At 42.8% G+C, this 72089-nt stretch overlaps 1 long non-coding RNA gene across 1 annotated transcript; it reads left to right on the plus strand.

Annotated features, from left to right (window-relative positions):
• The first annotated feature begins 3921 nt into the window (after positions 1-3921).
• On the plus strand, positions 3922-56632 carry LOC143987696 (uncharacterized). The gene is made up of 3 exons (XR_013276688.1): positions 3922-4275; positions 5541-6268; positions 52504-56632. It is a non-coding gene; the product is annotated as an uncharacterized LOC143987696 (long non-coding RNA).
• Positions 56633-72089: the final 15457 nt, after the last annotated feature.

A 72089-nucleotide genomic window follows, 5' to 3' on the forward strand; every position in this document is an offset into this window, starting at 1 on the left:
CTGTAATACAGGCATTTGCAGAAGTTAGAGTGGGTGTTGTGTGCCTCCTGCACAGTATACACTTGAAGCTACCCTTTACTGCCGGTGTTTTGTTTCTGTAATACAGGCATCTGCAGAAGTTAGAGTGGGTGTTGTGTGCCTCCTGCACAGTATACACCTAAAGATACCCCTTTTTGCTGGTGTTCTGTTTCTGTAATACAGGCATCTGCAGCAGATAAAGTTGGTATTGTGTACCTCCTGCACAGTATACACCTGAAGCTACCCTTTATTACTGGTGTTCTGTTTCTGTAATACAGGCATCTGCAGCATTTACAGTGGATGTTGTGTGCCTCCTGCACAGTATACACCTGAAGCTACCCTTTATTACTGGTGTTCTGTCTCTGTAATACAGGCATCTGCAGAAGTTAGAGTGGGTGTTGTGTGCCTCCTGCACAGTATACACTTGAATTTATCCCTTATTACTGGTGTCCTGTTTCTGTAATACAGGCATCTGCAGCAGTTAAAGTGGGTGTTATGTGCCTTCTGCAGAGTATACACCTGAAGCTACCCTTTATTACTGGTGTCCTGTTTCTGTAATATAGGCATCTCCAGCAGTTAAAGTGGGTGCTGTGGGCCTCCTGCACAGTATACACCTGAAGCTACCCTTTACTGCTGGTGTTTTGTTTCTGTAATACAGGCATCTGCAGAAGTTAGAGTGGATGTTGTGTGCCTCCTGCACAGTATACACCTGAAGATACCCCTTATTGCTGGTGTTCTGTTTCTTTAATATAGGCATCCGCAGAAGTTAGAGTGGGTGTTGTGGGCCTCCTGCACAGTATACACCTGAAGATACCCCTTATTGCTGGTGTTCTGTTTCTGTAATACAGGCATCTGCAGCAGTTAAAGTAGGTATTGTGTACCTCCTGCACAGTATACACCTGAAGCTACCCTTTATTACTGGTGTTCTGTTACTGTAATACAGGCATCCGCAAAAGTTAGAGTGGGTGTTGTGTGTCTCCTGCACAGTGTACACCTGAAGATACCCCTTATTGCTGGTGTTCGGTTTCTGTAATACAGGCATCTACAGCAGTTAAAGTGGGTGTTATGTGCCTTCTGCAGAGTATACACCTGAAGCTACCCTTTATTACTGGTGTTCTGTTTCTGTAATACAGGCATCTGCAATGCAGACGTTAGAGTGGGTGTTGTGTGCCTCCTGCACAGTATACATCCGAAGATACCCCTTATTGCTGGTGATCTGTTTCTGTAATATGGGCATCTGCAGCATTTAGAGTGGGTGTTGTGTGCCTCCTGCACAGTATACACCTGACGATACCCTTTATTACTGGTGTTCTGTTTCTGTAATACAGGCATCTGCAGAAGTTAGAGTGTGTGTTGTGTGCCTCCTGCACAGTATACACCTGAAGATACCCCTTATTGCTGGTGTTCTGTTTCTGTAATACAGCCACCTGCAGCATTTACAGTGGGTGTTATGTGCCTCCTGCACAGTATACACCTGAACCTACCCCTTATTGCTGGTGTTCTGTTTCTGTAATATAGGCATCTGCAGCATTTACAGTGGATGTTGTGTGCCTCCTGCACAGTATACACCTGAAGCTACCCTTTATTACTGGTGTTCTGTTTCTGTAATACAGGCATCTGCAGCAGTTAAAGTGGGTGTTATGTGCCTTCTGCAGAGTATACACCTGAATCTACCCTTTATTACTGGTGTTCTGTTTCTGTAATACAGGCATCTGCAGCAGTTAAAGTGGGTGTTTTGTACCTCCTGCACAGTATACACCTGAAGATACCCCTTATTGCTGGTGTCCTGTTTCTGTAATATAGGCATCTGCAGCAGTTAAAGTGGGTGTTGTGTACCTCCTGCACAGTATACACCTGAAGCTACCCTTTATTACTGGTGTTCTGTTTCTGTAATACAGGCATCTGCAGAAGTTAGAGTGGGTGTTGTGTGCCTCCTGCACAGTATACACCTAAAGATACCCCTTATTGCTGGTGTTCTGTTTCTGTAATACAGGCATCTTCAGCATTTACAGTGGGTGTTGTGTGCCTCCTGCACAGTATACACCTGAAACTACCCCTTATTGCTGGTGTTGTTCTGTTTCTGTAACACAGGCAGGCAGCTGCAGTAATTACAGTCGCTGTACTGTGTCATCTGCTTAGTGTGCACCTAAAGCTACCCAATTGCTGGTTTTCCCATCTCCTTGCAGGCCATTACTATGTCTGGAAGGCCAACAAGGAGAGGCAGACAGTCACGAGCCAATAAAAGAGGGCAAGCAGGCTCTGTGTCTAGAGACAACAGTGCTGGTCGTGGACGCGGTGCAACGTAATCAGCACGTAATCATGGGACACGCTTGTCCTTATTTTCGGCAGCTGGGCGTGTTGAGCCGCATCATGCTGAAGACTTGGTAGAGTGGAGGACCAAGCCTTCCTCATCCCCCTCATCCCTTCTCTCCCAGGCGCAGGGTACTAGCAAAGCAGCTGCCAATGTGTCCTCTTCCCTCGTCTCAATGTCATCAATCACTCCTTCCCTAGCCCCACCATGTCCTCCTTCTGGGGAGTCCCCCGAACTGTTTGAGCACAGTGTTGGGTACATGCTCCAGGAGGATGCCCAGCATTTTGAAGGCTCTGACAGCGAAACCCCATACTGTTATTGGAAGTGAGGTAGAAGTGGTACACTGGACAGGTGGAGAGGGCGTTGGCTCAGTGTGTCCCACCTAAATGCTCAAGTGATTGTGTTGGTGTACATGATATCAATAGCGTTTACCAGAGTTCTTTCCTGTTTGTAATCTACTGGGTCATGAGCATGACTCAAGTCAAGGCACCCCATGTGCATGTCCGTGACCCTATACAAAGTTCCTAACATAGCCCAGAAGAACCCAACCTAGGATAGGTTCTAATGTGACCCTTGCTTGGCTCTTAACGAGGAGGGAAACAAGGAGGAAGTGACGACCACCCCATCACCCTACTATTACATGCTCTGTGCAGAACCATTGCACAGAGCATGTAAGTATACCATTTAAGTAAGCAAAAAAAAATTGTATTTGTTATTGTTAGGGGGGAAGTGGAGGGAGCTAAAATAGAGCTAGGGAGTGAAGGTCTGCTTTGATTCTGAACTTTTACCAAGGTCTAGCCAATTACATGAATTCTAGATAGGGTGGAATATAGTACTTAACTCTTTTACAATGTATCACTTTATTTTTGAAGTATTGGACATGAATTTTTGATATGATGTCTGTACAAGTACTATTGTTCTGTTTGTTCTGCGGTAAATCAGATCACTTATATAGCAGATGTATTTAAAAACTAGAAATTTTATAATGGCAGCAAATCAGTAAAAAGGTAGTCAAATGCCAGATACAGCTAAGTGCATGGGCAGCAAGCTGGAGAAACCATTTGATTTATGGGGATGATCATAACAAAAAAAAAATTCCATTAGGTTCTCAATGAGAAAGAGGAGAGGGAGAGGGGGGTCTATTTATGTCACTGGAGGCAGCATTGACGCAGACATCGCTGACGTTAGCACAAGCTGCACACAGAGGAGGCAGGCACAGCATCACAAAGCACTCATCACACCTCCCATTCATTCAACTTCTGCTTCTAAAATCCCACAATAATGTACAAAATGTCATCATCAGTGTCTGCCGCAATGACCTCTTACCATTTAATCCACCAAACATCTGGAGAGCCAGATCTCCCATATCTATAGAAAAAAAAAAAAAAAAGAGGAAAATGAGTTTGTTCTATAAATATACTGTATGAACCTATGCAATGTGTTAATTATACAGAGTGCCTATGTATTCCAACTCTTATATGGTTATAAAATATATTATTTTGGGTTGCTTTAAGTGTGCTTACATCATCTAACACTTTTGTGTGTTTGTCTGGCCCTGATCAGCTCCAGATCTCTGAGTGCTGGCTAGCACTTGACATGCTGATGATGGTCCAGGCTGCTGACGTCTGAGCTCTATTAACATTTCAATGAATCGCAGTCGTAGCAATGGAGCTGCTGACGTCATTGGCTCATGTTGGATGGGAGACATGCCCTCAGCTTGTTCTACAAGAAGAACTCTAACTTCCCCAGGGATGTCAGTCCTTTTCAAGGGACAGCAATCACAAGACTCTCTTTGGCTCTTTCTCATTCTTCTGCCTGATGAGTAGATATCCAGTACTTCTGCATGCATGAATGGTGATACACAGGCATACTTTTAGGATCTCAGCTGTCATCCAAGCTCATTCATTTCACGGATGAGGACAAGGGGAGCTCCATCACTTCTGCAGGTAACTCAGGCTTATTGTGTGTCTGGATGTGGGAGGAGGGGGAAGCTTTTTAAAGAAGTAGCTCCATGTGCATGCATCCATGCTGTTTGAAAAGTCTGTCTGTTAAGCGTTGCTGAAGACAGGAGCAGCACAGTGGCTTAGTGGTTAGCACTTCTGCTTTGCAGCACTGGGGTCCCAGGTTTGAATCCCAGTCAGGACACTAGCTGCATGTTTATTAGGTGGATTAACTCCTACACTATAACATACATTCCATGGCCAATTTGGACAGCAGACAATTAACAAACATCATGTCTTTGAAGTGGAAACCTACACAACATATATATGGTTTCCACTTCAAATACATGATGTAGGTTAATTGTCTCCTGTCCAAATTGGCCATTGTATGCATGTTATATTGTAGAAGTTAAACCACCTAATAAATAGATATGCACACACAAATCAGATGTAAATTCTGAATTAACCTTTTGCACACTACTGAATATACCTCTAGCAAATGTTTGTCTAAAAATAAGGATATATGATTCCCATATATTGAAATGCATGATCATGCCAGACAATATGTTTAAAGTAATCCCTGTCACCTAACAATACAGGCAACAATAAAATTGAATAAATAATCACAGAAACAGATTGACTCTGTGATTTTTTAAAAAGACATATGTCATCATTCAATTTTGAGCAAAATTATTGTGATCAATCTGGATGGAAAATCCAATTGTAGGAAAGCATATAGATCAATATAATCATTAGTCAGTCACACTGCACAGGATCTTTTCAAATTTATGACCATATCTTTCCCCCAAATTTTAAAGCTTATCATACAGGTTCCAATTTGGCCATACAATCTGTACACTCAACTTCAGATTTATCAAAACTATGTAATATGAGGACCTACCTACATTTTTCAGTCAATTTGTAAGCAATCAGGCAGGCTCTTGAACTACATATTTATTGCTAGATCTAAAGGATATCGTACAGTCAGATTGTAATGTGTGAGATGAGCTTAAATCGATCGACAACACAATTGTATATAAAATTGTTCTATGTATGGTCAATATTTGATTAAAACTGTAGATTGTAAACTCCTTGAGGGTAGGTACTGATATAAATGTACAGTATTTAAAGCACTGTGTAAATTGCCAGTACTATATAAATACCTGTAATAAATAGATAATTAGAACCTGATAAAAGTACATTTAGAAATGATAGGGTAAACTTACCAACATTTAAAATCGAAACTTAGTTGATAGATTTTTTTCCCACAGAGTGTTTTCTTTGGATGGAAGGAGAACCAGTGACAACATGATATATCCAGCTTGAAGCACAGAGGTTGTACATGTTGCCACATCCAGGAAGACCATCACAATGTACTCCAATGTCATGTGCACATCACAGAACTGCTATGAACTTTGGCCAGGGGACTTTGGAAGAGGAAATGGGACTCATTCGCCTTTCTGTCCTACATTGGGTTCATTAGGCAGAGAGAACCTTGAAATGTATTACTGTGAGCAAGGCACATGACCCATTTCCAGGAATTTCATCGGAAAAGCGGAGGCATTTGATTAACATGATCTTTAGCTTTAACCTCACCTGTACTCCACCTTTCAATGACTGCATATAAAATCTCATGGTTTCCCTTCCATGCCTTCCTATGTTTCCCCCCCACCTTCTTGCAACCTGCTGGTAGCTGGAGAGAAAAAAACAGAATAAAAGAGAACTGAGAATTGCATTGATGGAATTGTGATTTGTAGAATTTCTCCTCTTAGTCCCTGCCTCCTACTTGCTCTCTAGCCACTCCAAAGTCTCTCTCTCCCCATAGCAAAGCATTTTCTTTTTTATCTCTCACTACTCAATCAGTTCATCATCCCCTGAGCACCACCAAGACAATATCACATCTACACCCTGCAGATGTCGAAGAAACGGAAAACAAGTGATAGTGAGTCTAACATTCCCCAAGCTGTGTCCCCAACAAGCCTTGAGAGAACAGATCAAGGTAAGAGGGATGCCATAGTGTCTGTTGGCTGAAAGGGTTGGCATTGCCGGCTGTGGGCAAGATCACCTTGAAAAATGGGCACAGGTTAATTCGTGCTGAATGTTGTGCCTTCAAACTGTTGTGTTGCTGGTACATGGTTTTTCTTATTACGTCGTAAGAAATGGGTGGGTGGGATTGGGGGCCTTACAGGGAATTCCCACTGATTTTACCAGTTTCAAAGTCCTAAGTGGAATCAGAATTGTGCAGTCTATCATTGAATTGAATGACTCGCTGCCTTTATTATATATAAGATCTATCTTGTTTTTTTGGGGGTTTTCTCAAAATATGATGTTATGTACAATGCCAAAAAGATATATTTGACTGTACTTGTGTTATTGATTTGGTTTGGCTTGTCAAACACCAGTTGTGAGTGGTGGTACATGATGGTGTATTGATAGATAAAGCAAATGTTGTATAGTTTTTTAGGGTATAGCTTTGTTACAAATACGACAAATTGTTAACACTTGGTGAAAGGTGTTTTTTTTCCTGACTTGTGTCACTGAAATAATATTTATACTGGAATTGCAAAATGAGAGTGTAAGCAGTTTTTTTCACAATTCAAATGTGCTTATGGGATGACATTCATATAACTATTTTAGAGCTTTTAAACAAATGTAATTTTAAAAAAAAATAACATGAATATGGTTTTCGGCTGTCATAATTTGTTTAGTTTACACTCATTGTTTGTATTTTTTAAAATTATATACACAGCTGATTAAGCAGCAGAGATACATTGTATACCATTTTTTGGTGATAAGGACAAATGCTGGTTACATAATGCATGTTGGAATGCTTGTAAGATACTTCCATTTTAAAGGTAATATACTAATGGCAGTACATTCTGCGTTAACCCTGTTAACATTTGATTCCTATGAATAACAAATCATGTTACAGGTATTCATAACAAAGGCTATCCCTTCATCGTACTAAATGGAAGAGGCTTTATTTTGTTTTAGTTCGTTATTACAGGTATTTAAATAGAGCCCACAATTTAACATATTTTGTACATTCAAGTCAATCCCTGCCCTCTAAAAGCTAACAAACTAAGGTTTATATCTCATGTGCATACATACATATACTGGGACCAGTTTAGACAGGAACCAATTAACCTACCACAATGTCTTTGGAGTGTGGGAGGAAACTGGAGAATTAAGCTGGCCATACACTGTGCGAAGTTCAGCCAGTTCTTGAGGAAACTGGATGAAATTAACTTAGTGGGTGGCCTTGCTGGCTCCACTCTATTTGTTGTTACATTCAATTGACTTGTCAAAGGGGACTGCTGGAAAATTGTTAGCCACACAGTGGTTGCATCCAATCAGATGCAGCTGCAATTCATGTATTTTGACAGTACCCCAGATACCGTCAGTTCCTCGGTTACCAACCTAAATTCTCTTAGTAGGTGGCCTTGCTGGCCCTGCTTCATTACTCAGAAGTTGATTGTTTGATCAACTTTTGTGTTATGCCACGTACACACTACCGGACTTTTTGACAGCAAAGGTCCAAAGGAACGAGTCCGTCGGACAATTCGATCTTGTGTGTGCTCCATCGGACCTTTGCTTGCCAAAAATCCTGCGAACTTTTGAAATAGAACATGTTTTAAATTTTTCCACCGGAACTCCACAGGCCCGAGAAATCCATTTGTGTGTATGCTAGTCCGACGGACAAAAACCGACGCTAGGGCAGCTATTGGCTACTGGCTATGAACTTCCTTATTCTAGTCCAGTCGTACATCATCATGTTCAAATCCGTCGGACTTTGGTGTGATTGTGTTTGTCCAAGTCCGTTCATTCGGAAAGTCAGTCGGACCTAGTCCCTCGAAAAGTCTGCTCGTGTGTACGTGGCATAAGAATCCTTGCTGGAAATTTTTTGGCAGGACAGTGGCAGCAACCAATCAGATGCAGCTGCAGTTCATGTATTTTGACAGCCCATGATCCTGGCTATCACTTAAATTAATTAAAATAGCCACAGTGGGGGTGCTGTATAGCTAAACAAAAAGAAAATATCAGTGTAAGATCAGCTTTAGGGTTTGGGGCTGGCTACAACCTGTGAATAGCAAAACCGGCACCTGCTGGCGTCCTAAACCTTAAGAAGTGAGGGAGCTGTGAATAAAAAGGGGGAGGATGAGGAGATCTTTGGGGAGAGTGAATTTGTGAAGAGAGGAGAAAAAAGAAAGTGTGTGTTTGAGCAGGGGTATATGTGCAGAGGGGAGGCTGAGGGGGAGGGGATTTGTGCAGAAAGGAGAGCTGGGAAATTAGAGAGATCTGTGCGGAGAGAAGAACTGTGTGTATGGGGAGGGGGATATGTGCAGAGAGGAGAGCTGGGGGTAGGGAATTTGGCAGAGGGGAGAGCTAGGATGGTGGGGGGGGGGGGGTTGTGCAGAGAGGGGAAGCTGGGGTGGGATTTGTGAAGAGAGTAGAACCCGAAAGTGTGGGGGGTGGATTTTCTAGGAGAGCAGAGGGTGCGTGTGATTTAGTAGAGAGGAGATGGGGGGGGGGGGATTAGCAGAAAGGGGGACTGAAGGAAGGGGGGGTTTGCAGAGAGGAGAACTGGGAGAAAGCAGTGAGTTTGTGCAGAAAGGAGAGCTGGGGGGGAAGAGTTTGTGCAGAGAGGAGAACTGGGGGGGGGGGGGGGATTTGTGAAGAGGTGAGAGCTGTAGAAGGCAGAAGGCAGGTTGTAAAAAATGAGTGCTGTGGAGGGGGGAGGGGTTGCAGGTTGTGCAAAATGAGAGCTGTTCGGGGAGCAGGTTGTGCAGTGGTGAGAGCTGTGGGGGAAGATGGGAGGTTGTGCAAAGTGAGAGCTGTGGAGGGTGGGGCAGGTTGGGGAGAGGTGAAAGCTGTGGGGGAAGCTGGGGATGCAGAGGTGAAAGATGGGGATGGCAGAGGTGAAAGCTGTGAATTGGGGTAAGTTTTAGGTGGGTGTGCAGAAGTGAAATGTGGAAGGGGGTAGAGATAATGTGGATGGGGGTGCAGAAGTGAAATGTGGATGGGGGTGCAGAAGTGAAATGTGGATGGGGGTGCAGAAGTGACATGTGGATGGGGATGCAGAGGTGTGTTGTGGATGAGGGTTGCAGAGGTGAGCTGTGTATGGGGGACACAGAGGTTAGAAAATAGATGTGCAGAAGTGAGCATTTGATGGTTACTTTGGGGGGTGTGGTGAGATACTTGAGGGAAGGGGGTTTTTTGCTTGGGGAAGGCCAGGAAATTTAGCTGAGGGACAGAGTTCAGTGACCAAGTGTATGTAATGTATGGCACAGCATGCAGGGTGCAGTGGTGAGAATTTTGTAACATACCTTGTACATTACATACTCAGAACTGCTATACTTTGTATGACATACTGTATGTTACATATCTTCTGCAGTTGTATGCTACATATTAAAGGCCTCTGGATGGTACTCCTGAATGTTGTTCTCTGTACAATGGGTTTTGCATTACATACTACTTATCCCTGAATTCTGTATGTTGGACTGCATATTACATACACTTTACTGCTGTACTGTGTGTGCTGGGCTCTATGTTATGCATTCCTGACCCCTGCACTCTGTACACAAGGCTATATGTTGCATATTCCTGAGCGCAAGGGACGCTTTGCACTGTCCCTTTTGCTGATTTTTTTCTGCACCCTGTGTGATACACATTTCTCACCCCTCCACAATAAACACTCCCGAGCCCTTTGTGTTATGCACTTCTGAGTCCTGTACATTGTGTGTTACAAATTCCTGAACCATGTGCCTTGTATAATACGCAGTTCTAAGGTTTACCTTATTACCATTATTCGGCACCACTGTACTTCTTTCCATAAGGAGGCTGCGGGGGTTGGGGTGGGGAGTTGGCCAGGAAGGGTGAGTTCCTGCTCCTATTCTTTGACAAAAAATGCCCCGTGTAAGGATAATTCTTCCCACTGAGTAGCATTGTAAATGGAACCATTGACCACAAATATAAGGAGGTATTTTTCCACTACCACTAATGAAGGAAGACACTTCACTTACTACAATGTGAGGGAGAAGTCCAATTTTTGTTGTCTACAGGAGCGCTTTTAAAGCAGGGCAAAAGGGGCAGCCGCCCTGGGCCCCATCATTGTTGTGGGGCTCAAAGCAGCTGCCTCATACTTGCCAACTGTCCTAGTTTAAATCCCTTTAGTGTAAAGTTCTGTTGCTGCTGCCCAGCTCTGTCATTTTGCCATGTACAGATGACTCACCTGCAAACCCTGTGTTTACATGTAAATAACATGCATTAGTATATAAATAGTCGTGGACTGCGGCAGTGATATGTAAATAGAGGTGGCATTCATATGTATATCATGTCCCCCTGAGGTCATATGTATCATCACTTTTGCTGAATGTTGCCCCACTATAGTCATTTAGCCTAGCATCAGCCCGTTCTGCAAAGGTAAGCAAATTGGAGGTGGAACCCTTCTTCAAAATAACATGGTGCCACAGCATCTTGAATTTTGGTGCATGTGAATACACCGATACATGAGGTTGTCATTAACAATTAATGTCACTGCTGTGTATCTGCTAAAGGGCACCATGTTTCTGTGGTGTCAGGAAAGTGATTTTGCATCTATTCCCAACACACATAAATGTGAACAGTTACATTGGTGGTCAGTGTAAATCTTCTCATTACATTGGGGCTTGGTGTACAATCCTTTCATTCACACTAGTGGCCAGTGTATAGGTCTCCCATACATTGGTGATCAGTGTAAATCCCTGTGAATGCCCACCGTGTGGCCCTGCCCTCAGTTATAAAAGAAATGTCAGGAAGCGACATTCGGCGGGTGACCCCCATGGAGGCAGGTCGGTCGCGGCTTTGTTTTTTTTGGTTTTTTCGGTCCGTCGGCGGAGCGAGAGAAGAAGATTAATGGACTTCGTGTGACATTTTTATTTTTTTATTTTTTAATAAAGGACTTGTCTCAAGTTGTGTCTTGTCTTTTGTACCATTTTGACACTTTTTTTGTGAAATGGTAGGGTTACATTTGTACCCCGTTACCATTACAGACAGGGGGAGGCCAGGATCTGGGGATCTCCTTGTTAAAGCGGACTTCCGGATTCCGATAAGCCCCCACCTGCAGACCCCCACAACCACCATGCAAGGGTTATGGGGATGAGGCCCTTGTTCCCATTTTTTACAATTTTGGTTCCCCTTAATATCCATACCAGACTTGAAGGGCCTGGTATGGAATTTGGGGGGACCCCATGCAAATTTGGTTTGGGGTTCCCCAAAAGGCTTGGTAATGGGCTGGGGGAATCCCATGCCGTTATATTCAATTCAATTTTCAATTTTCAAACTTTTATTTGTATTGCCAGGACTGATTATAGCTGCGAGTACATTTAAATTACTTTTTTTCCTTTAGAAAATAAATTTTGTACAGGGACTGTTGTAAACACGAGAAAAATGCACCACTTTATAGGCAGAATATAGACACCCCCCAGGTACGAAATTTAAAGGAATATTTTACTTTTATTGTTTCACTTTAAGCATTATTAAAATCATTGCTCCCGAAAAAACGTTAGTTTTTAAAACTTTTTTTGGCATTGATAAATGTCCCCTGGTGCAGGACCCGGGTCCCCAAACCATTTTTATGACAATACCATGCATATAAGCCTTTCAAATTAGCACTTTTGATTTCTCCCATAGACTTTTAAAGGGTGTTCTGCGGCTTTCGAATTTTCCGTAAACACCCCAAATTGTTCGCTATTCTGCGAATGGGCGAACAGCCAATGTTCGAGTCGAACTCACGTTCGACCTGAACAGCCAATGTTTGAGTCAAACTCATGTTCGACCCGAACATAAAGCCCATCCCTACTTGTGAATGTTTTCTCCCAAACCCTGCTCTGTGTCCATAAGCCACAAAGAGTATGGGTCAAGCCCTGCCCCCCCGCTACATTGTCACTGGCTGTGAAAATGGCTCCTGCTGCTGTATCTGAACCAATGAGGATGGAGAGCACCAAGAGAGCCTCTGCTCTCATGCACATCGCTTGATCGAGATTGGGCTCAAGTGAGTGATTATTTGGGGGTGGGGGGAGAGCTGCATGCAGAAGGTTTTTTACCTGACTGCATGCAGTCAGGTAAAAACCTTCTGCATTTACAACCACTGCAAATATATGTGGAAGCTACTGTGCCTGTGTCTAGGCTCCTCTGTGTATTGCGGTCCTAACTATATTTGTATAGTTGAATCTTATATAGCAGTGGAAAAATTAATGACAGGTTTGCCTGGAGAGAGCCCCCTCCTTCTTAACGTAGGCACTGCGGCTTCCACGTATATTTGCAAATGTGTGCAACTAAAACCTTTGTTTTAACGTGAATTGTTATACAGAGTCAATTCTTTTTGCTTTTTGCAGGCTAGCTGGTAAGTGTGCTGAGAAAATTTCTGTCTGTTTGAGTTGTGCATTGCCCTTCCATGTGCACCTTACTGCAAAGGCTAGTTATAAATTGGGGTGGTTGCCATAGTTTTGTACACCTTACAGCTCTGCCCCCTCAGTACAGCTTTCCGCCATCAGTGCAGACCTCTTGTCTCAGTACAGTTCTCCTCCCCAGCACAGCTCTGCCCCTTCAATTCTCCCCCCAGTACAGCTCTGGCCCCTCAGTACAGCACCCCCCTCCCCCACTACAGCTTTCTCCTTCCAGTATAGATTCCCACACCCCAATACAGCTCAGTGCAGTTTCCCCAGTACAGTTTTGCCCCTTCAGCACAGCTTTGGTACAGAAAAGTGGACGCTTACACAACTGACTTCAGGACACCTTTCCCCTTCATCTCCAGCACAGCAGTGATGTCACAGAAGGCGCATAGGTGCACTGAGAATATCGACCCTGCTCGGCTTGGTTGTTCCCTCTGGGGCCGTTTACATCACACAGGTTGCCTTTCTATCCATCCTGCTGACCACCATCCAGCTGTGGCATTCACTTGGAGCTGGCAGGCTTTTCCAGAAACCAGTACGCCCCCCCTCTGGGAACTGAATTTTCTCCCCTCCATTTCCTTGGATGATGATTGATGTTCAAACCAGGGCTCGAGTCCTGCGGGAATGCATGGGAACGGCGTTCCCGTACTATTTCCACAACAGGAACGCCGTTCCCATTAGCTGCCTGCGTACTCCGTGGCCACCCGAGTGACTAATTGCTAGGCTAGGGCCGCTCCGCATCTAGCAACCGAGCACATGACGGTCACATGACATCGGCCGTACACGTGGGCACGCACTGGCAGGAGTCAGTGGGCAGTGTGCAGCATACGGCCCAGGCTACGGCTGAGCAGCTCCTCCAGAGCAGTCAGCCATAGACACACGGCAGGGATCCGCACTGTCCCCTCCCTCCCCTCTACCCAGTGCCAGCAGTCCTGGCCTCCTGGGACCAAAGCCGCTGGACCGCTGCCAGTTTACTTCTCTCCTGAGAAGGGAAGAGAATACCAGGTCAGTGTGTTATTAAGTTGCAGTCTGCAATACATACCCTGCCAGTACTCTGCAATACCCTGCCAATACTCTGCAATACATACCTTACCAGTACTCTGCAATACCCTGCAAATACTCTAAAATACCCTGCCAGTACTCTGCAATACCCTGCCAATACTCTGAAATACATACCCTGCCAGTACTCTGCAATACCCTGCCAGTTCTCTGCAATACCCTGCCAGTACTCTGCAATACCCTGCCAATACTCTGCAATACCCTGACAGTACTCTGCAATACCCTGCCTATACTCTGCAATACATACCCTACCAGTACTCTGCAATACCCTGCCAATACTCTGCAATACCCTGCCAGTACTCTGCAATACCCTGCCAATACTCTGCAATACATACCCTGCCAGTACTCTGCAATACCCTGCCAATACTCTGCAATATCCTGCCAATACTCTGCAATACATACCCTGCCAGTACTCTGCAATACCCTGCCAATACCCTGCAATACATACCCTGCCAATACTCTGCAATACATACCCTGCCAATACTCTGCAATACCCTGCCAGTACTCTGCAATACCCTGCCAGTACTCTGCAATACCCTACCAATACTCTGCAATACCCTGCTAATACTCTGCAATATAATACCCTGTCAGTACTCTGCAATACCCTGCCAGTGCTCTGCAATACCCTGCCAGTACTCTGCAATACCCTGCCAATACTCTGCAATACCCTGACAGTACTCTGCAATACCCTGCCTATACTCTGCAATACATACCCTACCAGTACTCTGCAATACCCTGCCAATACTCTGCAATACCCTGCCAGTACTCTGCAATACCCTGCTAGTACTCTGCAATACCCTACCAATACTCTGCAATACCCTGCTAATACTCTGCAATATAATACCCTGCCAGTACTCTGCAATACCCTGCCAATACTCTGAAATACATACCCTGCCAGTACTCTGCAATACCCTGCCAGTGCTCTGCAATACCCTGCCAGTACTCTGCAATACCCTGCCAATACTCTGCAATACCCTGACAGTACTCTGCAATACCCTGCCTATACTTTGCAATACATACCCTACCAGTACTCTGCAATACCCTGCCAATACTCTGCAATACCCTGCCAGTACTCTGCAATACCCTGCCAATACTCTGCAATACATACCCTGTCAGTACTCTGCAATACCCTGCCAATACTCTGCAATATCCTGCCAATACTCTGCAATACATACCCTGCCAGTACTCTGCAATACCCTGCCAATACCCTGCAATACATACCCTGCCAATACTCTGGAATACATACCCTGCCAGTACTCTGCAATACCCTGCCAATACTCTGCAATACATACCCTGACAGTACTCTGAAATACCCTGCCAATACTCTGAAATACCCTGCCAATACTCTGCAATACCCTGCCAATACTCTGCAATACATACCCTGCCAATACTCTGCAATAATTAATCTGCACATACTCTGCAATACATACCCTGCGAATACTCTGCAATACTTACTCTGCCAATACTCTGCAATACTTATTCTGCCAATACTCTGCAATACATACCCTGCCAATACTCTGCAGTACTCACCCTGCCAATACTCTGCAGTACTCACCCTGCCAATACTCTGCAGTACTCACCCTGCCAATACTCTGCAATACATACCCTGCCAATACTCTGCAATACTTACTCTGCCAATACTCTGCAATACTTACCCTGCAATACCCAGCAATGCCCTGCCAATAATCTGCAATACCCAGCAATAATCTGCAATACCCAGCAATAATCTGCAATACCCTGCCAATACTTATCCTGCCAATATTCTGCAATACCCTGCCAATACTTACCCTGCCAATACTTACTCTGCCAATACCCAGCCATACCCATCCATGCTCAGCCAATATTACATTGGGGGAGATGCCGGGCTCAAGTCCTGCAGGAACTCACGGGAACAGAGTTCCTGTACCTTTTCCACAACAGGAACTCAGTTCCCAATAGCAGCTATGTCCTGCAAGACTTTGAAGTATGTGAGCTGTGTGGCAGGTGCTACACCAGCAGCCACCGACACAGCTCGCAATAGTAAGTGCCGCACACCTGACCATTCAGGCATTGCCAGTAGGGGGCCCCCATGACAGCTTTCGCTTCGATCTACCTGTCAATCACAGCTAGCTGACGGGTGGATCAGGTCCCTGCTGCTAAGAGATTGTATTTAGTCAGACCTCTCGTGATGCTCCTCCCCACCAGCCCCTCCTGATTTTCTGTCTCCTCATCCTTCCCCCCTTGTCCTGCATACTTGCTGTGTGTGTCCCGCTGAATCTCCCCCTCCTCTATCTTCAGTGCCATATGATAAGACAACCCAGAGGAGGAGCGTGTGTGTTGGAGCCCCTGCAGAGTTTGCAGCCCCCCCCCCCCCCAAGCTAACATACGTTTCCTAAGCAGGAACACATCACTATAGGTAAAGTTGATCCGGGGAAAATCCGATTGCCTCTCGGGGGATCAGGAAGGAATTTTTTCCCCTGCTTTAGCAAATTGGACCATGCTCTGCCGGGGTTTTTTTGCCTTCCTCTGGATCAACTGTGGGTATAGAATCGGGTATATGGGCTGGTATGATATTTATTATATATATATATATATATATATATATATTTTTTTTTTTTTTTTTGTGGTTGAACTGGATGGACTTGTGTCTTTTTTCAACCTGACTAACTATGTAACTATGTAACGATGTAACTATCTCCCCAAGCATTCTGTCCAGATAATGTGCAGTTCATTTATGACCTTTCCGTATAACCCTGTGTTATCCAAACTCTGTTCAATGAAAAGTGTAAACTCACCACATAAACACTCTATATACAAAATAACATTCCCCAATAAAGATCAGAACACGATGTTCACATTTACATGGAAGCACAATTGACTGAATGCTAATTATTCAGAGAATTACCGTATTTATGTTTATTACCGTATTTGCCAGTGTATAAGATGACCCGGCATATAAGACGACCCCCTAACTGTACGGGTTTTAAAAATGTTTTGCCCGTACTCACCGTTTAAGACGACCCCCCATTCCGAGGCTTCCAACGCTTCATATCCCTCTTCTTCGTTCTTGCTGGAGCCATTTCCTTCTTCCTTCTTATGGTGCTGGAGCCAATCACGGCGAGCAATGTATTCTATTAATGAATACAAAGCCTGCTGGGATTGGCGGAGGCTGTAACATCATCAGCCCGCGCCTCTCTCACTCTCAAAGCCAATCGGAGCAGGCTACCGTGTGTAGCCTGCTCGGATTGGCAGAGATTGCTACTCCAATCCGAGCAGGCTCTGTATTCATTTGAATACATCGCTCACTGGGATTGGCTCAGTGGTACATACTGTATGTAGCCAAAGCTACATACAGTATTACCGGACATCCAGAAGGCATCCCAGCAGCTGACCCGGCGTATAAGACGACCCCTGCTTTTTGCCCAGTTTTTTTAAGTGTAAAAGGTCGTCTTATACGCCGAAAAATACGGTAAAAATTGTTTTTTTTAAATGTACTAACAGTTAAGCTTCATACATACAATACAAAAATTGGATGAAAAATACCACTTTTGAAGCGTTTGTGCATTTGAGCATATCATTTTTTATTTTTTTTGGTGGGGGGAGTGGATCTTGGGTGGGAGTTCCCACACTTTTTTCACTAGGACTTGACCCCTGGTTCAAACCATCTTCAGGCAAGCCTTCCCGGATGATTGTTTCCCACTTACCCACTCTGAGGACACTGATAAAGTTTACTGCCATTTATTTTAAACTTTGACTGTTCAACCATTTTTTTACTTTATGGAATAAATTGCACTGTTTATGGTAAATTACATTGGGATTTATTTGATATTTTTTTCAGAGCACTGCATTTTGTGTTTTTTTCTTTGACTGTCGCATCTCTTCCATTGCTGTGTTGGCTGCACTGGGTCTGATCCACTTATCTGATTACTCCTCATCAGAGCACTTTACTTAGCTCCTAGACTCACAGTGCTCAAGGTGTTCTGTGCCCCCCCCCCCCCCCGTAGTACAACTCCCTCCTTCCCCATATACAGCTTTGCCCCCCCTCCACTGCAGCTCTCCCCCAGTACAACTTTGGCCCCTTAGCACAGATTTCCCCTCCTGTAAGACTCTCTCCCATCAGTACAGCTCTGCCCAATCAATACAGCTCTCTGAATCTCCCTTAGTACAGCTTCTCCCCCTCAGCAAGCTCCCCTCCTTCCCTAGTATAGCTTTGGGCCCTCCGCACACCCTTCTCCGCAGTACAGTTCTCCAGGGCCATCTTAATAGCATCATGGGCCCCTGGGCAAAGTAATGCACTGGGGCCCCCACAAGCCTACACTACCACTCACCAAACCCAACCCATTTAAATTAAAGGGTCTGCGCTGCAAGTTCCGCATCACCAGGGGTGATGCAGCATTTAAAGCAGGGGTAGGCAACCTTTGAGAGGTGGAGATCTACTTGAAAATTATAATAAAACAAATGTCATTGTAAAAATATAAACTTAGCTTACCTTAAAAGTTGACTTCAGTGAGCAACTAGTTTTAGGCCTAATTGCAGGGCAGTGTGTATAGGTCAGTCATGGGTAGGGTGGTGTGTAGAGGTTAGTCATAGGTAAGGCGATGTGTAGAGGTCAGTCATAGGTAGGGCGGTGTGTAAATGTCAGTAATAGGTAGGGTGGTGTGTAGAGGTCAGTAATATTTAGGGCAATGTGTAAAGGTCAGTGTAAAGGGGCCAGTAGTAGGTAGGGCAGAGTATAGGAGTCAAGAGAGCAGTGGACGATGTCAGTCGGCCAGTGGACAGTGTCATTCAGTAGAGCTGTGGATGGTGTCAGTTAGTAGGACAGAGTATGGTGGCAGTTAGTAAGGCTGTGGGTGGTGTCAGTTAGTAGGCCTGTGGGTGGTGTCAGTTAGTAAGGCTGTGGATTGTGACAGTTAGTAAGGCTGTAGATGGTGCCAGTTAGTAAGGCTGTGGATGGTGGCAGTTAGTAAGACTCTGGATGGTGACAGTCAGTAGGGCTTTAAGTGTTGACAGTTAGTAAGTCTGTGTATGGTGACAGTTAGTAAGTCTGTGGATGTTGACAGTTAGTAAGGCTGTGGAATGTGACAGTTAGTAAGGCTGTGGATGGTGACAGTTAGTAGGGCTGTGGATAGTGACAGTTAGTAAGACTGTGGATGGTGACTGTTAGTAAAGTTGTGGATGATGACAATTGGTAGGGCTGTAGATAGTGTCAGTTAGTAGGGCTGTGGATGGTGAAAGTTAGTAGGGCTGTGGATGGTGTCAGTAGGTAGGGCTGTGGATGGTGACAGTAAGTAGGGCTGTGGATGGTGACAGTAGGTATAGCTGTGTATGGTTTCAGTAAGTAGGGCTGTGGATGGTGACAGTTAGAAGGGCTGTGGATGGTGTCAATAGGTAGGGCTGTGGATGGTGACAGTACGTAGGGCTGTGGATGGTGTCAGTAAGTAGGGCTGTGGATGGTGTCAGTAAGTAGGGTTGTGGATGTTGACAGTAGGTACAGCTGTGGATGGTGACAGTAGGTAGGGCTGTGGATGGTGGCAGTAAGTAGGCCTGTGGATGGTGTAAGTAAGTAGGCCTGTGGATGGTGTCAGTAGGTAGGGCTGTGGATGGTGTCAGTAAATAGGGCTGTGGATGGTGACAGTATGTAGGGAGTTTGGATGGTGTCAGTAAGTAGGGCTGTGGATGGTGGCAGTGAGTAGAGATGTGAATGGTGTCAGTAGGTAGGGCTGTGGATGATATCAGTAGTAGGCCAGTGGATGGTGTCAGTAGGTAGGGCTGTGGATGGTGTCAGTAAATAGGGCTGTGGATGGTGACAGTAGGTAGGGAGTTTGGATGGTGTCAGTAAGTAGGGCTGTGGATGGTGGCAGTAAGTAGGGCTGTGAATGGTGTCAGTAGGTAGGGCTGTGGATGGTGTCAGTAGGTAGGGCTGTGGATGATATCAGTAGGAGGGCTGTGGGTGGTGTCAGTAGGTAGGGCTGTGGATGGAATCAGTAAGAGGGCTGTGTATGGTGTCAGTAAGTAGGGCTATGAATGGTGACAGTAGGTAGGGAAATCCGTTCTCTCGAAATCTCACTTGCACGATTTGCGAGTGAGATATTTCCACAGTCAGCAGCAATGTGCACGGATTTCTGGCTTGGGGGCGTGTGGAGGTGGAGCCGCCGAGACAGGCATGCGGCAATAATCAGAGGTGACAGCTTGGAGATGCCAAGCAGAAAGTGCTGTCGGTACCGGCTAAGACTAAAGCAGTGGCGTCACTAGGGTTGGTGTCTCCTGCTGTTGTAAAAATGGTGTCACCCCCACCCCCTTATTTTTGGGCCAGAGGTCAATAAGGCCTAGAGGATAGCAGGTTAGGCACTTCCTAATGGCTCAGTCCCTAGGAACAGTAATGGATAATGGCCATCAGGCCCTCTTACCAGACCCAGCGAAACTTGATGGTGCAAGTACAGCGTGGCTTTCTCTGGTGAAGTGGGTACAGCGTGGCTCTCTCTCTCATGGTGCAGGTTGACCTTGGCTCTCTCTCTGGTGGTGCGAGTACAGTGTGGCTTCCTCTCTGGCTTCCCTTAGCATATTCTTCTCTTTTTCTCTTCTTCTGTAGCACTCAATTCCTCTGCTTCTTCCGGATTCCAGGCTAGTGATGGACGAACTTCAGACGGGACGTTTTGAGAATGCTAACCACGAACACGGCCAAAAGTTCGCGAACCTCAAAGTTTGCAGCGGGCCCCATTGACTTTAATAGCAGGCAAACCTTAAAAACCTTCAGGTCATATTTTCAGCCACAAGATACTTACTAGCTGTGCACACATAGTCCCACAACATGGACACTGACATAACAAACGTATTAAGTGAATCTGGGATCGACAACGACAATCATTCTTTTTTTATCTGTGAAATTTTGACAATTCAGGAGCGCATGAGGGCCATGGAGGAGAGGCAAGGTTAGGGCAGGCTATGAAGGGGGTGCAGGAGATGATCAGTGCTACAGTCAGGACAGTGCAGTCCTGTGGCAGTGTCCCAGTGTGCCAACCTGTGCTTGAGCCCCTCCCTCTGCCCGGCCCTTACCCCCACCTATGCAGGGCTCCACTGCGGTGGTCCGGAGGTGCCAGTCCAGTGCTGATCCTCAGCCATGGTGTTGGCACTGCCTGCTGATTGGCTTCTCTGCTGCTATCTCCCTCACTGTCTGAAACCAGCACCGTGATAGAGACTGAGCACTGACACCAGCACCGTAATAGAGAGCACTGACACCAGCACCGAGATAGAGAGCACTGACACCAGCACCGAGATAGAGAGCACTGACACCAGCACCATGATAGAGAGCACTGACACCAGCACCGAGATAGAGAGCACTGACACCAGCACTGAGATAGAGAGCACTGACACCAGCACCGAGATAGAGAGCACTGACACCAGCACTGTGACAGAGAGCACTGACACCAGCATTGAGATAGAGAGCACTGACACCAGCACTGAGATAAAGAGCACTGACACCAGCACCGAGATAGAGAGCACTGACACCAGCACCGTGATAGAGAGCACTGACACCAGCACTGAGATAGAGAGCACTGACACCAGCACCAAGATAGAGAACACTGACACCAGCACCGTGATAGAGAGCACTGACACCAGCATCGAGATAGAGAGCACTGACACCAGCCCCAGGATAGAGAGCACTGACACCAGCACCAAGATAGAGAGCACTGACACCAGCACCGTGACAGAGAGCACTGACACCAGCACCGTGATAGAGAGTACTGACACCAGCACCGAGATAGAGAGCACTGACACCAGCACCGAGATAGAGAGCACTGACACCAGCACCATGATAGAGAGCACTGACACCAGCACCGTGATAGAGAGCACTGACACCAGCACCGAGATAGAGAGCACTGACACCAGCACCGAGATAGAAAGCACTGACACCCCACCAGCACCATGATAGACAGCACTGAGATCACACCAGCACCAAGAAAGAGAGCACTGACACCACACCAGCACCATAATAGAGAGCACTGACAGCAGCACCGTGATAGAGAGCACTGAAACCAGCACCAAGATAGAGAGCACTGACACCACACCAGCGCCGCCATAGAGAGCACTGACACCAGCACTGAGATAGAGAGCACTGACACCAGTACCGTGATAGAGAGCACTGACACCAGCACCGTGATATAGAGCACCGACACCAGCACCATGATAGAGAGCACTGACACCAGCACCAAGATAGAGAGCACTGACACCACACCAGCACCGTGATAGAGAGCACTGAGACCACACCAGCACCGAGATAGAGAGCACTGACACCAGCACCGAGATAGAGAGAGAGCAGTGGCACCAGCACTGAGATAGAGAGCACTGACAGCAGCATTGATACCAGCAGCTCGCTGCGGGACCCAAAAATATGACACCGCTCAACCTCTTCAAACAGGAGGGTACGGGCAAATAGTACGGTGTGCTTTTTTGTACAAGGAAGTGAGTCAAAGGTAGAAAAAAGTTTGTGTGCTCGATTAAATAAATTGTTTATAGAGTTATGCATATATCTGGTCTACTGGTCACATGTGTTGATTTCCTCTGAGATCCATGCCTCATTCATTTTTATAAATGTCAGGTAGTCAACACTGTCGTGAGTTAGGCGAGTGCGCTTATCGGTCACGATCCCCCCTGCTGCGCTGAACGTCCTTTCGGACAGGACACTGGACGAGGGGCAAGCCAACTTGGGCAAGCTCTGGCCAGAGGTCAAGCCTGCCCACCCAGTAGTCCAGGGGTTCATCACTCCTCAGAGCGCCCACATCTTTAACCCAATGTAGTCGGACACCTGACGGTCTAGGCGTTCCCTGATGCTGGATCCGGATGAGACCTGTCGATGGGTCGGCTGAAAGAATGACCTCATAACAGAAGTCACCAACACATCTTAAAACCACCCCCTTCTTGCAGGCTCTGTTGGATTGGTACCTGCAACTCTTTCTCTGGGAGTGGGAATTCCTCCTCTGCCAGCGCACGCAAAAAAAAATGCAGCAGTTGTCAAAGCAAGATCTGTAAGTGCTCCATCCTGACAGCCCTCTGTGATGGTGGTAACATTTCTGCCATTTTGTGTTTGTACCGGGGGTCTACGTACATTGCCACCCAGTACTGGTCCTTGACCCTTATGCTTTTTATACGGGGGTCCCTGTTAAAACAATGGAGCATGAAGGCCCCCATTTGCACTAAACTGGAAGCGGTGTGGGGGCCTGGCTCCTGCTCATCATCCAGGATAATGTCGTCCTCCTCATTCTCCTCTCCCCATCCACGTACAACAACAGGGATCCCAGAAAGGTTTAAAGCATGCTCTTCTTGCTCCTCCTCATCCGCCCCGGCACCATCCTCCTCTAACTCCTCTTCAGACTCTTGTTGTTGACTTGTCTCAGATAGAGTAGCCCCCCCGGGAATTCATCCAGCATTGCGACTTCCTCATCTTCTTGCTCCTGCTCCTCCACGCTTGATCAATGACACGACAGCGACGCAATGCACGCTCCATAAAGAAGGCATAAGGTACCATGTCACTGATAGTGCCATGGCTGCAATTGACTAGTTGGGTGATCTCATCAAATGGCCACAGAAGTCTGCATGCGTCGCGCATGAGCAGCCACTGGCGCAGTGAAAAAAAAACAAGCTCCCCAGAACCTGTTCTGCCGCAGAGTTCATACAGGTAGACGTTAACTGCACGTTTCTGCTGGAGCAGCCTATCAAGCATATAGAAGGTTGAGTTCCATCGCGTCAGGCAATCGCAAATAAGACGTCTGACTGGCAGATTGTGTCGCCGCTGAATGTCAGCAAGGCGAGCCATGGCCGTGTAAGATCTTCTGAAATGGGCCGAGATTTTCCTTGCTTGCCACAAGATGTCCTGGACTCCAGGGTATTTGACAACAAATCGCTGCACGACCAAGTTTAAGACGTGTGCCATGCATGGCACGTGCGTAATTTTGCCCTGTTTCAATGCGCTAAGCAGATTGGCACCGTTGTCACACACCACTTTACCAACTGTCAAATTGAGCGGTGTTAGCCACTAATCTGCCTGTTAATGCAAAGCTGAAAGGATTGCAGGGCCAGTATGGCTCTTGGCTTCCAGGCACAACAGATGCAGCATAGCATGGCAACGTCTCACCTGGCATGTTGAATAGGTTCTGTGGAGCTTGGGCGGCGCAGCGGAAGAGACGCTAGCAGCGGAAAAGGAGGAGTCAGCCAAGGAGGAGAAGGAGGAGGATGGAGTAGGAGAAGAAGAAGAGGCAGGCCTGCATGTGATCCATGGCGGTAAAACCAAATCTACACGGGTGTCATGGGTTACATGCTTGACGGCCGTTAGAAGGTTCACCCAGTGGGCAGTAAAAGTGGTATACCTTCCCTGGCCATGTTTGCTAGACCACGTGTCTGTGGTCAGATGTATCTTGGCACCAACACTGTGTGCCAGAGATACATTCACTTGCCGCTGAACATGGCCATATCGCTCTGGGATGCCCTTCTGTGAGAAATACTTCCTTCCTGGGACCTTCCATTGGGGTGTTCCAATGGCCACAAATTTTCGAAAGGCCTCTGAGTCCACCAGTTTATATGGCAGTAGTTGGCGGGCTATCAATTCTGACAAGCCAGCTGTCAACCGTTGGGCAAGAGGGTTATCCGGCGTCATAATTTTTTAACGCTCGAACATTTGGCCCATGGAAGCCTGCCTTTTTCCAGAAAAACATGAGGATGGCATGATGGAAGGTGGAGTGGAGGACAATTGTGAGGAGAGAGGAGAAGGAGAAGTAGAAGACGAGGCTGGACGGTGAGAGCCTGGAGTGTGGTTTTGTGTGTTCCGTTGCTCCCACTGGGCTCGGTGATGGCAGCTCATGTGCCTTCTTAAGGCCGCCGTCCCTAGGTGAGTGTTGGGCTTACCGCAACTTATGCGTTGGCTGCAAAGGCTGCAGATGGCAATACTATTGTCCACAGCGGGCACATTAAAAAAGCCCACACTGCGGAGCCATGTGCCAGCGTTCTGGGAGCACCAGATGTGACCGTACATGGTTGATGCCTCGCTCCTGATACATTAGCAGTCTGCTTTGTCCCTCCTGTGCAATCTAAGTTCTGCCTGCTTCTCCTCCCTATCTGCTGGTCCATATCTCCCTCTGAACTCCCCTCCTCTTCCCCTCTTGTGGGCACCCACTGCACCCACAGATGTGACCATACATGGTTGATGCCTCACTCCTGATACATTAGCAGTCTGCTTTGTCCCTCCTGTGCAATCTAAGTTCTGCCTGCTTCTCCTCCCTATCTGCTGGTCCATATCTGCCTCTGAACTCCGCTCCTCTTCCTCTCTTGTGGGCACCCACTGCTATAATTAGAGATCTCGGAGTAGGCAGCAACACCGGGGATCAACCTACTCCTTGTGCTGATCTGGGTACTGTCGTCAGACTGCTGATTAGCGGTTGTTGCTACCTCCTCTTCCTGATCCAATGCCAAGAGTGGCTGCGCATCAGCAATGTCTTGTGATGGATCGGAAAATAATTCCTGTGACTCAAGCGGAAGGTATATGGTGGTGGTGGTGTTGGTGGTAGTGTCTTGGGGTGCACACAGCAGAGAGTGAAGAAGAGGGTGCAGATCAAGAGGATGAGGAGGGTGCAGAAGACTAAGGCTGAGTGAGCCACTCAACCAAGTCTGGTGCGTCCTTTGACGTAATCGTACGTGCCTTCTGCAATTTGCCACTTTGGTTCAAGTCTGTTGCTCCTGCCATACCCCTACCACCCCTGCGGAAGGGCCTGCCTCTTCCTCTGCCTGTCATTTTTTAAATGACCCTGTGACAAAAGTCTCTAGAGAAGTGCAGTATGTATGTGGAAAGTATATTATACGTGTACAAGCCTATATAGTGTACACCTATAAAAGGACCTTTGTGGACCTAGTAGCAAGTGATTTTCAGACTGTCCCTGTTTAGAACACCAAACTGTCCCTCAGTCCCTACATTGATAAAAGACAGCTGCAGAATCGGGCAGCACTCAGCAGCACAGCAGTTAGCAGTGCACCATAATATACTTTGTATATTTGAAAGAAAGTATATTATACGTGTACAACCCTATATACTGTACACCTATAAAAGGACCTTTGTGGACCTAGTAGCTAGTGATTTGCAGACTGTCCCTGCTCAGAACACCAAACTGTCCCTCAGTCCCTATACTGATAAAAGACAGCTGCAGAATCGGGCAGCACTCAGCAGCACAGCAGTTAGCAATGCACCATAATATACTTTGTATATTTGAAAGAAAGTATATTATACATGTACAACCCTATATACTGTACACCTATACCAGTCCTTAAAAGGACCTTTGTGGATTAAACTGATTGTCCCTGCTCCACACAGCGTCCTGTCCCTACACTGACAAAAGACAGCTGCAGAATTGGTCAGCAGTGCACTCAGCAATCAGCAGCACAGCCGTCAGCAGCAGTGCACCAGAACCCTATATACTGTACACCTATACCCGTCCTTAAAAGGACCTTTGTGGACCAAATAGTAATAGCTAGTGATTAAACTGACTGTCCCTGCTCCACACAGCGTCCTGTCCCTACACTGACAAAAGACAGCTGCATAATCGGTCAGCAGTGCACTCAGCAATCAGAAGCCCAGCCGTCAGCAGCAGTGTGCCAGAACCCTATATACTGTACACCTATACCAGTCCTTAAAAAGACCTTTGTGGACCTAATAGTAATAGCTAGTGATTAAACTGACTGTCCCTGCTCCAACACAGCGTCCTGTCCCTACACTGACAAAAGACAGCTGCATAATCGGTCAGCAGTGTACTCAGCAATCAGAAGCACAGCCATCAGCAGCAGTGTGCCAAAACCCTATATACTGTACACCTATACCAGTCCTTAAAAGGACCTTTGTGGACCTAATAGTAATAGCTAGTGATTAAACTGACTGTCCCTGCTCCAACACAGCGTCCTGTCCCTACACTGACAAAAGACAGCTGCAGAATCGGTCAGCAGTGCACTCAGCAATCACCAGCACAACAGTCAGCAGCAGTGCACCAGAACACTATATACTGTACACCTATACCAGTCCTTAAAAGGACCATTGGGGACCTAATAGTAATAGCTAGGGATTAAACTGATGTCCCTGCTCCACACAGCATCCTGTCCCTACACTGACAAAAGACAGCTGCAGAATCGGTCAGCAGTGCACTCAGCAATCACCAGCACAGCAGTCAGCAGCAGTGTGCCAGAACCCTATATACTGTACACCTATACCAGTCCTTAAAAGGACCTTTGGGGACCTAATAGTAATAGCTAGTGATTAAACTGACTGTCCCTGCTCCACACAGCGTCCTGTCCCTACACTGACAAAAGACAGCTGCAGAATCGGTCAGCAGTGCACTCAGCAATGACCAGCACAGCAGTCAGCAGAAGTGCACCAGAACCCTATATACTGTACACCTATACCAGTCCTTAAAAGGACTTTTTTGGACCTAATAGCTAGTGATTTGTGTCACTACAGTCTGTCCCTGCTCCACACAGCAACCTCTCCCTACACTGACAAAAGACAGAATGTAAAATGGCCGCCAGATCAGGTCTATTTATAAGGTAGAGGGAATGTCCAATTGTCCATGTGCTGAAATGTCTCAATTGGCTGTCCTGTACCCCATGATGAATGTGTCATCATGGGTCAAAGTTCTTCACAATGTAAACAAATATGGTCGCCACGAACAGCGCCAGAAGTCCGCCGATTTGGCAAATCACGAACGAGCAAAATTCAACACAAACCGACCGCCGGGCGAACCACAAGACCATCTCTATTCCAGGCTCTCTCTCTCTCCCCCCAGAATGTAGACATGCTGGGGGCTGAAGATTCTTGTCTGTGAACACATCTGAGGCTGCCAATCTTCTGGGACTACATTTCACAAGATGCTTCCCCAGTACCTTCTGATTGGCCCTCTGCTGTGGCCAATGGGGATAGCAGGCAGATAGGTGGGCGGCGTTGTGGCGAACCTACCAGAAAACGTTCTCTTCTCCCATTCGGCTGACAGGAGAAAGGGGAGGGGGCAAGCAGGGGAAGTACACCCTCAGCCCGTCTCTCCCCTGTCACATTGCAGCTGCCAAGTTCCCTGGCAAACAGAGCAGGGGAAAATTGACCCGCTGTACCGATGGGGGGGACACCCACAACAACCCCTTCCTGCTCCGGCCCCCTTGTATCCCATAGCGACGCTAAGTAACTTGCGTGCAGTGCAGTTATCATACCACTGCATCCCCTAGATCAGAGTCAGCCCTGATGGGGTCCCATAAGCACTTGGGGCCCCCGGGCAGTGCCCAGGGGTGCCTGCTCGCTAAAACGGCCCTGTAGTTCTCCCCCCTTAGTACAGTTTATCTCTCTCAGTACAGCACTGATCCCCCAGTACAGCTCCCCCCCTCAGTACAACTCATCTCTCTCAGTCCCCCCACCCCCCAAAAAAGTGCCATTTCATGAAAAAGAGGGGGGAGGAGGCCTTGAAGCAGAACTTCCCCTTTTGGGTGGAGCTCTTCTTTAAGGATGGGAAAGCAGCTGCTGTTATTGATAATAATTGTATAGAACAGGAGGACTTCATCTATTATCATAGGTGTGCACAGCCTATTGCATTAGGGTGTGCACCCCAAAGCTCAAACACACATGCGTGTGTGTAAATATATATAGGGCAGTAGGGCAATGGGCAGTGTCAGTAGGGCAGAGGTTGGTGTTAGTATAACAGTGGACGTGTCAGTAGTTTATTATTATTTTTTTGTTTACATTTTTCAAATTTTTTTTTTTTTTATTATTCAATTTTTGGAGCCCTATTGGGGGTCTTTAGTGAAATATCAGAGGTCTAAACAAACCTTGATGTCTTACGTTAGATACAGAAAAAGAGGGCAGAGATTCCCCAGTCTTTTTCACTGCAGCCAAACAGCAGGGGGGAATCTGCCTAGTACAGGGTGATTAGGGTGTGCCCAGGCACACCTGGCACACCCTGTGCGCACCTGTATGTCTATTATCCCTTTTAACACTGGATCTTTTTTCAGCACTGGCCAGCGTATATTTAAATTTTATTTACTTGTGGGTATTTATTACCAAATTAGGATGCAAAGACATATTTTATCCTATTAGTTTTACCCTGTAAAGGCGGTCATTCTGATCTGATAACTGAATACATTTTTGGGGGCTGAAGGAATCTGTTCACAGGGAGGCATAGCATGTTGAAGTATAATCCGGACAAATAACTAGTAAATCTAGTTGTAAAATCCTTCTTTTTGCATTTGTAAAATGCAGCAGAGGTACAAACTACAAGAAGAATTTCTGCTACAGTATATCATTTTTGGTTGGCTTTGACCTTTACTATGGTATGTGCCAGCACTGTTACTAAGTGGTAACAACCATCTACAGAGATTGGACTGTCAATCATGGTCATTTTGTCTGTGGAACAGTATATGCAGTGTGTGAACGGCATGATTTAGCAGTGGAGACAGAGTATGTGTGTGTGTATATATATATATATGTTAAATGTTAAAGTCCTGCTAAAAATTGCTGATTTCTGCCTAGTTAAAAAAAATAATAATAATAATAAATGCCTTAAATCTATCCACTATTTTGTAGACGCTATAAATTTTGTGCAAACCAATCAATATAGACATATTGTTTTTTTTGTTTTTTTTTTACCAAAAATATGTAACAGAATACATATTGGCCTACAATAATGAAGACATTTTTTATTATTTATTGGGAATGTTTTATAGCAGAAAGTATTGTATTTTTTTTTTTTTTTTTAATTGTCACTCTTTTTTGGTTTATAGCTAAAAAATTTAAACTGCAGAGGTGATAAAATACCACAAAAAGAAAGCTCCATTTGTGGGAAAAAAAGGGACATCAATTGTATTTGGGTACAGCATTGCATGAATACGCATTTGTCAGTTAAAACTACGCAGTACCATACCGCACAAAATGGCCTGATCATTAAGGGGGTAAATCCTTCCGGGGCTGAGGTGGTTAAAGGTTAATTTTGATGTTGTAGGAATTCCTAATGGACAAACATTACAAACATGAACCATGTTTCAATGTTAAACAAAAAAATGCGGTGCACAAAACAAAGAATATAAATGCATTTAAAGTAACGCATTAATGTGTAAAAGTCCAAAACAGGTACTGAAAGCTCAGTGAATCCATAACAGATCTCCCTCCACCTCATTCAGCAGAGATAAGGATAGTAGGGGTCCCATCACATCACCCAACACGACAGACCCTTACCATCAGTGCAACGATAATGCACAAAATAGAAAAGCCACTTTGCTCCACTACTCTTCACAAGCAGTAAACTGGAACCAGAAATCTCTTCAATCATGAACAGGTATTAAGATTCCCATGCAGTTCAGCAGTCATGTGGATATAGAAAAATAACAACGCTCATTGCGCAGATATCTTAAAAAACGATGCCCAATTTATTAAGAAGAAACAATTCCACTCACATTTAAGCCAGCGCTTCAGTTATAGTCGCTGTAGTGCAGTCTGTCCAGGTCCCACGTTAAGCCAGGCTCTGCCCAACGTTTCGTCACTTCAAAGTGCATAATCAGGGGCATGCAAAAGTGTCAGCAAAAGTCAGCATCTTAAAGTGGGAGTTCCGCCGTTTTTTTTTTTTAAAGCCAGCAGCTACAAACACTGCAGCTGCTGACTTTTAAAATAAGGACACTTACCCGCCCAGCGCGCCCGCGATGTCGGCACCTGAAGTCAATCTCTCGATCGTCTCGGGTGCTGCCGCTGCCATCTTGGGTATGGGAATTAGGAAGTGGAGCCTTGCGGCTTCATTTCCCGGTTCCCTACTGCACGTGCGCGAGTCGCGCTGCGCAATAAGGATGATCCCCGCTGTCTCTGGGATCCGTGTGTTTCCCAGCAGACAGCGGGAGACCCGTGGGAAGTGGCGTAAATATCCCCAGATTCTGCAGATATCTATGCCGTAAGTGGGTGCAGATACCTGTACTGTACAGGTATCTGCACCCCCCTCCCCCCTGAAAGGTTCCAATTGTGGCGCCGGAGGGGGGGAGGGTTCCAATGAGCGGAAGTTCCACTTTAGGGTGGAGCTCCGCTTTAAAATGAATTTGCTGTCTTAATGCAGTGCACTTTAAAGCACAGTAACACCCACGCATAGTCTAAATAGGCCTTTGATCAGCAAGAATGGGGGAACAAGGGCAAATGTGTTAATATGACAACACAAGAGTACAATTAGGAGACAGTTGTCAGATCAGAACAGGAAGTGCCCAAACAAAGATCTTTATGGCAGGATCACGAGATATTATTTTAATGAGAGCTGCATTTAAAAAAAAAAAAGTTTTAATGTAACTTTTGAAATTACATTACCTTGTTAATGCTTATACGAGGTGTGTCTAAACAGTTTGGTGAACGGTATCAGAAAACAAACAAAACAGAAGATAAAAACAAATTACCTGGCACCTTCTCTCAGCACATTAAGGATCAATTACAGCACTCGTCATATTGTGCACGAGTCACTTTTTTCACGTCTATGGACTATAAATATTTTTTAAGCTTATTTAATTTATATATCTAAATTATTTATATACCTGCACTAAATTTCATATATTAATATAACGTATATACACATATATATTTTTATTATTATTTTTTTTAACACGCCTAGGAGTTATTGTTTTTTTATGGCGTTATGAAGTTTATGGCACTTTGTGGTTTATTGTTTATAATACAAGATAGTACACTTGGGTCGGGCAACAATATTAAGGCTATTTTTTATGTTTATGTTTTACTACTGGATTTATCATTTAATCACATTTCTAAAACTATTTAATCACACTCAAGTAAATAGGTCTCTTTCACCAGAGGCAGTTTTTTAAGTGGGGTTCCTAAATATTAGACATGTGCATTCATTTTCGTCCGAATGCATTTTCGCCCAAATGTCAGGTATTTCCGTTTTCGTTTTGACAAACGATAACAAAAGTGCAGAATCCGAAAAACGAAAGATCCGACATAAATAAATGCTTTATTTTTGTTTTCGTTGTTACAACAGTTCGATATAGAATAGGAGCTTCGACGTGACTCTGACAATAACAATCTGTGTCTATTGAACATGTGGTCGGATGTGCCTAACCTTACCTCTATTAGTCCAAGATTATATAGAGAAAATATTCGACATTGCGGAACACTATGTACAAGTCTATGGGAGAAATCTAAAGTGCTTATTTTTAAAGGCTAATATATAAGTTATTGTCCTAAAAACTGTTTGGGGACCTGGGTCCTGCCCCAGGGGTCATGTATCAATGCAAAAAAAGTTTTAAAAACGGCTGTTTTTTTGGGAGCAGTGATTTTAATAATGATTAAAGTGAAACAATAAAAGTGTAATATTCCTTTAAATTTCGTACCTGGGGGGTGTCTATAGTATGCCTGTGAAGGGGCGCATGTTTCCCGTGCTTAGAACTGTCCCTGCACAAAGTGTCATTTCTGCAGGAAACAAAGTAATTTAAAATCACTCGGGGCTATGATGAATTGCCGGCTCCCCATAATACAGAGAACAGTCATTGAAAGTCAATGATTAAAAAAAAAAAAAAAAGCTTGGGGTTCCCCCAAATTCAATTACCAGGCCCTTCAAGTCTGGCATGGATGTTAAGGGGAACCCTGCGTCAAATTAAAAAAAAATTTACGTGGGGTTCCCCCTAAATATCCATAACCAGACCCTCCGAGCACGCAACCTGGCAGGCCGCAGGAAAAGAGGGGGAAGAGAGAGCGCCCCCCCTCCTGAACCATACCAGGCCACATGTCCTTAACATTGGGAGGGGCCAAGGGCCTCATCCCCACAACCCTGGCCAGTGGTTGTGGGGGTCTGCGGGCGGGGGACTTATCAGAATCTGGAACCCCCCTTTAACAAGGGGACCCCCAGATCCCGGCCCCCCCCTGTTTGAAATGGTAAGGGTACCCCTACCATTTCACAAAGAAAGTGTAAAAAATTGTTAAATAAGACAAACACCCTTTTGAAAAAGTCCTTTATTAAAAATAAAAAAAAATAAAAAAAGATTCCAGCGGTGGTAATCCACTCTTGCTATCCAGCGAAGGATGATCATCTCTCCGGGGTCCAGTGATGGCTGATCTGATCCAGAGCAGCAAATCCATCCATCGTCTGACTCCACTGAGGAGACACTGCAGGATCCCGGCAGCCTGGCATTTCTTATATGTGGAGGGCGGGGTCACTCTTCACCTGACCCCGACCCCTTCTGACACAAATGGGGAAGCCGGGCTTCCCCAATGACATGTGAGTGACCCCGCCCCCATCTGATGTAATGGAAACCTGCACAATTTAAAAACCCAGCCCAGAGCCACAGTAGGAAGCACTGGGAGAGGTTTGTTTACACATACCTCTCCCCGTTCTTCAGCTCTGTGACCCGATCGCGGGACACCAGCGGCGATCGGGTCTGCTGGTCCCGCGGCCATGGTCACGGAGCTCAGGACCGGGTTGGGAGCGCGCTGGCGGAGGCGCACTCCCGATCCACGGCTGGGCCCTGAAAGGGCAACATACCGGTACGTGCTTGTGCCCAGCCGTGCCATTCTGCCGATGTATATGTGCAGGAGGCGGTCCTTAAGTGGTTAATCTAATTTAAGGATGTTATACTCTGATAGCGGAATTTGGTTAGTACACTCTTTTTTAATCTACTAGAGGGCAGCACCATTTCTAGTCTCTTCTCTTTTTTCATACTTTATTCTACCTACGGGTAGAAGTAAATTGTAGAGGCAGCTACAACCCCCTAGTATACATAAAATACCTTTTCAGCCAATTGTATAATCCGTAGCGCAGAACCACTTTCTCTTTCTTTATTACAGCTTCACTGCAACCAAAATGCAATAAATGTATATTTGAAACCATTCACACATTAGTATGTCTATAGCCACGTAAATACTTTTCTGAAATTAAATATTAATGTATAGGAAGGGCAGATAGTTCTTTAAAGTGATTGTGAAGTCTTGTTTTTTTTAGCTAAAAGGAACAAACATGTCATACTTACAGTAACTGCTTTGTGTAGTTGGTTTTGCCTCCTCCTCTGCTCAGGTCCCACTTTGGTGCTCCTGGCTCCTCCCTCCTGTTGAGTGCCCCCACAGCAAGCAGCTTGCTATGGGGGCACCTGAGCCCAATCACAGCTCCCTGTGTCCATTTCCACGGCCCGGACACCTTTCTCTCCTCATAGGCCGACTGACTTTGATTGACAATATCAGGAGCCCATAGCGCCGCGCTGCTGTCTCAGGAGGGGAGTCCGGGGCAGCTGAGACACTCCTGCAACATCGCTGGATCTAGATGGGGCTCAGGTAAGTATTAGGGGGGCTGAGGGGGGCTGCTGCACACAGAAGGTTTTTTTACCTTAATGCATAGAATGGTAAAAAACCTTCTGCCTTTACGACTACTTTAAGGCACATTTATCCAAGCCATTTTATTTTATTTTAGCATTTGTATATGATAGGTGGAATTGGAGAATGTTTGTAAATTTATGTTACAAGATGAAAATGGGGGTTTTCCAGGGGACTTTTTTTTTGTCCACATCTAACTTTTATTCGTTTTTTTTTTTTTTGCAAGATTGGGGTTTAGAATAATAAAATTACAATGGTATTATCAATTTAGTTATATATGTTCCCTAAATTTGCAAGAACACTATCATAGTCATTACTTGCCATTCATAGCAAAGTACTAAATACTGTATTTCTGAAAACCTGTTTATGCTAAGAAAATTCAGAAAACAGTCTGAAATATGACAAGGGGGGCAAAAAAAAACACAAAAAAAATTACATTGAAAATCACAATATTTAGGTGAATAGGTGGAGTTACACATACATGTGTCAAATGCCATGGACAAAACATTGAATATAACAAATGTATTATGCTTTCTTTTGTAGAACAACATTTGGCATCTGCTTATAATATTGTTAGTCCATTGACATCATATTGTAAGTTACTGTCACCAAGGTAGTGAAGCTCGTTGTCAAGGAAACCTCAAGGCTATGCTGCAGTATACATAGCTTCGCATAGTTGACAGCTGCAGAAGAAATGTCATAGTATTGCATTTTATACTGATAGTTTCAAGTATATCTTTAGTAACTCTTTAATTCCACCATATAGTTGGCATTCGGTGTAAAATTTACTTTTTTTTTTTTTGAACATGAACAGATCCTTAACATATTTCCTTTTTTTTTTTTCTTGTCAAAGGTTTTTATTAATTGTATGTTCAGTGACATGTATAATAACAATATACAGAAGAACATATTGACAACATAAAAAAATCTTATTAATATATAAACTATAAGTATAGAGGAATATATGTAATATTTTACAAACATTCAAGGATTTAGTATGGACCTGAAGACAGAAAAATGCATATAGTTATGTTGAATAAAACCCCTTATAAATGTTATAGTAAAGTGGGATATACCGGTATTATTCATATTTGATGGAATAATGAGTTTTAAAAGAAAGGTAAGTAAAAAAAAGTAAGAAAAGTGAAAGAAGAAAGTGGAGAATAGAAGTGAAGAAGTCCACAGGGTCGACCCAAGAACCAGCACATGCTACAGTCTGGCTGTATGAATATTCAAATATCCATGAATTCAAATATATAATTTCCTAAGCTATTAAACACTCAAATAACTAAGTACCCAAGTATCCAATAAGTATAGCAGCTACCATGGCAGAAGAACAGATTCATCAATACTATTGATATTTGATTATTGATTATTGATATTATTATTATTTTTCTTTTTTTGTGGTTGAACTGGATGCACTTGTGTCTTTTCAACCCAACTAACTATGTAACTATCAAATGTTGGTGGGAAGTGATATTTTATCCAGGGGTACCATATTTTTTAAAATATGGGAAGTTGATCTCTTTCAATCGCCACCATTTTAGCGTGAGACATGGAAGTATTCAATCTGTTTTTTGTCTCAGCCATCACCAAGATAGGGGACCTCCATGCACTTGCAATTGTTTGTTTTGCAGCTGTGAGAAGTTGAACAAATAGTTTGAATTGAATGTGTGTTATAAAATTTGGTTTCAGATTATTGCCATGGTTGGATCTGGTTTTATTTTTTGTTTAAACATTCTGGAGGCAATTTCAAAAATTTCTATCCAATAAGATTGAGCTATTGGACAGGACCATCATATGTGTAGATGCATACCCGGATCAGAGCAGCCACGGAAGAATTGAGCTGAATGATTGGGTGCAAATTTGGCTACTCTAGAAGGTACAAGGACAAGGTACCAACGGGCTAAAACTTTATAGTTAGCTTCTATTGCTAAGACATTAGGTGAGGATGATTTCGTTATAGACCAGATTTCAGACCAATCAGCAATATCAAGGGTTTGTCCCAGATTCTCCTCCCATTTTTGAGCATAGGATGGTTTTTCCATTCAGGATTAATAGAAAGTTGGGTGTATAGGGCTGAGGTCATTCCTCTAGAGTGGGGTTCTTTCATACATATAGATTTGAAGTTGGTAGATAGGGATATAGAGGTATTGGTATTTATAAAGGGCATGTAGAAGTTTCTTATTTGGAGATATCTGAACAATATAGGTATCACATAGAGTTGGGAAGGGAAAAAGGAAGTTGGAAGTGATAAGTTTATGTAACCTAAGAATGTCCAAAGATCTCCAGACTTTGAATGAGTCAAGGGAGACCCATGCTGGATAGAAAGCAGGATTTTTAAGGAATGATAGTAAAGGATGTGGAGACGGTAGGTAATGTTTGAATTTAAGTTGATCCCCTAAGCATATGTGATATTTAGTGATCGAGTTACGCAAACCTCATCTATCTTTGGGGTGAAGCCATAACAGGTTTGAGATTGAGAAAGGGTCACATTCTGATGCTTCTATAATCCCTCAAAGGGATTTCCTGTGTTGTGTGGTACTTGGCAAGACTGGCATTATGTGCTGCTTTATAATAATTTGCAAAATTGGAGAAGCCAAGGCCTTCATTTGTTTTAGGGAAATATAATGTATTAAGGGAATATGTGGTTTGGAGGAACCCCAAACAAATGTCGTTGATCTTTTCTGGACTAGTCTTAGATAGTAGGAAGGAATGGGATTGGTAGGACTCTAAACAGGTACAACAGTTTAGGTAGGATTGTCATTTTTGTTGCATTGATTTTACCTATCCATGATAATGGAAGGTTAGACCATTGTTTTAGTAAAGTTGTTATTTGTTTCAAGATGGGGGGTAATTAGCCGAGAAGAGGTCAGAGTAAGAGGCTGTCAAATGGAATCCGAGGTAAGGAATTTATTTCTCTGCCCAAGTAAATGGAAGCGCAATGTTTGCTGAATTTATTTCCAACCTAGAGAGGGATATATTGAGGGCCAAGCATTTCTTGGGATTTATTTAGAGGCCAGAAAATGTCACTAATTTGTTGAGAATGGGCATGAGGTTAGGGGCTGAGACTTGTGGAGAGGACAGGAACAACAAAATGTCACCTGAAAACATGCAAAACTTATGTTGATGTCCCCCTGTCTCTATACCGGTTACTGTTGGGTTCATTCTAATTTGTTGGGCTAAAGGTTCTATTAGAAGGGCGAATAACAGGGGGCATAGTGGACATCCTTGACACATACCCCTCTTAATGTCAAAGGAGTTCTATTTATATCTTGCATATTTTATGTATGCTTTGGGGTTGTCATAAAGTTCTGCGACCCATTTCATAAAATGTGGGCCAAAACCCAATTTCTGTAAGGTGTAGTGTAGGTATGGCCAGGATACGGAATCAAAAGCCTTTTTTATGCCAAGGGAGAGGAAGCATGAAGGCATACGTCGAATTTTGGCAATATGTGCTATGACGACTGCCCGACGTACATTGTCACCAGTCTGGCGAGTTGGCATGAAGCCCACTTGGTCTCTATAAATCAGGTTACCTATAATTCTATTAGGGCGTTTTGCTAGGATTTTTGCTAAAATTTTAATATCTAAATTTAGAAGAGAAATGAGACAATAGTTTGAACAAGATGTGTCATCAGTGGAGGGCTTGGGAATCATGCAAACAATGGCCGTTAATGATCCTTGTCTAAAGCGTCTGTCTGATATTACATTAAAGGCTTCGGCTAGGATGGGATGATCTCTCTCTTGTGATCTAAAGCGGAGACTAAAATGCACTAGTAGAAAGTGCACCAGAAAATATTATAAGGAAAGAAAGGAAAGAAAGAAGGCAAAGAAGAAAGTAGTCAGGAAAACTCTCTCCATCTTTACATGGTGCATATATTTTTTATTATATGTCGCCCAGGGTTTCCAGGTCAACTCGAACCTAGCAACTGTATCTTTCAAGGAACCAACTATTTTCTCTTGGGCCATTATCCAGGAAATTTTCTTCAGAGGTAATGAAGCCGGTGGTGGGACCTCCCCGAGTTCAATGATGATGGATGGTGTCTCTCTCAGATCCTATAGTCCCAGTATAAGCTTTCAGCATGGATATTCACAAATAGTGCATTATAAAGAGGATAAAAAAGAATCTCCCATGGCATAGTATGTATGAACAGGTGGGTTTAATGATTAAAAACAAGGGCCAAATGGAGGCTTACAACAATAAAAAGAGTAAAAAAATCTGTAATAATTACGGTGTTATAGACACCTCTTATAGCACTTCCGGTTCTCTCGGCACTTCCTATGCATTGCAAGACGTCACATGTCTTCATCAGGGAACCCTGATGAAGACAGGTTATACAGTCATTATCGTTTACAGCATTTGCACAGTTAGATTGTTTGCATCATTTGCACAGTGATATATTCGCACAGTGAGTTACTCATAGTCACTGTTTATAGGACTTGCTTAGTTATATGATTTGCAATATTTGCACAGTGATATATTTGCACAGCGAGTTAAATACGGATATACCTCATTATTTATATGGTTTAGCACAATTAACAGTGCTGATCATCCTCCATATATATTTTTGGTATGGATAATTTTAAAAATATGAAAAAAATGAAATCCCGGGTAGCTCTATTGGTGTCGGGTACGTATGCATTGAGCAGTGCTATCGAGGGGTCTTTGGGGATTTGGTAGCTTGTTACTTTGCGGATCATGTGAAAAATTCTGTTCCAGAACCCTCTGATTTTCAGGCATTCCCACCAGATGTGGAGCATGGAACCCTGAGAATCACATCCTCTAAAACAAAGCGCGGAGGAAGAAGGACACATTTTTGCCAGCCTTGTTGAGATTAGGTACCACCTGTAACTACTTTGAGGTTAGCCTCAATTAGTGCTGTATTGTGTATGCTTTTGTAGGCCCAAAAAGAGTTTTTATGCCAGGTTTCTGCATTCCAGATAACCTGGAGTTCGCTATCTCAAGTGTGCATGTAAGGTAATAAAGTGTTGTCTGATGCAAGCGACATATAGATAGCCAAGATACCACTCCCCCCCCCCCCCCTGCTCCGTGGCCTGACCACACCATTGTTCGTAGGCTGTCAATCTTGGGGGTTCAGGTTCATTCTTCCATGAGGAGTGTAGGAAGTGACAGATTTTTAGGAATCTATACCACTCCGATTCTGGCATTTCCAGTATATTTTTACAATAGCGGAGCGAGATCGGGCCCAGGGGAGTTAGGTTGTGTCCAGTGCGATATAACCCTTTATCCAACCACCATCTGAAGGCCTTAATGTTCATTCTCGGTGGGAATCTGGTGTAAAATATGTGCTAATGGTTGCATATCCAAAATCAGGGAGGAGCAGCCTTTCAGGCTATTCCAAAGGGATATAGAGTGTGAGAGCACTGGAGACATAATAGGTGGGCGATCTCTTGGAGAGCACCAGAGAAGGAAGTCTAACGTGTGTGTTTGGAACTGCTTGCCGCTCTATATGCACCCAATCGGTTTTCTCCAGGCACGAGTAGATGCCCGATAATTGTGCTAAGTGTGCCGCTCGGTAGTACCACAGTAAGTTAAAGACCCTTAGTCCTCCCTGTGTTTTTGGTCTAAACAAAGTTCGTTGCTAGAGACGGTATCCTGAGGCACCCCAGATACATTTTAAGATTTTGCTTTGAAATGTTCTTAGATGATCTTTCCTTAGAGGGATTGGGAGGGATCTGAATAGATAGAGCAATTTGGGAAGTAACATCATTTTGACCTCATTTATCCTCCTCAGCCAAGACAGTTTATGGAGCGCCCAGCCTTTGAAATCTGTTTCAAGTTTTTTATACATTGGGGGAAGTTAGCTTAGTAAAGTAGATCAATTTTCGGGGAGAGTTCTATGCCCAGATATGGAATGGTGGTGTCACTCCATTCAAATTGGACGGAAGTTTTTAAGGTTTTGTGCAATCGTGTGGGACCATTAGGTTTAGAATTTGTGACTTTGAGAGATTAACCCACAACCCCAAAGCCTTGGTAAAGTCCTCCAGCAATTTGCAGATGTTTGGGAGTGAGGTGGTTGGTGATGTGACAAACAGCAGTAGATCATCTGCAAACAAGGCACATTTATATGTTTGTTGTCCACAGTTGACCCCCTGGATCTCAGGATGGTTGTGAATGGCTTTCCCCAGGGTTTCTATAGCTATTGCAAATATTAGGGGGGAGAGGGGGCACCCCTGTCTCGTCCCTCTAGCTATTTTAATAGGTTCCGAGTAGTATCCCTGAAGGTGTACTCGTGCTTCTGGGGAGGAATAGAGAACCTCCATGAGTCCCATACACTTATGACCAAACCCCCAGCGATGCATAATGTTGAACAGATAAGGCCATGAGACCAAATCAAAGGCTTTTTGGAGGTCAATCGAAAGGAACCTTCTCGATTGTTCTCCCCAGCCCAACTGGATTGTAGTAAAGATATAATATCGATCGCTCTCCTGATTTGCTCAGGACCCTGTCGGCCTGGGATGGTCCCACTTGGTCCTTATGGACATATAGACCCATAAAGGATGCCATGCAATTTGCTAGGATCTTGGTCATGATCTTTAAATCGTTGTTGATTAGGCAAATGGGTCTGTAGTTTCCTACCTCTCCAGGGTCTTTGTTCGGTTCGGGAATCATGGAGATGAAAGCCCCATTAAGCTGTCTATCCAGGGAGTCCCCAGAGGTTTTGGAGTTAAAGAAGCGTGCCAGATATGGTGCTAAAGTTTGTGCAAATGTTTTGTAATAAGGAGTTGAAAAGCCACCTGGAACAGGGGCGGAGCCCTGTTTAAGGTTTTTAATGACAAAGAGTACTTCATCTACTGATATCAGGGTCTCCAGTTCATCCCTATGTCAGGTTCACAGTTAGAAAGTGGGAGTGAGTCCAGGAACAAATTCATATGGGCTTTTTTATCATTGTTCCCAGCTTTGTATAATTTCCAATAAAACTCATGGAAGGTTCCCTCCCAGGATTCGTATTTTTGGTAAGGTGCGCTGTCGTGGCTGGGGAGACAATTAGGCTGCTAAAATATGGTCTATTTTATCTGTTTGGTGGTAAAATTTAGCTCTGCACCATCTAATGCTTTTTTCAGCTTTGGCTGCGCAAGCTAGGTTTAGGGCCAGAAGTGCTGCATCTAGTCTGTCTGTGGGAACCTGTTTGGGGTCCTGTTTAAGTATATTTATCATAGGTTTAAAATCTTTTTCTAGTCTATCAATAGCTATAAAACGTTCCTTTTTAATTTAGGAGGAAATTTGAATTAGTTTGTCCCGGATAGTGGCTGATCAATTCTAGCATAGGATTGGTACAGGCACGAAAAATGTGTGTAATCCCTCTTAGTTGGGTTCATTTCTCTCCACGCATTGACTAAACCGTGCTGGAATATTAGTGTAATATTAGTTTGGCTATTTTAATGCTCCGTCTGGGAGGATGGGTGAGCTAGGAGCAGGAGGGTCTGGATTTGTCTAAGCTTTGGTCAAGGGCAGTCACCTTCATATACTACCGATCCTCCCACCATGGGGTCTAAGGTCTTAAACACTGCTTGGAAAAATGTGGCTTGGCCCTGATTGGGAGCATAGTATGAAATAAAGGTACACAATTGGTGATCTATAGTGTCTGTGTTCCAGTTAGGGCATGAATTTACAGTTATTGGAGATTTGAATTGCCACTCCCTTGGATTTTTCTTTAGCATTTGCAAGGAAGAACATGGAATATTTGGCATGTAGAAAAGAAGGGTTATATTGCCTTGAGAAGTGTGTCTCTTGTAATAGGATGACATCTATTTTACGGGAATGCGTAGATTGTAAAATTTTACGGCGCTTTACCGGGGAGTTCATCCCCTGCCTATTTTGTGAGGCAATGTGCAGAGGAGGAGAGGGCAGAGTGTTGTCAGCCATCGAGCAGAGGTATAAGGCAGTCACCTGATACTCTGTCATTCAACTCAGAGAAGCGCCTGTAATGCACTCCAAGATTCATCCAATGAGAAGTGTAATCCCTGGATTGAACGGCTTAGAGACATGGCTCCCAGAAGGCAGCCGAAAGAGAAAGGAGGTAAGTACTAGCAAGGAAAAAAGAGAGAGGAAATTTTAGAGAGGAGCCCACTAGGAGCTCTGGGGGACAGGAGAAAAAATAGTTTTCTCTGTCCGCAATATCAACATTTGTCTCAACCCCATCATAGGAGGTTAAGTTCCCACCTATTGGGCATGCAAATTTCATAACCATCTGACTGCAACTTGCTTAAAACTGAATATTAACATAAAACTACCCTTTCTGGGGAGTTAGGCAATACTTATCCTTGTAGTGCGAGGGCGAGTGCAAGTGTGTGGGCGGCACAGTGGTGTGGTGGTTAGCACTCTCACCTAGCAGTAAAAAGGGTCGCTGGTTTGAATCCCAACCACGACACTACCTGTCTGGAGTTTGCATGTTCTCCCTGTGCCTGCGTGGGTTTCCTCCAGGTACACCAGTTTCCTCCCGCACTCCAAAGACATGCAGGTAGGTTTATTGGCTTCTGTCCCAAATTGGCCCTAGTATATGAATGGGGACCTTGGATTGTGGACTCCTTGAGGGTAGGGACTGATGTGAGTGTGTAATGTACAGGGATAGGGACAATTGTTGACACTCACTCAGGATGGACTGGTGTCTTTATTCCCCTTGGGGGAAGGGGAGGTCTGTAACAGTGTTTCCTGGTTGCTGACCCTCCAGGGGATTACAGGACAATCCAATAATCAATATTTCCTTGCGGGTAAGAAAAGTGGGGCATTCACAGGCAGAAACCTCACTGTACAAAGTGGGGATCATTAGAAGGAGGGATCTGAAAGATAATGTGGTCAATCAAAACTGTCCAGCATAGGGAGTAGGTTACCTAATGTAATGCAGGGGGATATTGTAAATGTTTTCTGAAGGTGCAGCAGAGGTCAGATAAAAAAAACGTTCAACAAGGGAATCCCCCAACAAAAACAAATTCAGAACAGTCTTTTCCAGAGAGTTTGGCACAAGGATTAGTCAAGGGGATATCTCCAATAGGTGAGTCTTTCCAGGATGAAGGACCATACCTGTTCTAGTCAGAGTCCAGCTGACATCATCCAGAGTAGCTTGCTGCCTTCACATTTCAGACCCCCTAACTCACAGGTGTAGACCAAAAAATGTGTACGACTATGGTAAATGAGAATTCCAATCCCACAAAGGGATGGTAATTCATTCCTAGACAAGGATTGTAGATGACAGAACTCTCAGCCTGTACAAACTGAAAATTAAAATCTAGGAACTGACTCTCTTCAAGAGAGGACTCTTCAGTGTTTTACAATGGGGATAACAGGAAAAAGGCACATAGCTCAAGCTGCAAGAGGCCATTGAAAAGTAAAGGGACTTACCATGGGACGAACAGTAGGACTTGATCAAAAGGTTCCTCAGGAGAGGGCTAAGGCTGATAAGAATTATGTACTACAAGGGGTGCATTCATCAGTGATGGAAAATTACTCTTCTGAAGCAAAGACTGTTAGTTTAAATTGGACACTATTGCCAAAGATAGGCTCCTGTCAGAGTAGGAATCATAGATCACAGGGTGTGGGAAATGAAAGGTATAAAGGAGAATCTACAGGGGAAGCCTAAGTAATCACACACATAGGATGGACTTGATGGACTTGTGTCTTTTTTCAACCTCAGCTACTATGTAACTATGTATATAAGGAGGTAAAGTATCAAGAGAGCCAGTAGGAAGGATATAACAGGTCCTTACTTAATAACTTGGAGCTGCATCTTCATGCAGAAGGCTGAGCAGATGGGAAAGAGGGTTTCTGGCTTCACTATCTGTATCATGAGTGGGATGTAGGCCCTGCTTACTTACAAGGTGCTACTGTAATAGTAGATGTTCTTCTGCCCTATCCACAGATCACCTGCATTAAAGCAGGCACATATTCAGAACACCAGTAGCATCGGGAATGACATTGCCAAGGGCAGGTCCAAAGATAAACTTATCTTTAAAGGACTAGAAAATCAGATGTTCCTTGTACAAATCCTTGATGTCCTAGGTATGTAGCCAAAGTGCCTTACACATACGAACAGACATTACACCAATGTGAGACACAAGTGTGGATGCTTGTAAGAGGCCATTACATCTGAAGCGCAGGGCTCCAAACCTTTGTTTAAAAAACTCTAGGACATGAAGGTTTGTCCTTTGAGATGGAAGGATCCACCTTAACGAATTTGATCCATAGTGACATTGGTCTCCATTCACAAAAGCATATTGCATGCTGTATTTAGGTGTCTAATATTGCATGCGATTCTGCAACAGTCAATTCACTATGCCATTTTGCGGTATTTCCTGAAAAACGTTTATAACACTCAGTCAATTCTGCATGAAAAGGCATTAAACTCACATGGAAATAATTTAATAAATGCATGCAGTAATTAAGTAGTGGTCCAGGTATGCGGTAATGAAGGAAGTGATGACTTTTGACATCACACCTGAATGGACAAGGAATGGAAATGTTTAAATAGTGGCATCAAATCACAATCTAATGAGAATTTGGCTAGTTTAAAGTGGTTCTGCACCTAAAAAAAAATATTAAAAGCCAGCAGCTACTAATATTGCAGCTGCTGACTTTTAATAAAATCACACTTACCTGTCCCAGGGTCCAGCAATGTCGGCGGCAGATGACGAGCGATCGCTCGTCTCGCTGCTGCCCCCGCCACCATCCTCTGTCAGGGAATCGGGAAGTGAAGCATCGCAGCTTCACTGCCCGGTTCCCTACTGCGCATGCGCGAGTCGCGCTGAGCGTCTCTTCTGGTCCCCTGCTGTGTCCTGGGAACTGTGTGTTTCCCAGAACACAACGGGGGGGGGGGGGGGCGGTGCGTCTGCGGGGGTCTGCGGCGGTCTGCCCGGAAGTGGGTGCAGATACCTGGATTATCCAGGTAACTGCACCCCCCTCCCCCCTGAAAGGTGCCGATTGTGGCACCGGAAGGGGGGAGGGATCAGATTAGCGGAACTTCCCCTTTAGGGTGAAGAACCGCTTTAACCTAATTTTCCAGCTATACATTGCTTTGCTCTCCCCTACATCCCTAGTGGAGCTATTCGAGGCTAATTTGTTGGATTTGTAGGCCATTCTAAGGAGGGTGAGGAGAAGAAGGATGGTTGTCATGTGTCCAAGCTCCTTTAAGAGGCACACCTTACTTGATGATTTTCCTGAAGCAGAAGTGCTCTCTAAATTGCATCTATTATTTATTATTATTACCTCATTATGCTTCTCTTTGGGTAATTAAGACCTTTTCTGCAGTCCAGCACACTGCTTATTAATGCCATAGCACCCTCGACCAAGCTGCTGATTGTCCTGCACTTTCTGGGCCAGGCCTTCTATCAGATGGTAGTGGGAGAAGTGGTGGGGGTATCACAACCATCTTTCTCCTGTTCTTTTGCTAGGGCCCTGTAGGGTATAGCTACAGTACCTGGCTACCACATGTCAGAAGTGGAATCAGATTAAGAACGATTTCTATGCAGTAGCTGGGATTCCCAAAGTCATGGGTGTCATGATATTGCCCCCTCTGACAAAGAACACATATATCTCAATAGAAAGGGGTACCACTCACTAAACATACAGGTTGTCTGTAATGCAAATATGTTCATCAGAAATGTCATCACCAGCTTCCCAGGATCTGTCCCCGATGCCCACATATTAAGGCAATCACCGCTCTACTACCATTTTGACATTAACAGAATAGCCAGAGGCTGGATTTTTGGTAAGAAAAACTTTTAGTACCAAATATGTCTCAATGCTTGCCACATACATCATACATGGAATTATATGTTCACTCCTCACACCCGGCACAGCAGATTTTAAGCCTTGGCTATTTAAGAAATGGCTAAACCAGATACTCAACCTGGTGTACCATTTCCAACTAAGCCACTTTATATATGGCCTAAGACCTTCACATTACAATCATGTTCAGCAATGAAAAACAAGATGTAGTAAAGAAATGTTACTGTTATTACTCACTCATCAAGATACACTATTGCTGTTAGAAAAATAGCATGTTCAAACTGTATTGTAGGTGATTTTGGCTATCCTTGTCTGCCCTGGCTGCTAACAGCACTCTGTAGGTGCTCAACCATATAAGACATGTCACGGAGGGTTCCACTGTATCTCACTATCTGGTGGATTTCTGCGCTACAGCCCTGTATTGTTGGTGACATGTTTTCGGCCTGCTGCGTCCTTCCTAACTTAGCCCATCGTGCAGGAATGCTCCTGGATATTAAGGGTCAAGACACTGATGGGGATCCTATTCCACCAATCCCTGAATCCTACCATGATGAGCGTGGCCATCAAGTCTGACAGCGCTTCATACAAAGCTATTTTTCAAGGTATGCATCAACTCTTACTCTGTATATCTTACCATGCAGTGAAAAAGATGTGGTTGTCCCAAAGGAACACAGAAATTGGCCCCATATCAGGCTGGACTGGAACCCTCTCACTTCAACACAAGCTGCTTGTTTCAGCCGCTTCTGTTGAAGTTCTGAGCCCTTGCTTGAACATATGTGACTGATCTTTGGAGATATCTTAGGTGAAAATGTATGCCACACAAAACCATTTGTGTATGTTTGCTTACAAAAACAAAGAAATAAAAAGATAAAAGCAATATGTTAGCCAGCAATAATATTATTAGGTTAAACAACAGTGTTAGACCAGAACTGTGCAAATCCACTGTATTTAGTCTTGGAGTATATGCCAAAGAAATGTAAATGTACCACTTTGATACACACTGCTAAACATCTCCTCATCTTAATGATGAGGAGATGTTTAGGCTCACGGAACTAGGCTCAACATTGTCTAGAATGGCAATGGTAGAGATGTACTAAAGCTGCAGCACATACAATCTTGCGCAGCTGGGCCTAGTAAACAATCAGCTACTAGGTGTTATTGTCCAATCTTCATAGAACAAGCTGAATGTAGAAGCTGTTTGGTTAGTATGACCAGCTGCACCTGATTCTCTGTGCTCCAGTTTTAGTAAATAGCAGTCAATGCCTATTCTCCATATTCAAAAATCACACGTGGCAAGCACGCAGCATACAGCAATTACAAAAAGAGCATCCCAAAGGACTTGAATGTGTAACTAAGGGCAAAACCTTTTTTTTTTCATTTTGGATACAGTAATGTAGTGTTAAAACCCACATCAGTCTATTTTCCCCATCTGGGTCCCATTGTTGAGATTCGATCTCTCTATTATTTGAATGACAAAACAAAGTTTAGGCTTTGAGAGTTCTTTTACTCTCACTGATAAGGACAAACAGTAGAAATAGAGAGTAGGGATGTTCCCGATGTTCGAAACAAGCATAAATTAGACTCAAACCCCAGGTGTTCATTTGTCCACAAACAAACCGAACATATAGGGCATTCGTGCCAAATTCGAGTGCCACAGAGTGCCTCATAATGCACTGCGAAATCGCAGTGCATTGATGGCTGCTGATTGGCCAAAGCATGCACCTGACTTGTCCAATCACAGCTCGATCTGCCAGGAGAGCCATGATTGGCAGGATGCCTTTGGCCAATCATGGCTCAGGGGGCTAAGTCCACATCCCACACTACATAAGGCTACTGTCGTGTGATAACATAGAGAGATTGAGAGAACTTGAGTTAGAATAGGCAGGTTAGATAGTGGGGTGTAGGCAGTTTAGTATATATATCTGTATATACAGTGTAGTCAGGCAATGTATATATATATATAGTGCAGAGCATGTAATACAGTGCATTGAAGTGGTTAAGAGGAACCCTATGACAAAATTAAGAAGAGAAATGGCATGGGGTCCCCCCAAAATCCATACCAGGCCCTTTGGGTCTGACATAGATTTTAAGGGGAACTCCATGCCAAAATGTAAAAAAAATTGGCGTGGGCCCCCCTCAAAATCCATACCAGACCCTTATCCCAACAAGCAGCCTGGCAGGCCAGGAAGGGGGGTGGACGAGCAAGAGCCCTCCCCTCCTGAACCATACCAGCCCACTTGCCCTCAAAACCAATGGCCAGGGTTGTTGGGAGGAGGTCCTTGTCCCCATCAACGTGGGGACAAAGACCCCAAAGCATGTTAAATGCATGTGGCACTTGCCCCCCTATCCTGTCCTCCGGGCTGCATGCTCGGATACGGGTCTGGTATTTCGGGGGGGGAACCCATGTAGATTTTTTCCTTGATTTTTAATTTATATTGCCGGGAGCCGGCAATACATTTCAGTCGCAAGCAAGTTTAAATTACATTAAATGTAATTTTTCTGTGGCACTGTTCTATACATTGCACAGATGCGCCATTTTACAGCCAGACTAAGGGGACCCCCAGGCACAATATTTAAAAGAATATTTTTTATTATTTAACATTAAGCATTATTAAAATCACTGCTCCTGAAAAAAATGGTTGATTTAAAAACTTTTTTTTGCATTGATACATTTGCCCTGGGGCCGTACCCGGGTCCCCATACACTTTTTATGGCAATAACTTTGAATTTTCGCCTAAAAATTGTTGTTTGCATGTTCTGGTATTTGGCTCATCCCTAATAAAGAGAAGGAATCTTCCTAACAGTGCACAGACAGCAAAAAAAGGACAGCTATTCTAACCCCTGTCTGCTGTATCCAAAAAAATACAAAAAAACAAAACCTTCGATTACAATTTCTTGCAGTGCAATACAAAAGTCACATATAAAAAAAGACACATTAGGCAAAAAACAGGTGGCTAGAGCTTAACTTTATAAAAAAAATATCCAACAGCAGAGGGAGAGGCAAAATTAGGTGGTGGATAAACACCAGAAGACTTGTTAAGCCACGTAAGTCAGGTTTCTTTTGGTGATAGTCTTGTAAATAATTCCTGCATTCATACCTTCATGCCCTTAATTTACTCTTCAATGACCTTTACACCACCCTCTAAGATTTCAGGATGTTCTATATGTACTTGAAGGAACCTCTCACTCCACTGTTGCTCATAAACAAGTTGCTCTTGGTCCAAATTACATGTATGACATATAGTATGTGCATGTCCCAAATTGGTGTTAGCATCTGCTACACTTGTACTTACATAGATTTCTTTATTTTGGCAACTTGAAGATGGTGGCAGAAGATTGAATACCTCAACACTGACATTAGGCTCCTGTTCTTGAGACTGGCTGATGTCATCAGATGCAGCGAAGCCTAGATATTGAACATCCGCTGCTTCAGAAAACAGTAAGATGTTTCCTTCCTCTGTAGGGTCATCTGCAAGAGAACAGATACGGATTAAGTCAAAGTTGGCCCATGCCCTCCCCATCTTGAACATTTAGTCCATGATAAATCCAGCGCTTGCCAAACATGCTCTATGGTCACCTCTAGGGAAAGTTTGTCTAAAGAGCATTGTATTCTAAAGGAGGGGGAATTTCCTCCTGCCAGTCTACAACAGGACTGCAAGGGAGAACACAGCATCAACATTGAACAAGCATCTAGAATATTTGTGAACACAATGGGGGTTATTTACTAAATGAAAATCCACTTTGCTCTGCAAGTGCACTTGAAAGTGCACTGAAAGTCCACTTGGAATTAAAGTCGCTGTAGATCTGGGGGGACATGCAAGGAAAATTAAAAAAAACAGCATTTTAGCTTGCGCATGATTGGATGATAAAATCAGCAGAGCTCCCCCTCATTTCAGATCTACCCCATAGATTTAGAGGGACTGCACTTACAAGTGCACTTTCAATTGCACTTGCAGTGCAAAGTGGATTTGCCTTTCGTAAATAACCCCCAATGTGCTTACCACACTTTTTGGGCAAGGTATCAAAACCTTTGGCCAGCCCTGTAACTGTCTCTTCATGGATTTAAGGCACCAGCATTTTTTCATAGTCCAACATCTCAACAGAAGCTTGTAATCTGCCAGCAGTTTTTTGTCTAGAAGAAAATAGATAAGCAATGAAGCAAGCAAGTTAGACATCTACAGTAAGATGTACAGTAGAAAAGATGAAGTGTCATTTACTTAAGACAATATCAAGACATTTGTAGTCATGCTTTCTAATGTCAGTACACATCATCAGACTAACCTTCATTCCTGATCAATGCCATTTTCCTCTTGATGTTGCCCTTGGTGTCTTGTTATGTATTTTTCACATTATGTTCATAACGGGGTGCTACCCCCACTGCATTTACAATTTTTTCCACTGGTTTTTCTTCCAGGCTTGGTCACCCTTATGCATGTGGAGAACCACCAACTTGTCAAACACAGCAGTCAAATTCTCAACCAATGCCACATTCTCTGCATGCATGAACTTCAGATTTTGTTGTCAGCCATCTGAAGGTTTGCTCTTGTTAGGGCTATTGGCTTTTTGCTCGAAATTGCTGTTGCTGAAACTTTCATTATGTTGCTTTTCTTGAATCTTGAGAGAGCAGTCTTCTCGCAAGCATCACTGCTGTTAGTTGAGGGTTCCTCCACACAGGGCATGTAAGTTTGGTCAGCATCTTCATCATCCACTTCTGTAATGCTAGCTATGTAGTTGACATGGTTTAGAGTTAAATGGCATTTACTTCTCTCTTGAATATTTGGCCTTTGAGACTCATCTTTTTTGTCACTTGCCAAGATGGTGGAAACGTGTGAATGACAAATCTGCTGAGAGATTTACAGGACTAGATAGACATGTGCAGAATGGAAAAATGTGTTTAGTTATTGATAAATTTGTTATGTTACTAATTTCATTTTTTAGATTTGTTTCGGTTTAATCTCCTTTCGTTTTTTCATGAATTAAAAATTTACAGAATGATTCAAATTCGAATCAGCAGATAATGTATTGACCGATCCTAATTCTGTGTGAAGACTAGCTGGTTGTTAAGGAGTGGGCTAGATTCCCCACTGACAGCCGAATGTAAACAAATAAATGCTGACAATGAAAAAAAAAGAAAAAAACTGTTGCCCCCCCCCCCCCTTTCCATACCAGACCCCTTTGGTCAAAATGTAAAAAAAAATAGCGTGGAGTCTCCACCAAAATCCATACTAGGCCCTTATCTGAGCATGCAGCCCAGCAGGTCAGGAAATGTGGGGGATGAGCGAGTGTCCCTTCCCCCCATCCTGAATCATACCAGGCTACATGCCCTCAACACGGGGAGGAGAGATTTGGAGTAGAGTGGCTCTGCCCCCCCAAAGCACCTTGTCTCTATGTTGATGAGGACAAGGGCCTCTTCCATACAACCCTGGTCGGGGGTTGTTGGGGTCTGTGAGCGGGTGGCTTATCTGAAGCCCCAGATCCCGCCCCTCCCCCTATGTGAATGAGTATGGGGTGTATTGTACTCATTCATCAAAAAAAGTGTCAAAAATAAATAAAAACGCAGACAGTTTTTGACAATTCCTTTTTTATAAAAAACAAAGCCAATGTCCCCTGATGTAAATCCAGCCTCAATCATGATGAACGCTGCCACCAATCCAAAAAAAAAAAAGAAGAGAGGTCCGCACCCGATGAAGGCTCCCACCATCTGACAGCTCCACCGTCTAACAGTTTTTAAATAACAGGTTCATGGGGCCCGAGGAGGCATTCATCATCATTGACATTGGATTTACTTAGGGGAACATTGTTTTTGTTTTTTACAATAAATAATTGTCAAAAACTGTCTCTTTTTTTCTTGTTTATTTTTGAATGAGTAGGGGTACAATGTACCCCTACTTATTCATTAAGGGGGAGAGCTGGGATCCAGGTCCCAATAAGCCCCCCACTCGCAGACCCCCACAACCGCCAGCCAGGGTTGTGAGGAACCCCAAAACACTCCCCCATGTTTAAGGCATGTGGCCTGATATGGTTCAAGATGGGAGGTGCTCGTTTGTCCTGACCCTGAACTGCTGGGCTGTATGCTCAGATAAGAGTCTGGTATGCATTTTGGGGGAGACTCCATGCCATTTTTTTATTTTGGCATGGGGGTCCCCTTAAATCCATACTAGATCTGAAGGGCCTGACATGGATGGCAGGGGCCCCACACATTTTTTTCTTTATTTTTCATTGTAGGCATTCTTTTGTTTACATTAAGCTGTCAGTGGGAAAACCTGCTGACAGCTGATGAGTCATCAGTTGTTGAGGATGCCCTGGTCGGCTTCCTGGCCCACTCCTTAACAACCAGCTATTCTTCACACAGAATTTGGATTGGTCGATATATTTTAAACCGTTTTAAATTCAAAACATTCTGAAAATTTGGAATTAGAAAATGAATTTTGAATGAATCAATCAATGAATGAATAAACTAAAGAAAAACAAAACGAATTTTAACAAAATTCATTATTATTGTTATGCGGAAATTCTGATGCACTGAAATATTCGAATAACCAAAAATGTGTCAGAATTTAGGTTTGGACCGAAACGAACTGCACATGTCTATACAGGACATTAAGAACATGGTTTATTTGTTTGACTTTAGAATGCTCAAAGGTTTAGACTAACCTTGCTTTTGTTCCTTCCAGGTGAGCAAGACTTGCTGGGTGACCTGTGGATTCCATTATGGCTTGCTTCTAGGACAACATTGTTTTTGAGGCACTATGAAAAACACAAAGATGCTTTTAAGTTGTTGATTAATTACTTTTACATTTGACATGTAAAAATGCCACCTGTTGTTTACCATAAACTTTGCTGGTTTTACCAAGCCCATCCTTCCTGTGTTTTTTTTGGATAGTTCATCCTTAACTACAAGAGAATCACAAAGTTGTGCACAGTTAGATGGAGAAATATGAAGTAGGATTGTTTGGACAGGAGTAAATACCATGGATTTTTTTCCGACGGATGTTGGCTCAAACTTGCCTTGCATACACACGGTCACATAAATATTGTCAGAAATTACGAACGTCAAGAACGCGGTGACATAGAACACGTACGAAGAGATGAGAAAAATGAAGTTCAATAGCCAGTGCGGCTCTTCTGCTTGATTCCGAGCATGCGTGGACTTTTGTGCACCAGAATTGTGTACACACGCTCCGAGTTTCCGACAACAAGTCTTCTTGACGGAAAATTTGAGAACCTGCTTTCAAACAGTTGTTGGAAATTCCAACAGCAAATGTCCGATGGAGCATACACACAGTTGGAATTTCCAACAAGCTCACATCGCACATTTGTTGTCAGAAAATCCTATTGTGTGTACGGCCCATAAAACTGGGTAATTTTGGCTAACCAAGCAGAAACATGTGTGCAGCAAGTACTGAGGGACACAGCAGAAGTGTACAGCTGCAGAAATGAGCCATCTAATGCAGAACAAACATGTGCCACAAGCAAGGTATGCACCAGAAATAAGGCAGAAAATACAAATAAAATTAAATGCCACAAGCCAAACATGAAAGTCCATTAGCTGCTAAGACAAATGAGGCTGTTGATAAGTTTACCATGTGTCATAGAGGAAGTTTGGGACTTTAAAATGAAGCACTTGGATAATGGAGGTAGGTTTTAACCATATTAAAAAAAAAAAAAAAAATTTTTATTGATTGTTCAGTAACAGATCATAAAAAATAGCAAAGATCAAATTCATAAAGTATATAGGTGTAAGTACAGTAGAAGCATGATATATAGTATTCACATATAGCAGCACATAGTAGTAATAAATAAAATAATTGGGTAGTATGGCATGGTAGTGCCTATGACAGCAAAACCGACATCAGCAAGTACATCCACATAATAGATATGCATCCACTAGATGTAAAACAAAAATAAATTTAATATATAGTTAAAAAAGTAAATTCATAATAAAATAAATATAATTCCGTATAAAGTATAGCTGGGACATCATTTCAAAAGCTCGACGCGTTTCGTGGGTGTCTCCCCACTCATCAGGAGCTGATGCGACCAAAAAATTCCTATGGAATAGAATAAAAAATAATATAATATACTAACCATATAAATAAAAATAAATTAATGGGGATTTAATGCGTGTAAATGGTTGGCCAGGGCAGACTCACCAATCCGGATGGAAAGTGCAGTGTGCGGCAGTGGGCGTAGGGTGGGCCATGGGCAAGATCCCTCCCCGGGAACTGAGGCGGCATAGACATGGATGCGATATCAGGCAAAACCAAAAAGATACAGCAGTGTTGAAGAGTATCAGATATGGAGTGTGTGGCAATTTTTGAAAACAACATATCTGAAAAACAAAATGTTAATAGTATGTATGATTAATGAAAATAATGTGATGCGAAAGTAATTTGAAATTGATAGTGACCTTCAAAGGGTACAGAGAGAGTGCTGGCCATAAGGCAAGTATATACTATGTAGTAAGTATATGCAGATGAATGTAAACAGTGAATGGTGTGCAAAATTAAAAATAATGTAATAGTGTGAAAGAAAGTATGAGTGTGCAGGTTAACAAAAAGTGAAGAAAATTGATGAAGGGGTGTACATAGACCACGATAGACAATGTCTATAATGTCAGGCACACTAAGATTTGAGCATGCTTAGAGCCTCTGCAAACAATTAGCTGTATTCATTTCTTGCAAACTGACAAAAGTCTGAAGACATAAAAGGACTCTGATAAGAATGACCTTATAATATTAGGGGTCCTGGTATCTACATAATATTAGGTGTCCTGATATCCTTCTGGGCATAAAGAGAAATCACCCCTAGAAGCAGTAGAATAGTATAGTTTGATGTCATTTGTTACAGTGAGGCTGTCTTCTGTATGTCTTTGAGGCAAGCCCTTGTATACTCACAAACCTAAGAAGCTGGTGCTGATGATAGTCTCAGGCGGCCAGAGTTCACCAAGTCATTGTAGGCATACAGTCGAATGAGACCAGAGTCTGCATGGTCAATGAGGTGCTTCAGAAGCAGGAGCCGCATTGGAATCATGCTTTCTCTAGGCTGTTGTGAGAAAGAACAGTCCACCTAGCGGATAACCTTAGCACTCAGTTTTGCCTTAACCATTACTGCTGTAAAATGGTAGTGAAAGTAAATTTTAAATAGAGCCTTACTGTACCAATTATGACATAGCTTTTGGCACTTCAGCCTCGCTGGCCTTATTCACTGAGTGCTCAGAGTCTGGGTCACACCAGAGGCTGTACCATGATTCTTAACCTGGAGAGCGCTCTGTAGCTAACAGAGTACAGAGTGGTCTAAAAAGCACCAAAATGCAGAACCCAGTGCTTAAAGGTCACATTTTAGGCTACCCTCAACATATTTAGAGGCCTACTCACTACTTGAGTCTTCAGAAACTGGGTCACACCAGAGGCTACGGCTGTGTACAAAGGACACATTCCTGGCTAGCTCCTCAGTCTTCAGTCAAGTGTGCTCCAGGTACAGCCTCCATAGCTGTTACCAAGCTTACAATGATCCAGATAGCACCTTTGTCAGAGCATTTTAGAAGTCACCAAAGAAAAAAAATGTTTACAGTGTATCAAGTATTTTCACTGAAGAAAAATTACAATGAAATGAAAATAACATTAAAAAGGCCAAATATAAATATAGTTATACTTTTTTAAGCAGAGCTGAATAAAGGGCATCCAGACACTTGGGACACTAGAAAAACCAGTTGGAGGTGGGGCTATACAGAGCCTTGTATTTTTTTTTTTTTTGTATGCCGGTGTCTTACCCCTGTAGACAGCAGTATAACCCAACTGTTTAAGAATTTCTACAATTCCTTCATTGGATGATAAATAAAAGGGCACTGCAGTATATGTACTGAACATATGTGTATTCTTTAGCAGATAAATTAAGGGGATCTTATAGAGGTTTCACCTTGTTTTATGCATTTTCTTTTGGAAAGTGAGGACCATATGTAATTATTAGATGGAAGATTATGCGCAGACATGTGTAATGGAGCATAATATCAAAAGCTAAGGCTCCTAACTAACTTATGTGTAAAAAGAAATTAGTGGAGAACCTAGTACTGACCTTGTAGCTGCCAACTAGAGGTAAAAAAATAAGTAGAGCCATTAGAATAAACAATTAAGGAACAATTGGACAAGTAGGAAGTAAACTCTGTATTATAATTTAGACTAACCATGGGCATTGTTTTGTTTTTAATCGCAGTTGTTTTTAATTCCAACCAGAACATGGAATATGGTCAGTGGGACTCTTCCAGCACCACATGTTCCAATTACTACTATTATAAACCTCCGTTAAATCCAGTAAAACTGGGTTTGTAAACCTTAGTATATAGACCTTTTGTAGACCTCTGTCAGCATGCAGTTTGTTTAATGAAAAAAAAGGTCCAGTTCCAGTGAATTGTGGTGAATTCAGTCATATTCACAGATACCCAATATCAGAAAAAAAACGAAAAAAAAAAAACAGACTATTCAACTGTATTTATTTTGTTTAAATATTTAACAATGAAGATTTAAGGAAATTGTTATTTTTCAAGCACTTTTTTACTACTACAATAATAAAATGTTTATTTCAGTAAATTAAATTGCATACCTTAACAAACATTTTTCCACCTAATTGTGTCAGTTGCCAGCTGTACAGCCAGAAGTATGGAAAAAAAAAAGCTGTTGATTTGATTTTGAAACAGTTTGACTATTGCAAGCTTGTAGGCTGGAACATTCCATATTAAAAACAAATCATTATTCTGATGGCATAAAGTGTGTTTATTTTATTTTGTCCGAGAATTAATTATTTTAATGTAAGAGGATTTTGTACAGAAATAAATGTATATTACAAATTCCCCAACTCTTAAATTGTATAATTACTTGACAAATAGTGTTCAGCGCTGAGTAAAACTTGATAACTGTTAAACAGATAAATGTGAGTCAGGATCCTGGAAAAAAAAAGAAAAGGATAAGCCTCTTTTATATATGCGTAAAATTCAGCTTAAATCTAAGAAGATTAAATAACGTTTGGTTTGCAGTTTCTTACAGAACACAGAGACAAATGCCAGATTAGAAAATATGCAACTATATTCTACTGTATAACCGTCCAAGCTATGGATAGGCTAGAAAGGATTTGTCCAATCCCATGGAGGACTAGACTAGTAGATATTTGTTAGCTGATGTTTTAGAGGATTAAAGGTTAAAGTAGAAAGGGACAATATTTTGAAGGTCAGAGTTTCTCTTACAAATAATATACTACCTGTTATATTTTGTTTTTAGTGTTACTAAACCAGTATTTAGCAGATGCTGTCAAATCACATAACATTTCATTTTTCAGAGACTCTTCTTGCAAAAGCTGTGCGCTTGAGTTACTAGTTCTGCACACCTGCAGCAGTTATTACAAAGAGGTATTTTCTCCCTGTGGGAATATCAAATAATTTTAAATATGGGAGAATGATGTGGACCTATATAGGTCAAGGGAGGCCTACTCGGACAATGACCTGACTACATATGTATCCAGCATTTATTTGCCTTCACTGTCTGCTGAGGCAAAACAACAATTAGATGCCCCGATAACTCTTGAGGAGCTTCAGATGGCGGCCTGCTCTTTCCCTACCTGTAAGGCACCGGGGGAGTATGGCCTTCCTATGGAGGTATTCACTCAATATGGGGAACTGATACTCCCGGAACTATTAAAGGTCTTTAATGCCTGCCTGGATGAAAGTAAACTCCCTGAGTCTATGGCCAAAGCAAATGTAATTTTACTACTTACGCTGGGGAGGAACCCGGTTGACCCAGGCTCCTACAGGCCTATTTCATTGCTTCAAAGTGATGTAAAGATCCTTGCTAAGGACCTGTCGCTTCGGTTCAATGGGATAATATCATCCATTATTCACCAAGATCAAGCTGGCTTTATGCCACAGAAATCCATGGCAACAAACTTGAGGAGACTGTTCCTAAACATGCAACTACAAGCGGATAACAGGGGCCAAAGGGCTCTTTTGTCCCTTGATGCCAACAAGGCATTTGATAGCATCAGCTGGAGATATTTATTGGAGGTGCTAGATAAATTTGCATTCGGGGACCGGTTTGTTACATGGGTAAAACTGTTATGCATCCCCTCAGGCTAACATCAGAATGGCGGACAAAATGTTGCAAGCTTTTGCCCTGGGCAGGGGAACAAGGTAGGGTTGCCCACTGTCCCCCCTGCTCTTTGCAATTGCAGCCCTGATAAGGGACAGTGCCCAGATTAAGGGCAGCCCTGATAAGGGACAGTGCCCAGATTAAGGGGTTCCAATATGGAGTCTTGCATGAAAAAATTATGTTATATGCAGATGACATGTTACTCTTTGTGGTCCAAGTCAGTTCTGATGATGCTGGACAAGGACCTGGAGGTCAAACTTCCCGACTCATGTCCCATCCCCATGGTTACCAGTTTCAAGTACCTGGGCGTACAAATTGCGCCCAGACTTGGAGACTATTGCTCCCTAAATATACATCCTTTATTGTCCCGCTTTCGGGATAAGATCAACACGTGGAACAACCTTAACCACTTGCTTACTGGGCACTTAAACCCCCCTCCTGCCCAGACCAATTTTCAGCTTTCAGCGCTGATGCACTTTGAATGAGCGGTCATACAACACTGTACCCAAATTATATTTTTATCATTTTTTTCCCACAAATAGAGCTTTCTTTTGGTGGTATTTAATTACAGCTGGGAGTTTTATTTTTTGCTAAACAAACAAAAAAAGATGCAAAATAAAAAAAAATCTAAGTCATGTTTAATAGTTTGTTATAAAATTTTGCAAACAGGTCATTTTTCTCCTTCATTGAAATGCGCTGATGAGGCGGCACTGGTGGGCACTGATAGGCTGCACTGGTGGGCACTGATAGGCTGCACTGGTGGGCACTGATAGGCACGGTTAAGGTGGCACCAATAGGCACAGATAAGGCGGTACTGATAGGCACAGATAAGGCAGCACTGATGGGCACAGATAAGGCGGCACTGATGGGCACAGATAAGGCGGCACTGATGGGCAAAGATGGGCACAGATAAGATGGCACGGATGGGTGGCACGGATGGGCATGGATATGTACCACTGATAGATGGGACTGATGGGCACTGATAGGTGGCTCTGATAGGTGGCACTGCTGGGCACTGATGGGCGGCACTAATGGGCACTGGTAGATGACACTGATGGGCACGGATATGTGGCATATGAGGTGCAGCACTGTTGTTGAGGCAGATTGGGGGCACTGATAGGTGGCACTGTGGGCACTGATGGGTGGCACTGTGGGCACTGATGGGTGGCACTATGGGTACTGATGGGTGGCACTATGGGCACTAATGGGTGGCACTATGGGCACTAAGGGGTGGTACTGATGGGTGGCACTTTTACTTTATTTAGGTGGCACTGGCAGGGGGCAGGTGGGCACTAATGACTTGGCAGTGATCGGGACTGAAATCCCTCTCACGGCCGCCGGCAAATAGCCGACTACCGGCTGTTGTGATCACATGTTTATTGGCTGACAGCTGATCACGTGGTAAGGGGTCGGGATCGACCCCTTGCTCCGATCCGTGATCAGGCGGGTCTCATAGACTCGCTGATCACAGAGCGCGCCGTGCGCGCCCCTCAAGGGGTGCAGGCCGCTCGTGCACGGGACGACGTCAATAGACGTAGTCCCGGCAAAGGAGGTCTGCGCTGTAGCTGTCATTCGGCTATAGCGCGGATCTCAAGCGGTTAAGATGTCATTGGCAGGTAAGGCCAATTTTATAGGTAATACACCTAAAAATTTTCAGAATAGTAAACACCCTCTTTAGGCGATTGTTATGGAATACCAAGCCTCCTAGAATTAGGCTAGAGCAGTTGCAGCATTCTAAGGATAGCGGAGGGCTGTCGGTCCCCAACCCTTGGCTGTATTCAGCAGCGCAGCTGATGCTGGCTGCCTCTGGAGCTGAGACCATCCCTATGGGCCTAGAGGCACAAACGTTCATAAAATCCAACAAACAGACCACAACGCTTTCACTAGTACAGAAAATATGGAATAAGGGTAGACAACTCCAGGGGGTTCAAGGATTCACCGATTTCAGCCCAATATGGGGCAATCGGACTTATATTGCGCTAGATAAGCTACAACAGGGGCCCAGATGGCGCACTTATGGTGTGACTTTGCTAGCCCACATATTCCGGGATGGTAAATTACTAATCTTCACAGAGTAAAAAGCTAAATTCAACCTACCCGATACCATGTTTTACTCATATTTTCAGCTATGGCATGCGGTGGCTGCGCAGGGAGATGCTGAAGAGTGGACATTGTTGTCCACTCTGGTGTTCCACGTGCTGAAAACCAGCAGTGTAACTAAGGGGATTATATCCCAATGCTATCAAATGCTACTTGCAGGACACTTGCGAGCTTACCCCTGTAGGGCAGTGTCGGTCTGGGAAAGGGATCTAGGTCAAATCACAGGGGATCAATGGGAGGAAGCTCTACAATCCATATCCACATGCTCCCTGAATGTTGCACAAAAAGTCTCCCAATTGTATATAATATTAAGAGTACACTACACCCCGACAAAACTAAAAAGGATGGGCAGGGTGTCAGATCCTTTGTGCTGTCGGTGCAGGCAGCGTGACGGGGACCTCATTCATCTCCTGTGGCGCTGCCCAAAGCCCCATCGGTACTGGAGCTAGGTAGTCGACACATTTAATGGGGTGTTTCAGACAAAAGTGCCTACAGACCCTATATGCTGTATATTGGGGGTTCTGGAGGCTGTAATCCCTGAGGAATTGACCAGGGTTGCATTCTCCAGGGGAGCTATTCCAGGCCAGGAAACTTATTCTAATGGGCTGGAAGTCCACCTCGCCACCTACTAGCATCTCCTAGATAGCACACATGGGAAAAACCCTTATTATGGAAAAATACATATACCAGCATAGGGGATGCCCGGGTAGGTTTGAACGCATATGGTCATGATGGTTAGATACAGTTGGTCTGAGTCCTATGGAACTTGTAATGTCCCGACTTCTACAGGAAAATACACTGTATATATAATGTGCGAGAAGCAGGTGGTGGTACTGGAGAGTGGGAGTGGTGAAATACATTTGGCTGGGGTATTGTGATAAGTAGTAATGCCAACCGTAGCAATCCTGTATATATGCAAATTACTGAAAAATGTGTCTATGTATCTGTGCATTGGAGGTGGTTGTTTTCTGTACACATGTTCAACAAAAACCTTTTTGATTAAAAAAAATATGGGAGAATAGGGTAGGAAGAATGAAAACACCCACTGGGTGGAAACAGTACAAACTCTCAAAAGCGTGGTAATAGATCCAACTATGGAAAGGAGCATTTATCATTAGGCTACCTTAAATATATACAAAGCCAGGGGTTACTATGCATTCCATATTTTACCTTTTGGGTGGGTAGACATTTTATCAATCAGTTTTTAAAGTATAGGGTCTTGGAGCTAAATTTAAAATGTAACATTTTCAATAAACAGTCCTTGATTGCTACACTTGTTTGAGCATTTTTAAACTTAGCATACACATCTAGGCAAAGTATTTTAATAAAAATGCCAGGCAGAATTTGTTACATATACATGTTCTTTTCTGGTTTCTCCTCTAAAAGAAATAGCCACATGGATCTGGTACCAATTATTTAAACAAAACACATACTGTTGTTTATTTGAGCATAGTGTGTTATTTATGTAAATTGCAAAATTGTCAAAAAGTAATTCCAGGCACTAAGTAAGCTACAAATATTTTCCAAAAACATTGCAACAGTGCTAAAATTGGGATGTTCAGTCACTTTACCTTAAAGGCGAACTCCAGACCAACAAAGACCACCAATAATTGTAATCATTCCATTAAAAAATGTATATTATACACAGCAAGTAACATAATGTGTTTATTTAGCTTGTTGTAACCCTCTGCACAAAATGACATTACTTCCAGTTTAACAAGTGAGTTGACTAGGGACATTATAAGTATTGTAAAAAAAAAAATATTTGGTACCAGAGACCGGAGAGATCTCTACAAGCACCACCTCCCCTAAATATATTCTGAAAGAATACCAAGAAACAAAATTGGGAGTTTTGAGGTGCATAAAATCTAATCAAATTGATATTACGAATTTCATAATTTTCAGCCAATCGCCCTGTATGGTACCTGCAGGATTTCAAATACAAGATGAAAAGGGATTCTCCCTTGGAATAGATGAATTAATATTGATCTTCCCTGGAAAGGAATACGAAACGGGGTGTCAATTTAGGGCTACTGCCCCACTTTATGGCACACTGATACCTTATTGGACCACTTGGCGGACCTTGAGGGTCCTTTGAAACCTTGATCACGTTTGGGTGACATTGTATAAAGGTCCTACAAAAGCTCCAGAAGAAGCCATGATTATGACGAAACATGTAGAGGCAACCAACATTTGTATTGTGACCGCATGACTTTTCATGTTCTGGTTTTAAACTTTATTCATTTTGTAACCATGTTTGTTCAAATAAAATTATGAAATTCGTGATAACAATTTGACTTTATTTTTTGCACCTCAAAACTTCCAATTTTGTTTCTTGGTATTTTTCTGATTATAAGTATGGTGTTGCTGTTTTAATTGTCCAATTGGTAGTAAGGAGAGTGTTAGTGTGCTATACTTATTACTTAACTACAATGAAGAAAAGTGACATCTCTATGTGTGCTAAGCGGTATGGAAGGCATGCATGCATAACATTTTTGGAGCAGAATAAATATACTTTTGAAAGCTAAGATCATTCTCATATGTGTCCTCAAACGGTGTATTTAGCTGTTTGTCCGAAGTTCACCTGTGTAGTTCCCTGCAGCCAGATTCCAAACAACTATTTACAGGTGGGGTAGGTTGGCTTCCTGCACTCTGCGCTTTGCAGGTACTCTTTTGTGCACTTTGAGACTTCCAAGGCATTTTTAATCTGACTAATTGGAGTTTGTAGATGAAGAAAGCACCAAGATATTGTTAACAGTCCAAATAGAATGTATTCATCATGGCAATTGCCTAAAAGCAATGCCTTTGGGGTTTCCAATAGGCTTTCTTTAGGGCTTGACTTTGCTGGACAGGGGAGAGAGGTCTAGAAAAAAAAGTTTGGGAATCTTGAAATTCTAATTTTGAGCACCACATAAAGTCTGCTGTGGTTGCAGTATGCTAAAAACTTTTTCCTCAGATATTTTTTTTCTAGTCCATAGTCATCAACCCCCGATAAAGGAACAAATCCTCTTTTGAGGTTACCTGTTTTACATGATTACTGTGATGAACAGGATGTCACTTTGGCAGAGTCAGGGAGTCAGTCACTCACCTTTTTTTGTGGTCCTGCTGTCCACCACCTCACCTACTTAATCTGGCTCGTGGCTCAAAGAGATATCTCAGTTCTGATATGTGTAAATGAGAGACAAGAAGAAGCCTTTAGAAGTATTTAGGAATTTTTCTTGTATGTAGCATTTAAGAAAGCAAAAGTAGACTCCTAGATTATTGACAAAAGGGAGTGGGATTAACTGTTACCTTAGAATTGTGCCTGGATAAGATATGAAACAAAAGCTCTGAGTGGATAGGCTAGGTTCCCTCTAGGTGTCATTTAATTTTTTGTTTAATCTTTGAAGAAAAAGTAATGAATGTAAAGTCATAAAGAATGATGTGGTCCAAGGCACCAAAAGTAATTGGCCTCCATCCCAAATTTTAAACAAAGAAAAGGGAAAGTGGTCAGTGGGACTTTAAATGAGGCAAATCACTGTATAAAGTAAACATGTAGGATATAAAACAGTGTTGCTTTTATGGGTTCCAACAAAAAAAGGGGGAATTTGAGTGAGAGATGTATACCAAAAGCAGTCTTGGCAAAGAACATTTTATTATACCATGTAAAATCACGTATAACATATTGGATACCACAAAAATGCATTTACAGAATCGCATACATGCAGGGTATGCTTAAAACCACATATAGATATTGACACCATGGTAATAGGCATAACATAAAGTAAAAACAAGTCCCGCACAACATGGGACACTGGAAGGGCTGAATGATGTTAAAAAGTCTACAGTAAAACAAAATAGGAGACATAAAATCATCTGTATGGACATCATGCATCTATGTAAGGCCGACGCGTTTTGTTGGGGTATACCAACTCTTCAGGGGCGAATGCAATGGTGATCTATAAAGAAACATAACCATATGGTATAATATTGTAACTGAATAATAGGAATAAATAATGTGTAAGGGACCTGTTGATTTTGGTTCCTCATTTCCTTGTGAACCAACAAAGTAAATCACCATAGGTTTCACCTATACTTTCAGCACTTTGTTCTTCTTTCTCTTTGGTTCCTTCACTATTTCACTCAGGATATGATTTTCTTCTCCTTCCTTTCTACATATTTCTTTACTTTTTTTTCTCTTTCCCATTTGTTGGTTTTTGAGTATCTGTTTTTTCATCTATGCTTAGTTCTTCCCTTCATCTGACCTGGTGTATGGGCTTTTCACACTCCATCAATAAATAACTATACATTTAATATATATTACTGATTTCAATTCACAGAAGTTTTGGCTCACCATCACCCACAAAAGCACATTCATCCTTGTAAATCTACAGTGTTCCCTGCTTGTCCACGTGCCTCTACCTCTGCTCCCATGCCAGACCTGTTTAACGGCTCTGATCCTCTGTTCACATCTATGCAGCTGACGTGAGTACCTATAGGGATGTTCCTTACACATTATTTATTCCTATTACTCAGTTACAATATTATACCATGGTTATGCTTCTTTATAGATCACCATTGCATTCGCCCCTGAAGAATTGATATACTCCAACGAAACGCATCGGGCTTACATAGATGCATGATGCCCATACAGATGATTTTATGTCTCCTATTTTGTTTTACTCTAGACTTTTTAACATCATTCAGCCCTTCCAGTGGCCCATGTTGTGCAGGACTCGTTTTTAGTTTATAATATAAAAGGGGACTTCTGCGCCACTATACAAATAAACAAAATGTATGGAAATGCTGCCAAATCTAAACTGATCACCACTCACATTAAACTAAAAAAGCTGAATACATCCAAATGTATATGACTTAGCACATAACCTGCGTGGTCCAATGACCACCAAATTAATTAAATAAATTACTGAAAATAATAATAATCGAGGCTAATAAAGTGCTAGAACAATAAAGTGCATTAACAACAGTGCATATAATAATCAAATACAATATCTGTTTGTATAAAGTGCACTCCTAGTGATGACACTGTGATGCATTCAATATGCATTCAACATAGTCCAGTGATATAGAGTGTTCTTAAAGTGCATAAAGTGCACTCAATGTGGAAATAATAAAGTGCTACCAGCTGTGCAAAATACAAATAAAGTGCAACAAAATGTCCAAAGTCCAAAAAGCTGTGTCCATTCACTCCCAATTCCTGTGATTAAAGTACTTTGTGAATCCTATAAAGTGCTCTCAGTGCCCTTACCTCATGGGCTTGTAAAAAGCGCTCTTATAGAAATCTTATCCCCACGTCCGTGATTGTAGGTCAATCCAGCAATACAGGTTAAGTTGGGAAACAAATGGTCACTCAAACTCCATAATGGTTTTCACATGTCAGTAGCTAAAAGTAGGCCAGACTCAGAGTGTAACGGCGTTCCATGCCCCACTTCTAGCGTTACTTCCGGACCGCGGCATCGACTTCAGATCGGTCGTAACGACTTCCAGTATGTGATGTTTACTTCCGGCTTTGCATCCTACGCGTTATTTCACGGCGCACACCTTGTTGCCTATTAGCATGGTGTCAATATCTATATGCATTTTTCAGCATACCCTGCATGTATGTGATTCTGTAAATGCATTTTTGTGGTATTTAATATGTTATACATGATTTTACATGGTATAATAAAATGTTCTTTGCCAAGACTGCTTTTGGTATACATCTCTCACTCAAATTCTCCCTTTTTTTGTTGGAACCCATAAAAGCAACACTATTTGATATCCTACATGTTTACTTTATACAGTGATTGGCCTCATTTAAAGTCCCACTGACCACTTTCCCTTTTCTTTGAATGTAAAGTCAAGGTTTTCTTTTCAGCATGTGTTAGAAAGTGCACAATTGCCTCTTGAGAATTCTTTATATGGCTTGTCTTTTAAACCTTCTGGAGCTTAAGGTTCATGTTTCAGCTCTGGCAGAAAAGTGGTCTTAAGGGTATTGTTAGGGCTCACCCTTACAATGCCTGCATTGTCATGTGTTAATGTGAAAACACACAGCAATGCATGCTAAAATGAAGAAGGCTGCATTTTATCACAGCACAACATACAGGACAACATGTGTTGTGCTGCACTGCATTGCAGCACGTGTTTTATGTTGGTGCATTGGAGTGTAATTCACAATAAATGGCACAGAACACTAACATAAGGTGCATTGCCATTCTTTGCAGTAACGTCTGTGTTACCACAGTGCAGTGGTGTAAATGGGAAAGGAACGCTTCATCCAAAAGTGTTTCCAATAAGAACTGGACTGATCTACAGGAGAAATATTTTCTTGTACATTGCTCATATTTAATATATATTTAATATGCATTCTCATAACCAACCTATTGTTTTGGGTCAATAAAGCTTTTAAACTGACCGATTTTCATATTTTTTTATTTTTATTATTAAAGCAATTCAATACCAGTGAATAACCTAAAGGTGAATAAAGGTAAACTGTGAACTGTCAGGGGTTAATTAAAAAAATTAGGTTAACAAAAACTGAAAAATAGTCTACAATTAGTTTAACCTCCCTGGCAGTATGATTATTCCAGATTTTTAATGCTCAAAGCGGTACATTGTCTTGCATGGAGATTTGGCGTTTTATATTGTAGGCCTGTAATTCTTAGGAATAACTTACTTAAATCTGTCCAAACAAGAGTCTAGTAGACATCCTGGGTATGATAAAGTTTGAAACAAGAAATCATGAATTATAATTTAATAAATAACTATAAATAATTATAACAAATAATAATATCATTATCATAACATTTATTCAATAATGTAATCAAATCAATTTCAGAATTATCGATGTCATTACTTTCAATGTTTGATGATGAATCTCCCCACGAATCCCTATCACTCAATTCTGCAAGTGATTCTAATTTATTATTGCTGTTGTTTTCTAGCTGGTCTAGAACCGCTTTTGACGTAAAGGGACACTTTTTGAAACAGAGGTACACCTATAGCAGCAGCTGGGGAATGGAGTTCTTCTGCCCCATCCAAACCTCCCTTGTTGATGCAGGAGTACACTCCTCTCACCAGGGTTATCTAGTAGTAATTAGTCACATTCAAATGGATTTGTTCTGTGATGTTGATCAGGTTTCGTAGCCTACTCAAAACACTTATTCATTTTTAATCATCAGGAAAATACCTATTTATAGCTACACGGGTAGCCATGAAACATCTTCAAAATCATAGAAAAAGTCCCATGAACTGGATAAATGAGAACTTTCACCGACATATTAAGAGAGATAGTGACAGAGAGATAAGGCAGAATCAAAGAGACATCTAAGGTATGAAGCCAAAGAGCCCTTTGCATGTAAACAAACACACATTATGCCAAGGTGAGACACAAGAGTGGATGCTTGTAAGAGACCATTAAAGCTGAACCATAGGGCTCCATACATTTAATCCAAAAGCTCCAAAACATGGGGGGTTGTGCTTGCAATGGAGGGGTCTCCTTTAATAGATTTCATCTACAGAGACATGTATATTCAAATCTGAGTCACCACCAACGGGGAACGGAGAGTCACTCCGTGTAACCCAAGGTGCAAACATATACATATTAACATACAGTGCCTTGCAAAAGTGTTCATACCCCTTGACACTCTCCACATGTAGTCATGTTACAACCAAAAACTTAAATGTTTTTTATTGGAATTTTATGAGATAGAGCAACACAAAGTGCCACATAATTGTGAAGTGGAAGGGAAATGATAAATGGTTTTCAAAATTTTTTACAAATAAATATGTGAAAAGTGTGGCTTGCATTTGTATTCAGCCCCCTTTACTCCGATACCCCTACCTAAAATTTTATGTAACCAATTGCCCTCAGAAGTCCACTAATTAGTAAATAGAGTATAATTTAATCACAGTATAAATACAGCTGTTCTGTGAAGCTCTCAGAGGTTTGTTAGCGAACCTTAGTGAACAAACAGCATCATGAAGGCAAAGGAACACACCAGACAGGTCAGGGATAAAGTTTTGAATAAGTTTAAAGCAGGGTTATAAAAAAATATCCCAAGCTTTGAACACTTCACGGGCACTGTTCAATTCATCACATGAAAATGGAAAGAGTATGGCACAACTGCAAACATACCAAGACATGGCAGTCCACCTAAACTGACAGGCCGGGCAAGGAGAATATTAATCAGAGAAGCAGCCAAGAGGCCCATGGTAACTCTGGAGGAGCTGAAGAGATTCACAGCTCAGGGGGGAGAATCTGTTCACAGGACAACTATTAGTCGGGCACTCCACAAATCTGGCCTTTATGGAAGAGTGGCAAGAAGAAAGCCACTGTTGAAAAAAAGCCATAAAAAGTCCTGTTTGCAGTTTGCGAGAAGCTATGTGCCATGCCTAGTCTAGGAGGCATTGCAGAGCGAGGGGAGATGCCACTTACACTGACATGATCTTAAATACATAGTGTATGCAGGAAGACAGGGACTATCTGGTGTTCTCTTTTGATTTGGGAGCCTTATTGAAGGCTTCGGCTAGCTTCTTTCCCGTTTTTTGTCAGCACATATACCGGTGAATAAAAATATCTGTACTTAACCACTGGATCTCAGATGCTGCTGCTCATCTGTTATTTACTAGATCTGGGAATTCAGTGTTCTATACCTACATTGATCCTAAGCTGATGTTTATCTGCACCCCCATCCTGACAGTTGCCTCACTTGCTCTCGACATGTAGCCAGTTTGATTGAGTTAAACTATTTTTGACCATACTTATCTCTACTCTCTACCACTGACAAAGGTGTTAAACTGGAAACGCGTCGGGTACCAGAGATTACCATCCACTGGAGCCTACTAGTGTCATTTTATATGTACTGTTGCATTTTGTTTTCTGTTATGTTGGTTACATCATACAATATTAGATACCAGACATATTTTAATGTTTGATTATCTGTTTGATCTGGAATAATTTGTTTTATGTAATAAAATTCTTTTTCTATGCACACCAATGTTTGTGCCTCTAAAGTCCCACTCAAGGGGGAATAGTTATTTTGTTGCATACTATTCAGGGATGTGGCCACTACATTGATCTTTCTGACATGGTAGAAATCTCTTTTCTCTCTGTACATCACCCTGAACACACCATCCTCCCTGTGAAATATGGTGGTGGCAACATCAAGTTGTGGGGATTTCTTCAGCAGGGACAAGGAAGCTTGGCAGAGTTAATGGGAAGATGGACGGAGTCAAATACAGGGCAATCTTAGCAGAAAACCCATTAGCCCTTGTACAGACGGTCGGACATTCCGACAACAAAATCCGTCGGATTTTGTCTGATGGATTTTGTCCGAAACCGGTGTTGCATACACACGGTCGGACAAAGTTGTCAGAAAAAATCCGATCGTTCTGAACGTGATGACGTTATTTCATTACAACGGGACTCCGTTCAGGCTAGTAGCCAATAGCTTTGGTCTAGGAATTTGATCTCAGCATGCGTGCCACTTTGTCCAATCGGAATTCTCTACACCAAATCGGACAAAGTCGGATCATGTTGTCAGAAAGTTTTATAGCCCAGCTCTAAAACTTTGTCCGTCAGATATTCCAACTGAAACCGTCCGATGGAGCCCACACACAGTCGGATTATCCGACAACACGGTCATTTTCCGTCGGAATGTCCGACCGTGTGTACAAGGGCTTAGAGTCTGCAAAAAAACTTGAGACTATGGCGGAGGTTCACCTTCCAGCAAGACAACAACCCTAAACATACAACCAAACTACGTTGTAACATGACAAAATGTGGAAAATTTCAGGGGGTGTGAATACCTTTTCAAGGCACTGTATCATATCTGTAAGTACAGAAGTATATATAAAATACATTAGTGATTGTCTAAGTCATATTCAAATAAAGTCCATTTGTGCAAGTACACAGATGATAAATCTTCCAAAAAATGCACCAAGTATATAAGTAACCATTCTTCAAAAAGTGCAGCGTCCAGTATACTACATACAGGAAAAGATCTTTAGTCTCCAACTCCTTTTGTGGGGGTCAACTCTCCAAATACCATTGACCATTTAAATTAATATGTAGGTCTAACTGCTCTGTACTCTCCTTATTCCGGTTTTTCTAACTTTAATGATATACATCAATTGATTATATAACAAAGAATTTCTTAAACTGACATCAACTTGTGCAGAAGGCTTCATGCAAACAAAGCAAAGCAACTAGACAGAACAGCAAGTTAAAAGTGATATCAAGTTTCCTAATCAGGTCAACAGACCTCAGGTAAGTAGGCCAAGGTCAAGATGAGCTGCATAGGGTCAGTAACAGACCAAATTGTATACACATATGGTTTGATAATGTTTGTATGCTGAATATTAAAGTCATCTTTTGCATTACATATCTGTAAGCACTACTTGGCACTTTAAAAGTAAGAGTGTATTACATATTTTGATTTGTTTTAATTTATATACACTGTTTAGCAGTTTTTAGAATAAGGTAATATTACATAGGTGGGACTGAATATCTTTTTTAAAAAGACAGGGTGCATTCTAATAGGCAGTGCACCGCAATCACAATCCAAACACCTGGCTTGCAGTTGCAGTACAGCATTCCAATTTCAAATTATTGTTTAGATGGAAAAAAAAAACACTACACAATGTCCCATGCTACATTTACTTTTAAAATATGGAAGATGGTCCATTCTTTGTTACATTACTCTGGGTTTACGATCTATTTTCCCATTTGGGATAATAAAAAAATATTTGAACTCAGAGGCCTAGGTACGTTTAGTAACTAGACAAGGTGTTGGATTACAATACTCATCTAACTGTATACTGCCACCACTTTGGAATCTCTTCCAAACCTAAAGGATGAGTACTCCCTCCCTAACCAGTCATTTTACGAGTATTTACAGTTAAGGCATGTCTTACAATCCCATTTTAGAACTACACCTCTGGGATGGAGTATTGCTTCATTATTTCATACTCTGGCAAATGCTACCTCCACTAAATTCAGTCCTATATTCAAGTACACACTTAGCAGCATTAGAATACAAAGTAGATCTCCAGTGCAGAGTGCACTGAGTAGAAGACCTGGGGGACCTGATGGATGAACAGGGGAGCAGTGGATCTATATCCCAGAGGCAATCACTTTAATCTCCCTATCTCCATAAAAAAGAAAACATATTTTCTTGCTTCATAGATCCTTTTGCATACCCCAGAAATTGTTTTAATTTGGGTGATGCCTGGATGCCTCCTGTCCAAGGCGTGAGTGCTCACCTGGCACTCGTGTTCATATGCTCTAGAGATGCCCTAAGCCCATATATATTAGCTGAATATCCTGAATACAATAAAAAACGTTTTTTTTATTATCCTTCTCATTATGCCTGCTAGGTTATATAGACGAAGAGCTGAAATCCCCCACCACACAGATTTCACTACTTAAATGTCTTTTTCTAGCCCACAAGTTTATCACCCAAAGGTGGTTAACCCCCATGTTTCCTACTCATTCAGACTGGTTAAGGATCATTAATGACACGTTAGTGAGAGAGAAGCTGACATATACTAGAGGAGGCCAAATTCAATAAATTATGGGATCCCTGGCTGAAGATTACTGTGCCCTACTGCACTTATATTTGAGTGTGGTATGGCTTGAGGAAAAAACCTAGTTGTAACATTCATTCATGTATTCTAAATGATAAGACACTTTGAGCCAACATTTTGTATTTGTTTATATATATATATATATATATATATATATATATATATATATACACACACACATACACACACATACATACATATATATAGTATCTCACAAAAGTGAGTACACCCCTCACATTATCTAGCGGTTATAGTAGCCACTTGCAATATTTTGAAGTGAATGCAGCAGGCTGGTTGTATCCAAGTTGCTCAATTAACTTGGTATATTCAGCCTTCCCATTAATGGATTGAATCTCGGCTGGTTCCTGCTGAACCATGTATGGCCAGCCTTAGTGTAACAGGGATAAACATCAAAAAATAAACAGACATGAAATAATCAAGTGAAAAAATATTAAACA

This window comes from Lithobates pipiens, unplaced genomic scaffold, assembly GCF_037356315.1.
Source record: "Lithobates pipiens isolate NorthernLeopardFrog02 unplaced genomic scaffold, aLitPip1_a1.2 Scaffold_18, whole genome shotgun sequence".
In the NCBI taxonomy this organism is placed as follows: domain Eukaryota; kingdom Metazoa; phylum Chordata; class Amphibia; order Anura; family Ranidae; genus Lithobates; species Lithobates pipiens.